Genomic DNA, 72,089 nt, shown 5'->3' on the forward strand with positions numbered 1-72,089 from the left:
TTTTCTATTTATTCTAATATATTCTATGTATGTACATGGAGATCGAAACTAACTTGACCGTCAGAGGGTGGTCTAGAGACCCCTCAATCTTTGACCCCGTCTAACAGGTACTCATTGTTGTGTGCAGATCAACAATAGACAAGTGAAAATGAAGTGTCACTAATCCATCTCCTCAACGGTTCTAATGATCCGAATAGCCTTTCCATGGATCCTTGCAGCAACATTGGTAGTTTATCCTTATGTGTCTAATATATAGACAACACGCCTATATCATACATTAATTTTATTTACCAATTATACTCTTGTATTCATATGAACTAGCATCATTTTAATAAAACATTCAATCGGGAGAATCAAGTGGGCTAATAACACTTTCACATGTGGTCCCATGAAAAATACTATGCAAGGACAAAACTATAAGCTTGACTCCAAACCGAAATTCATTAACTACATAACCCAAAGAATAAACCATGGAATATATTTGGGTCGCATTCATGTGGTCTCGATTCAGGTCATAATCAAGCGGTCCCAGTTCGGGTCTTTGGTTCATAAGTCCAAATCAGAACCCAATCACCCCTGAATGCTTGCTTATACATGTGCAAGTTGCTGGATAACAAGTAGGAACTCATACTAATTTTGACTCAAGTTTCATAAAATAATGTAAAGACATAGATTAGGTGCAAATTTAGAAGAAAAAAAATAGGCAATCGGTCAATCCCAATTGATCCTAGGTCCGAGAGTTTAAGTGTCATAGTTAACAAAAGGTGTAGATTTAAGAGTAGGATTAGTGAGTGCGTAAGTCTAGTCGTTCTAAAAAAGCATAGTCATGTGCTTTCTTGACAATCGAAATTTAGGTTTTGAGCAGAAAAACGCATGACTATATAGTCGCTGCATATTTACTTAACCTTTAAAAAGTTACCATTTAATTGCATATACATATAGACATTGTTAGCAAGTGCAAACAAGTCATACGCATCTTCATGATTCAAAAAATGCAGTTTGGCATATCAAACACTTTTGGCCCAACAGCATAGTTAAACGAAACGAACAGGTCTAAATTTCTACCTCTTAACATCCCGGATAAACATACATATCAAACCGTTTTGGCCCAACAGCGTAACCACACGTCTAAGTTACTTTTGCCTGGTCAATTCAATTCTAGTCCCAACGTGCATGATTATGTTAAAACATTAGACAGCGCATGACAATCATAACACCATACATGTTACAACCAGACACAAAAATATCCGGGGCTCATAGTTAATATGACGAAGAAACACACTACATGTCGTTGGAATATACTTCAGGCATGTTTGAATACGCTTTGATCATAGAGCTGCAAGCAGCCAACAGTTGCAAATACTCATCCGCTCCATCAACAAGACACTGCATAAAAAAAGAATCAAAGTAAGACGGCTTTGTGCATCATCGCATATTCATATATTGTTTAGCATGTGCAAACAAAATTACATGTGTCTTTGACTTTTAAAGTCAAATCCAATATTCGGCTCGATGAATATTTCAATCCAACTCTACCTATTTACCGATTTGTATTATGACATTGACTTTCATTCACATGTTCTCGCATTATTGTCCTGTTAATGTATATTTAAGGTTTCGATCATTAGTCAAAAAGACACTAATCTGCTGTCAAATGCCGCCGCCTTTTTAACAGGAGTAAGTTACTTTGCACCAACCCTTTTCTTTTACTTTTAAGTGTTATTATTTCTCCAAAATTAATATAAGATTTAAATATATAGTTGGCCCGTTTCATGTTGAAAGTCTGACCCTACCACTAGGCTCGGAATGGTCTGAATCATTGGTAATTATCAACTTTCATGCCCCATTAGAGATTAACTTGTAAATGTGTTCTAAGTGGGATCCATAATGACAAGCCATTATAGTTGACCCGTTTCATGTTGTAAATTATTATCTACCGTGAGTTGTGGTTCTTTGAGAGAAGCCATTATAACAATTTTGAAAAGAAATTTACAAAAAAGAATGTTTCGAAAGGAAGTCGTCATCATCATCATACTCGGTATATCCCACCAATAGCAAAGCTAAGATAGGGTCTGAGGAGGGTAAGATGTAGACAGCCTTACCTCTACCCCGTAGGAATAGAGAGGCTGCTTCCAGTGAGACCCCCGGCTCGGTAGTAGTTTTGCATCAAGCCTTGGACATAAGGCACATAACACTCAGCAATTAGGACAAAAGCCGATTAGTGCATGCAGTGGCGGACCCAGGATTTTTTTCCAATGGGGTCCATTTTTTTGGTGTTCAAAATTTTAATAACAAAACGTTAAAATTTTCGGATCGGTCCTCATTCGGGTCAGGTTAGAGCGAAGTTTGAACTAGATTTAAAAAAAACAGAAAAAACAGGCTATACAAGAATTGAACCCATGGCCTCTTGTTGTAAAAGAGGGAGGTTTACCACTACACCAACTTTCCTTTTCTTTCTATGGTGTCCAGCTAATTGTATTTATGGGGTCCTTATAAAATTTAAAATATCGGATCTACTAATTTTTAAAAAAACATTGGGGTCCGGGGACCCCGACCCGTTCGATGTGGGTCCACCCCTGAGTGCATGTACCCCCTTGTCTTTCGGCTATCAACGCCACACATGATGCATGATTAACCGTCCCTCACTTTTTAACGTTATTTTCACAAAATTCGTAAAATAACATTAAAATTAGTGCACTTACACTTTTGCCCCCAAGGGCCCACACATATATACATTATATGCGCATACCGCAAGCGGGGCGTAACATTATATGTCGAAAGGAAGTACTATACAGAAAAATAAAAAGGCACTAAAAATACCTTATCTGTTTCACCAAATTTTTTGCATATTCTTGCTTTTTGTTCATCAGAAGTATCTTCAGATTCAACCACCATGTCAAACAACTGCAATGACATCATACAAATATTTGAGACACAATCGACATGATAAGATTATGGATCAAGATAACAATATATACCTGAGAAAGCATCTGACTGACGGGATACCCCTCTGCAATAACATTATTGACTTCTTTGTTTGCATTATCAAATGATCCGCTTTTACAAGCTGCAAGAAGAGCTTGAACAACTTCATGCGGGATGACCTGATGAGATCAAAATCTCAGTATTTGACAATATGATTAGAAAATTGATTACTATCTAAAAGATATTTTAAAGGTGAATTATATTGGAAGTAACTTAGACTGTAAAGAATAGTTATTGATGGCGAATAGTAAACGACAGCAACAAGCTACCTATACGCTACGTAGTGATAGCGATGAAATAGCGGGCTATTAAATGTTTAGCGACACACTAGGAGAAAATTTTAGAAATATTTTATATGTATATTATATCCAAATAAGCTGTTTTATATATGTATACTTAAAAAAACCTAAAACCCTGCTATTTATATTAAAGCAGAAAAAAAACAAAAAAACCTATAATCCCACTGTTTGCTCGCTATGGAGGCGTGCTACACTACGCTACACTATTCACTATAGCACTAGCTATGAGCGGTATTAATAACTATGGTGTAAAGCAGCATAAAACACTAGTCGTGACTCACGTCACATTACTCTCTGATTTGGCAAACCAATCAATAACTAAAAAGAAACGAAATCTAGTTACCCCAGAAACGCTAATCAAATCCTTGGAAGAAATTGAAGATCCAAACAGGCGAGCAGCTCCCTGTGAGAAATCAAAACGCAAGACTGATGTCACAATATAATTGGATAAATTACATGAAATACATGCAAGTCCTTGTTTTGTCGTAAGGTGGTACGAAAAGTGATAAAGTTTATTACCTGCAGGAAAGTTATAGCGCGACGAAGATCTCCTTGAGATATGGAACTTAAGGTTGAGAGAGCCTATAAGAAATTACATATATTAACTCAAAAAGGCCAATTTACCAACAATAAAAAAGTGTTGAAGATGCAGAGTCAAACGAGATCAGCACCTCTGAGTCCAAGTTAAGGCCCTCTTCTGTACAAATATGCAGTATACGAGTGCTCATGATATCTTCTGAGAGTGGCTTGAACCTGAATTTTGCACATCTAGAAGCAAGAGGTTCTATAATCCTGCACCAGGTATGTAACAAGAATCAAGATGCATATCACAAAAAAGCAAGAATCAAGATGCATGAACAAGAAACCAAAAGAAAGTGCATAGAAAAGAAGAGTGTCCATTAATTTGATATGATGTTTTCGATTATGTTTCTAGTTAAGTAACATCTCCAGTTGCATTTCTTGTGAGGTTTTATTTTAAAGATACTATTTACGCAGAATTTAAGGAGATTCAATGTATCTTTGTCTGTCTACCAGAGGTGCGAGATGAAGTAAGAAACAAGCTCAACAAAAAATTAAGAAGTATACTACCTTTCCAGAGATGTATCACTAAACACAAAAGCAAGTATTATCATAGAAAACTTTTAGCACTGACCTGCTGATGTAATTGCATATAAAGAAGAATCGTGTTACTTTTGAGTAGGTTTCCATAGTACGACGTAAAGCATTCTGCAATACAAAAAAAAAAAAAACATGTTACTTACAAATCTGTCTAAATGTGAACAACCTTGGACTGCATAATATTAACAAAAACACCATTCCCTTTTTTAAAATATGCATGGACGTTGTATTTCTAATGAGACGTTGATGCTCCAAGGAAAATGACTAAACAACTTAATTATCTTAAAAACAATCATGTAATGTAACATATGTGAAGTTCAACCCCATGTATTAGTCAACATAAAACTCGTTGCACTAATAAAGATAAAAGGAGACATGTAGCATTTCAGATAGCAAAGGTGACTACGAAATGAATAAAAAATAAGTGGAGAGCTTGCCTGTGCATCTTCAGTCATTGAATCTGCCTCATCGAGGATTATAATTTTAAAAGGCGGGCAAGGATAACCCCTACATCACGGAGAGAGAAAACAACATATAACTAAAACTCAAAGCGTACTCAGAAAAACTGGCTGTTGGGTCTGTTTTTTTCATTTTTTATGTTCATTCTTATAATTCTTTACGAAAAAAGAGTAAATTTATATACCCTTGATGAGCAGAACCAACGGCAACTGCAGCAAAATTCTTTATCTTAGTTCGAACTACATTGATTCCACGATCATCACTAGCGTTGAGCTCAAGAACCCTTGACTTGTAGAGTTCAGGACTGTAAAGAGAAAGAGACAGTGGTGGTAGCAAATTGATTAGTGAACAAGTTAGCACTTTCATGCAAAAGTAGTTCGATCACACAAGTATGCACGACATGTTGAAGATTAAAGACCTATAATTCCCCAAGGATGACAAACTTAGATTAATAACACTTGCTTGTATGAGTATATTAAAGCAGAAACCACAACAGTTTTAGCCATCTTAATTAAACAAAGCGAAGAGTGCATCCCTGAACTTTCTGCTTCTGTATCTAGCTATACGGCTAAAATTTGCGAATGGTATTGGATTTTGAACAATGCAATGACATAAATTATGGTCAATTTTTGTCCTTAACATGATGCATCAGTACTTCAGAAAGCATGCCTAACTGTGCTAACAAATCATATCAAAAAGGGTTTTCACATTAGATTTGTTACCGCTTTATTCTACTCGTGTTTTGTTCTACACCTATAAACAAGACCCTAAAGTTCAACTACCTTAGAACTTTGCCAACAGTGAGCATAAGTGCATGATGTATTAAGTTATTAACATCTAAAGCAATCAAATCCACACCACCCTCAGAAGTCAGAACAAACTGTTGTGTTTTGATTCAACCTTTTTACTATCAAAGTCAACTATACGTCAACATAAACCATTAGAACACGTAAGAAATCACTCATAAAGTCATAGACTAAAACGAACAAGAAAACATAAAAAGAAGAGTTAACAAGACATTATTATATACAGTCAATGTTACCCGTAAAGCTGATGAGCAATGGCAAGTGCAGTGGTAGTTTTTCCGGTTCCAGGTGGACCATAAAACAGCATGTGCGGACACTGCACCAAAAAACCAATTCACTTCAGAAACACAGAACAAAACAATGTAGCGATTTACCTTACAAATGCCTCATTCATATCACCAATTATAGTGTTCCATCAATTTAAAAAATGCCTCATTTGGATTTCAGTTTCCAATAGGGCTGTAAACGAACCAAACATTCAGCAAACAATTCGTGGACTATTCGGCGGGAAGTTCGTTTGTGTCCGTTCGTTTATAAAACAAACGAACACGAACAACAGATTTCATTCGTTTAAATAAATGAACGAACATGGACAGAGGCCGCGTCCGTTCATTTATATCCGTGAACGTTCTGTAACGTGTTCGTTTATGTAAGATAGTTCATCATTGTTTTCAGTGTTCATATTTTATTTAAATACTTCAAAATTCCAACAGATAAAATATTTAATAAATGTCAGTGTATTTGTTCGTGTTCGTTTGTTTCCATGTGTGTTCATGAACATTAGTTTGTGCTCATTTGTGTTCATCAACATTCGTTACCTAAAATTAACAAACAAACACAAACGAACACTAACACGTTCGTTTCCTTAACAAACGAACACGAACATAAAATCTCGTTCGGTAAGTGTACATAAACAGTTCCTGAACACCCTACCTATCAATTTATACAACCATAATAACAAACAACAATGATAATAACAACTATAATAACAATAAAACGTTCGAAAACAATGGAACAAATAAGCATACTAACCCCGCGCGGGTTAGTTGCTGTCCAACAAGAACCACACAGTAGGGAAGCGCACGGCTACCTACAGTGGTACACAAGGTACAAGTGGCAGTAAAAGGAGCCAATGAGCGTCCAGCAGGCTCTGGTCAATCGTGCGCCACGATCGCCTGACGAGAAGTACACAAGGACGTCTACGTGGCACCAATCAGAGGACGGAGACAACTGTCCCACGATCTCCACTTGTCTGCTGATGACAGAAGGACAACAAAGCCGACAACAATGACACGTGGCTCCAATCAAGGTGCGCCAGCACCGAGGAACATCTAGAAGCCACTAAGCGGTCGATGCCAGTGAGACAAAGAGCATATCCGTTTTGTTGTCCGTTTCCGGCCCAAGGCCCATCAGCCCATAACCCCTTACACCTCTCCGGCTATAAATAGAGACCTCATTCCACAGGTTAAACATTCTATTCCCTCTACTCTCACTCTTAGCACTTAATTATTCCCAAAGCAGTCGCTTATTCTCACGCCGGAGCCTGGTTAAGAGGGAAACCCCCACATTCCCCTCTTAACGAGTAACGGTGTTCTGTTTTGCAGGATCGAACCATCAAGTCGGAGCTCAAATATCCAAAAGAAGATTAACCACTATAATAGAAACATAAACCAATCTTAATTAAGTCCCTAATTAGATCAGTGTTTCTTCAGAATCCAAAACAAACAAACATACGATTGCAAGAAAACAGAAACCCTAGAAAATGGTGTGCAATAACAACACGAGCATATTTAAAAGAATTGAGGTTACATTAGTGGTCTCGAGCGTGTTGGTAAGGACTCGAACAACCTCATCTTGATGCGCAACTTCATTCACTCGCCTCGGTCGGCTGAAATTTCAATGATTTTATAAACATTTAAGCTAAAATTGTATGTAATAAAACACAGATTGAATTCAGGAAGAATGATAAAACGGAGGAGAAGGATGATTACTATTTCTCGACCCAAGGTTGAGAGCTCTGCAGCAATGGCGCCATTCTGTTCTTGCTCTGTGCGTTTTCCCGCTCTTCTGTTTGAGGAACAAAAGTGAGTAATAATAGGTCTACTAATAATACAGGCTAAAAGAATGAGGGTGATTGGATTTTGTTACACTAAGCCCGGCATCGGGCGGGTTTGGATAATGGGTTAAAATGAGTTCAGATTAAAACACGTTAGAGTAAAATGAGTCCGTCTCTAAACGGACGGTTTCAAAAATTATATAAATTTAGTTCGGGTTAAAACGTGTTGTTGCCAAAGTGAAGTCAGGTTAAAATGACTCATTTCGGAAAAATATCTGTATCTATATCTATATCTATATCTATATCTATATCTATATCTATATCTATAATCTGTAAATTATAATAAATCAAAATCAACTTTGGTCACATGTCCTTCTCTTAGGCTATTAAGTGTCACGTGACAATTATACACTTCATCATTTTTTGGTTTGAGCGGCAAAATCAAATACTGAATACACGGTTTCTTCTTCATTGTTATTTATAGTATAAGTATACAATATTTATTTTCCACTCATATAGCTTTCTCTCACAATATTGTTTCCAAAATACGAAACTCTTACAATATTGTTTCCAAAATATGAAATTCTTTCCTTTCTACATCATTAATATGTAGAAAATTACTTGCATAAGATATTAGGGATGTGTCTTCTTTTTTCAATATATGCATTTTCCTTTGTTATCTTTTGGAACCGTATTTTCTTCATTAAAGATTACTTTTGTAACAGTGTTTTCTTCATTAAAAAGGTACTTGCAGAAGCTTGCATATGGTTAGTTATTTTACACCGATTTTTAACTAAGTATTATTCATCCGTTAAATTTTTCAATATTTAACTACTTAACATCTCAAATGAAAACTTCGATGCTATTTTAAAGATTCAAATATATCCTTTGACTATGTCCTTTCATTTATTGACATCTAATAATATTCTTTCAATTCAGCATAGAATTCTTAATAGTTTATTCAAGATTGTATATATATTTTTTAAACTAGCTTTAGATCCCGTGTATTACACGGGTTGTATAAAGAAAATACTTATAAATCTACTGATTTGATAAATTACACATAAATATAGATGCTACTATACTCGCAATTGGTTCCCGTATTAAGATTATTAACAGATTTTAATACCCCATACTCTTTAACACGAAGTTGCTTCTCATTAACAAATAATTAAGAAAAAATTACAGATCATTTTATATAATTTATATATATATTTTTTACTTTATACAACTTGATTTCTTTGCCAAAATTTATCAGATCAATAACATCAAATACGGATGAAGCACAGACCAATCATATCATAATTTCTTCCTCATGAACACACATACAAATTGACAGTCGATTAAAAAAGTCCGAGAATGTAATTGCAAGAAAGCCAACTCAGATTCGGAAGCTCATAGCCACACGTCCAGCATTGAGGCATTTTCAGTTAAAATACAGAACTAATTTGCTGAAATTTAATATTCAAAGATAAAAATCAGCAATTAAATTCCTATAACCTGTCAAGTCCTCAATCTCATAAGCTACAATGGGAAATAGGTGTTCTTCTAGATCCTAATTCATCCGTTTCATTTGCTAACAAATTTGTTTAATCGGTGATAATTAAAACTTACCATTTAAATATTATCAACACCACCAAGAATTGCAGTAGCTAACTTTGTTTTGAAAAGATTTCATACTCTCCACTCGACCTTTGTTCCATGTTCATTCTAAATACAATACAAATTCATAACTCATGAAAACAATATCATTCAACTTTTGAAGCTAAAAGTTAATTTGGAGTTAGCTTTGACTTGTACTGTAACACCTCGAATTTTTGTGTCCAATAATGTGTTAACACGTGTCATTTGTTTACACGTGGCATTGATATTGAATAAAGGACCAATTTTGACAAACCTTGAAAGTATATAAATTCGAGGGTTATAAATGTCAACAAGGGTAAATATACTGTATAGTAACCCTAAATAATGCTTGAACCTTCAAACGAATAAATTATAGATCTTGCGGAAGCGAAACGCGGAAGAAAGTGAGAGATTACGAGCTACAGGGGTTAACTGTGTCAACATGTTTAATAGTACCTCTGAGTGACCCTTTAACGTTCCCAAGGCTTCGTAACAGTATTATACGCTCACTAGAATATACTGTATAAATTCCGCGAAGTTCCGTTTTAAAACGAAAGAGTTATACTCGCATTCGTATAAGAAGGGTTAAAAGCGTCAATAATGAAAGTTATGGCTTTCTGTATAATTAATAAATAAACCGGGGACTTAATAATGCGGGTAAATAACACGAGGCCCCTATCGGTAAATAACCGAGGGCCAAACCGCAAAGTTACCCCTTCAAAACCGAAAGGTCAGGTAAATCATTAGGAAAGATTTCGTTATTAATTACCAGGATTTCGCAATCATGACAAAAGATTTAAAATTTCTGAAATCTTAACCTCACGCGACCCGCATTGCATATTGGGTTAAGTTGAGGCGGGCCGCGAGCCTCCTCAATTACGCGTCTGGTATTTAGATCCCAGGCGGCCCGCATTATAAACGCATGGAACTTCCATGCGGGCCGCATTAGACGCCCAGATGCAGAATTGTTGTAGTTACTTGCCTTTTGGAGCCTTTGAACGATCAAACCTCAATCAATGAGGCATGGGCACCCTACACTTGACCCATAGCTCTCAGGGACACCTACCCATCATCTCTGGACTATTGTGAGTGTTTGCAATGATCATAGTTGCTTGGCATTTGCTATAAATAGCCACCTTATGCACATAACATTCACAACATCAAAAACACACATCTCTGATCATTGCAAGAGCTCTCAAGTCCTTTTCTCTGCTCTATAAGCAAGAACACAACTTCTGTAAGTGATCTAACCCTTTGTAGTTTCACATTTCCTTAGTAAATGGCTAAGAACCAAACCGTCGTAAATACGGTTTGACTTTAAAATAACTCAGTGATGGTTCAGTCTTATGACGAATCAAAAGTGGTTATGAGTTGGTATTTATGTGGGTAATAAACCCCTAAAAAGGTTCCCCCTGATCACCACTCTAACTATGTCAAAAAATCGAGTCAAACGTGCGGTTAAAAAGTCAACAGAAAGCTATTTTAGCGATTTATGCATAATCTGTAATGTATATGTTATGAAACCTGTTTTGACACTAATAAAACATGATATTAAGTATATAAACCTGTTTGCGCTCGTTTGAATCGATCATTTGCTATATTGACCCGGTTCGGAGCCGAATGTCGCAAAAGTTTGACTTTTGCTTTGACTTCAGTTCTGACCCGTTTTAGTGAGGTATGAATATACCTTAGGACTCTCTTAGGACCAGGTCACATGTTGGTATAAACCTCTGTGGTCGGTTCATGAGTTATCCGAGTCTTTTGCGCATTTCCGTCATTCGCCTAAAAGTTGACCGTAACGGCCTTTTAAAATTAAAACGAGTATTACGGACACGTGAACGGACCAAAACCTTGCTTATTAAATTATAAGCATGTCCTTAAAGTTTCACGTCAATCCGAGGTCTAGAATGAGAGTTATGCTAAAAAGCGCAATTAAAGTAAACTTTAGTAATTAACGGCGCAATTAGCATAACGCCTATCTAAACCAAGATTTCGTCACCAAATCTTTTACCCACTGTTATAAATTAATATTTTGGGAATTTTAAAGATTTTTAATAATTTTTACCTTGCTCATAACCTGCGGTTATGGCTACGGTTCGGTTAATACCGAATATGCCCTTTTCGGCCAAAACATGAGTTCTACAAGGTCTTTTGACCCGATTCCAGTTGCTACTGGTTTTAAATAATAAATAAAGTATTTTAAGCTTTATAAGCTGTTCGGGAAACTCAGATTTCCTGTAGAACTCGAAAAGCCCTTTTAAAGTCTTTAAAATGACCGAAAAGTCCCTACGGGGCATAATATAAACTTAAACTCGTTACGGGCGTCACGGAAGGTATCCTACTGATACCACAACCCATTTAAGGCATATTGACTTAGGAAATAAGCGTACGACTCTCATGGTTAACCGTTTCGCCTATTGCGCGCGCGGTTCGGCTTATGAAACTAGTTTTCATAATTTAGCCGATACGGGTCAAATAATATCATTTGAACCCCAAATTCCAGAGTGTGAACCATTAACCCATATAAAACAAGTCTCTGAACTTGTTGGGTCAGAATCACACTCCATTCTCGGTTTTCGCCTTTTCGCGCGATTAAACCATATCTATATATATCGGAACCAACCGGTCTAGGCTACGGCCATTATAACGACCCGTTAGGATTCTAAGAGGTTAATTAAAACCTTCGTTCCAGATTAGGAGCCCCAGTAAAAGCTATCGGTGATTTAATCCAAAATAAGGAAATATACTTGCAAAGGTAAATACTTTAACTTATTTCCCCTATATGGGCTTGGGTTACGGTATATTAATACCGCTTGATTGAGCATTATATAATTCCATCGCTTAGGTGGTTAATTGATTAAGTATGATCGGCTCATTTAAACAGTTTTGTTGCTTATAAGCCTTTGGGGGGTTTAATGACCGTTGTCCCGGATATCCTTGGCATCATTTTACGAAATGGCCACGACCATCGACATCCCGGTGTAGGCGTACACCCGGTATAAAGTGTCGACATTAAAATTAAAAGACGTAGCCGTTGGTTTTTATACTACGGTTTTACGCAAACGTGGTGTGTCTATAAATCTTTAACCCGGCACGACCCGGGCTACTGAACGCATAAAAGAACATGTAAAACGTTCACAAGATTTTATTATAATTTTCCCAAGTTATAAAAGAGTTTGTGCCTTGTGCATTCAAATCAATTTTAATAAACATTTTCAAATGTGTTAGTTGAATGTATTTACCAGTGTAAACTGACGTATTTTCCCCAAAAAGATTAAGTGCAGGTACCTAAACGAAAATTGGCTGGTAGTAGCTCCCTAGCGTCGTGATGAGTCTCGCAAGCTTGATTGCAGTATCTGATGGAACAATACTTTATGTTTATTTACGATCCGCTGTGGATACATTCAACTTCTGTAATACATTTGATATTACAAACAGAGGTTGAAATATATTTAATTATCTTTAAGCTTCCGCTGTGCATTATATAATTGTGTGGTTTGACTATATTGTTGCCAACATCGTCACGGTAATCCCCCACCGGGCCCACCGGTGAGACACGTGGAAATCGGGGTGTGACAGGTTGGTATCAGAGCCAACATTGAGTGAATTAAACACTATCCTATTGTGTTTAATCTCAATGACACAATTGCACATACTTGAGTCTAGACAAGAACTTAGGACAAATTCGGATTTATACTCCTTTTTGTCTTTATTTCCCATTTCGATTTTTAATAAGTTTTGGAGCAGGAAAATGCCACCTGTTATATTCCGAGGAAGAGGAAGGGGAAGAAGAGGCAGAGGAGAAGTCGTGACACATCACGATAACGAAGCTGGACCATCTGGTACAAGACATCCTTCGATGACACGGAGCGAAGAACCACAACGACGAAGAGATCTTTATGAACCCGCGAGGCATTCCACTTCGCACAGCTCAACGCCATCCTACCGGCACTCCTTTGGGCCAAATTCAGAGAATGATCCCAACAACCCACAACCTTCCTTCATACCTCTACAACGTTCAGTATCGACCCGGAATTATGACGACCCTACTCCATACTACATAGGTCAGTTTAACCCAGCTGACTACATACAGGAACCTTCAGGATTTGTTCCGCTTGGTCCACAAGACCACTTTTCTGAAGATCCCATTAGTTATGGGTTGGTTAGATAGTTTAAATGGGTTTGGTCAATTATGGTATTAGTGTGCGGGTTGGGCTTGGCCCAGTTGTATTAGGTTGCCCCTATGTTGTTATAAATAGGGTGCACCTAGGTCCTGATATAAGTATGTGGTCTTACATTATTTTGACATCACTTAGTTTGAAGCCCAACAAGGTGTGCGGCCCAACAAGGAAGTGTGCGGCCCAATAATTAAGGGGTGTGCGGTCCAAGTTAATAGTGTGCAACTTAAAGAACAGTGTGGGACCTCATTGTTGAATTGTTTAACAAAAATGCCCTTGGCAGCTTTAACAGATATGGATGGAGTTAAGTCAGTTGGACCAAAATGGCAACGATGAAACCTTTTTGGATCCAGATGTTAAAAATGAAACATTTGGACTAAACTGACAAAATGGCCCAAACCACAAGGACTAAAATAGCAATTAACTCTTTTTACTTTTACCCAAACCTTTTCAACTTTTGCAAGCTATCCCCTAATATTTTTTTTAGTAAGCTGCCATTTTGGTCCCTGTGGTTTGGGCACTTTTGCCATTTTAGTCCAAATCTCAATTTTTTTAAATCTGGGTCCCTGTGATTTCACTTTTATTGCCATTTTAGTCTAAAATTCAAAAACCCTCATTTTTTACTGTTGTAACATGTCTATTTTATCCTTTTATTCAAGGGCATTTTGGTCATTTGTAATTATTATAACATACCCCTCTGTCTCTCTCTCTCATATCATCTTCTTCTCTCTCTCTCCCTCTCTCAGATCTTCACAGAACCCTGAATGTCTTCATAAACCCAGAATGTCTTCACAAAACCCTCTTCATCCTCATCACAGAATCCGACCTTTTGTTCATGAACCACACAAATCAGCTACAACAACCGCTCATTCATCAATCAAAAGCTAAAAATTCAGATTCACAATCTCATAAAACCAAAAATTAATGCTGAAACAAGCAGATCAAGTAACAAAAATCAACCGTAATGAAACAACAAAGAGGATAAAGTACCAAACGATGTGATCACCAGTTAATCGGTGCGGAGAAAGTGATTGGCGGCGAATCGAAAAGGAATCGGAGATAGTGACTGTGAAGGAGCACGGCGGCGGTGTGGCGGAGTCTAGATGTGCTCAACGGATCGAGACAAATCAGACAATCCAACACATCCGGATCCGTCAACACCACCTTCAACTCTCCATTCACATCATTAACCACCGGTGAACCACTCCGATTCGCCACCACACCACTCGCCACTCCCCGGAGCAACACCGCCGCCGATGATGACGTCATCTGCTGCTGCTGATCACATCCTTCCGGCACCAAAACCTCAACCTCTTCCTCATCTTCATCCGTTTCCACTTCATCATCATCTTCAATCTCAATATTCTCATGTTGTTCATCGATCTTCACAAACGTGGGGTTTCCTAATTGGATCTGTTGAAGATCTGTTGAATGATTTGTGAGGTGAAGATCTGTTGTGAAGATGAATCTCAATATTCTAAATGTTGTTGTGAAGTTCTTGTGAAGATCTGTTCAATCTCAATATTCTCCGGTTCATCATCATCATTTAGAATTTTGTTTTTCCACATCTGGGTTTTGTGAAGATCTGAGAGAGAGAAGAAGAATATGATCTGAGAGAAAGAGAGAAGAGAGAGACAGAGAGGTATGTTATAATAATTACAAATGACCAAAATGCCCCTGAACAAAAGGATAAAATAGACATGTTGCAACAGTCAAAAAAGGGATTTTTGAATTTTGGACTAAAATGGTAATAAAAGTGAAACCACAGCGACCCAGATTTAAAAAGTTTGAGATTTAGACTAAAATGGCAAAAGTGCCCAAACCACAAGGACCAAAATGGCAGTTTACTCTATTTTTTTTGTTTTCAAATTTGATCCCCATACTTTTCATCTTTTGCAAATTTTTTGTTTTACATTTCGTTTTAAATTTTGCGAGTAAATACGCCGCAATGTGCGTATGGGTTCAATGTTTTTTCGTCTATTTTTTTTTCCACTTGACGTGCTCGTCACAATGCGTCTTTATTTCCCTATTTGACAAATTCATCGCACCGAGCGGGGTTATAGATCGACTTAGTTATTCTTTTCTATAGGAAGATGAGGATCCTACTGAACCAGCTCGTGGTACGCCCACGCATCCGATAGAAGTTTCTGATGGGTCATCCTTCCATGGAACGCCCTATCAGGGACCAGACAGTTTCCAAGCGATGTTTGACCGACATGAGTGGTACTACACGCCACCTCAACAGACATCTCAACAACCGAGACATCCACAGGATCCCTCTGAGGATTCACGCTTTGAGGCAGTTACGCCACCACCTCCGCCACCGGCACAACCAGTAATACCTGATCCGCCGAGGCGTAGGAGGACAAATGCTCGTATGTCTACACGAGGAGGAGGGGGTATCCACTTCAGCACTCCTCGACATTCTAGTAGTAGCCACTACCCGCCGCTACAAGAAGAAGGACCTTCAAGTCCTATACAGGAGGCGAACTCCGCACCAGCTGCTCGAAATTCGCTACCATTTGGGTATGACCAACCCATACCTGCTTATACGGGTCCAACGGCTTACAACCCGTTCGAACCGTCACAAGCACAATACAACTATGGCTATGAGCGCGACCCATATGTGGTGTCGGCAAGATATAATGCGCGCTACCCTGACGGAGCACATGGAAACATGGGACCACCGGACTACTCAGCTCATGGGTATCCAATACCTCCCAGACCTCTAGTTCCGCATCAAGCGCCACAACCACGTTTCTCTCCTCCTGAACAGGAAGAAATACTCCATCGACTAGATCGTGTGGAGAGAGAGTTCGAGGAAGAGAAGAAAAGCCACCGAGGATTTCTCAAATGCTTGGCGAATCTACTAAAGGGCAAAAAGAAGAAACGTGACCACTAGCCCTTAATAGTTGTACGAATGTAATTTCTACTTTAAAATAAGTCCCTGTGTGGACAACTTATCGTATTTCAGTCCCTACGTGGACTTATCTTTAGTCCTTGCATGGACATCTATCTTGTATTAGTCCCTGCGTGGACTTGTCACTTATTTTTAAAAACCTCTATGGAGGTATGTACTATTTGAAAGACCCGTTTAGGGCAATATGTAATTGTATTTGAGATTTTGGAATGTATGTTATGAATTTTGTTTTAACATGTATAAAATAAATCAAAACCATTCCTTTTATATTGATCTGCCTAAATAAAGAATCTTGAAAGGTGAAACCTAGCTTGGTGTCTTTTAAGATCCAGTCAAGATGGTATGACCTAAATGAAAAGATTCTGATTCCCTGTTAACCTCTGTACGCATGTTAACAATCATGGCAGATGTGATTCGTTAAGATCACGCACGTCATTCTTATACAATAATCCTTTAAGGATTTTAAAACCCAACTAAATGATTTATGAATCGTGGGTTAAATCACCAATGAAGGTGACCAATATTATAAAAACATCCATTAGTGATGTAGTGCCTACGGGCCAATATTATTAAAACATCCATTAGAGATGTAGTGCCTATGGGCCAGTATTATAAAAACATCCATTAGTGATGTAGTGCCTACGGGCCAATATTATTAAAACATCCATTAGAGATGTAGTGCCTACGGGCCAGTATTATAAAAACATCCATTTGTGATGTAGTGCCTACGGGCCAATATTATTAAAACATCCGTTAGAGATGTAGTGCCTACGGGCCAACTATATTAAAACATCCATTAGAGGTGTAGTGCCTATGGGCCATAATAATTGTCTTATAAAGACAAAAGACAGTGGTAGTCTATGACTCTCTGTCAGAAAGAGATAAAAGGACTACGGTTCAAATCTCTATGCCTTTGATTCTCTGAAATCTCGGCTAATATTATAAAACATCATCATGATTAGGCTTTATGCCGCCAATACTATTTATATAGCTAAAATAGGATATATTCAAATCCTAGCATGTAATGGAATAAAAAGTTAACCAAATATGGTCTCTGTACCATGGTTGACAAATTGTCATAAAAGACAATTATATAATAATCTCCTAAATAAAATTTTGTTATCTTCTGTAACAGATTCAAGTTACAATGGCGGATCCCAATGGAGAGAACAGCCACACAAATGAAGATGACTACGACAATGCGTCAGTGCATTTGACAGGCGCACAACTGAAGGCTCTGATTGACAATGCTGTTCAGGCAGCTATCGATCGTCAATATACTGAGTCCCAAGGCAGAACCGTGTCAAAACCACCCTCTAAACCAAAGACACACTCCAAACCACCCTCTGAACCCAAGAAAGATGACGACAAACACTCGTCCACTGAGCACAGCGTTCATCGCGATAGAGAATATACTGATGCATCCAGTGCTAAGGGTTGCACCTACAAATACTTTGTATCATGTAAGCCCCGGGAATTTACAGGGGAGAAAGGTGCGGTTGACTGTATCACCTGGCTAGACGAGATGGACACTATTGTGGACATCAACGGGTGTGCAGCGAGGGATGTGGTGAAGTATGTGTCGCAGTCATTCAAGGGCGAGGCCCTGGCATGGTGGAGGGCGTTGGTGCAGGCATCTGGTAAGTCTGCTTTGTACAAGATGACATGGGAGGAATTTATTGCTCTCATTAAAGAAAACTACTGCCCTCAGCACGAGGTGGAGAAGATTGAGGCGGATTTTGTCTCACTAGTGATGACAAACCTGGATTGTCAAGCATATCTGACAAGCTTTAACACCATGTCACGCCTGGTGCCATATCTTGTGACACCAGAACCTCGAAGGATTGCCCGTTTCATTGGGGGCTTAGAGCCGGCGATCAAGGCCAGTGTGAAGGCCTCTAGGCCGACGACCTTCAGGTCAGTTACTGACCTCTCCTTGTCTCTTACACTTGATGCTGTCCGTCTGAGGACACTAAGGAACAAGGAGGCTGAAAAGCGAAAACGTGAGGATGATACCTCACGAAAGTCTGGGAAAAAGCACCGTGGAAACGGTGAGGGCAAGAGAGGGTCGGAGGCAAAGAAGGAGGGGCAAGCTGATGGAAGACCTCACTGCAAGGTCTGCAAGAAACCTCACTCCGGGAAGTGTAGGTTTGCGTCTGGTTCACAGTCGCAACAAAAGACTACATCCTGTGGGCTATGCAAGTCCAAGGATCATAAGACCGTGGAGTGCAAAAAGATAAAGGATGCAACCTGCTATGGTTGTAATGAAAAGGGGCATATCAAGAGTAATTGCCCAAAGTATGCCAAGAAGGCGGAAGAGACGAAGAAGTCGAATGCGAGAGTTTTTCGCATGGATGCAAAGGAAGCGGTTAAGGACGACAATGTGCTTACAGGTACTTTTCTCGTAAATAATATATTTGCAAGAGTACTATTCGATTCTGGCGCCGATAAATCCTTTGTAGACCAGAAATTTTGCCAACTACTAAATATGCCTATCAAAACCCTTGATATGAAATACGAAGTAGAGTTAGCAGACGGCACGATAGAAACCGTCTCTACTGTTCTAGAAGGATGTGAAATGTCCATTAGGAACCATTCTTTTCCTTTATCTCTACTTCCTTTCAAACTTGCGGGTTTTGACATTGTGCTAGGCATGGACTGGTTATCTCGTAATCAGGCCCAAATCATTTGCGGCAAGAGGCAGATAGTTTTAAAGACTCCGAGTGGTGAGTCTCTTACCATTCGAGGGGATACGCACTACGGATTGCCCGAAGACGTATCTATGCTGAAAGCTTCAAGGTGTTTGAACAGAGGCTGTGTAATTTACATGGCTCAGGTGATAATAGAAGAACCTAAGCCGAAGATCGAGGATCTTCCTGTCATTTCTGAATATCCCGAGATTTTTCCCGAAGAACTACCTGGTTTGCCACCAGATAGACAAGTGGAGTTCAGGATAGACATCATTCCTGGAGCAGCTCCGATAGCAAGAGCACCTTACAGGCTAGCTCCAACGGAAATGAAAGAACTGAGGACCCAGTTGGATGAACTGCTGGCGAAAGGTTTTATCAGACCTAGTTCATCTCCCTGGGGAGCTCCTGTACTGTTTGTAAAGAAGAAGGACGGATCGATGCGGTTGTGCATCGACTATAGAGAACTAAATAAAGTTACCATAAAGAATAGATATCCTTTACCAAGGATCGATGATCTATTCGATCAGCTGCAAGGAGCAAGCTACTTCTCCAAGATCGACTTAAGGTCGGGTTATCATCAACTAAGGGTCAGAGATGAAGATGTACATAAGACAGCATTTAGGACTCGCTATGGTCATTACGAGTTCCTAGTGATGCCTTTTGGGCTCACAAATGCACCGGCTGCGTTCATGGATCTCATGAATCGCGTTTGCAAGCCGTACTTGGACAAATTCGTCATAGTCTTCATCGACGATATCCTTATCTATTCCAAGAATCAAGCTGACCACGAGAAGCACCTCCGTTGCATTCTCGAATTACTACAGCGTGAGAAACTCTACGCCAAATTCTCGAAATGTGAATTCTGGCTACGAGAGGTTCAATTTTTAGGTCACGTTGTGAGCGAGCGTGGTATCCAGGTGGATCCCGCTAAGGTAGAGGCGGTCATGAACTGGCAAGAGCCAAAGACGCCTACCGAAATCCGTAGTTTCCTGGGGTTAGCAGGATACTACAGGAGGTTTATTGAAAATTTTTCGAGGATTGCTGCGCCCTTGACTTCCTTGACCAAGAAGAAAGAAAAGTACATTTGGGGCCCAAAGCAGCAAGAGTCCTTCGAAATACTGAAGCAAAAGCTAAGCAACGCACCTGTGCTGACACTACCGGAAGGTACAGCTGAATTCGTAGTTTACTGCGATGCATCACACACAGGCATGGGGTGTGTTCTTATGCAGAAGGGTAAGGTGATTGCCTATGCTTCAAGGCAATTAAAGGTGCATGAAAAGAATTACACCACCCATGATTTGGAGTTGGGTGCCGTTGTATTTGCACTGAAATTATGGAGACATTACCTTTATGGTATTAAATTTGTGATTTATTCTGATCACAAAAGCCTCCAGCACCTGTTCAACCAGAAGGAGTTGAACATGAGGCAGCGCCGTTGGATGGAGACCCTGAATGACTACGATTGCGAGATCAGGTACCATCCCGGCAAGGCGAATGTAGTCGCCGATGCCTTGAGCAGAAAGGAAAGGGTAAAACCTATTCGAATCAATGCCAAGAGCATTGAGGTCAAGAACAATTTAATAGAAAGGATTTTGGCTGCACAGCGAGAGGCTGTGTTGGAAGCTAACTATCCAAATGAAAAGCTGGGAGTAACTGAGGAGCAGTTGACTCTTAGCAAGGATGGAATCTTGAGGCTGAACGGACGTATATGGGTTCCGATTTATGGAGGACTACGAGATGTTGTTCTCCAGGAAGCCCATAGTTCCAAATACTCAGTTCATCCTGGTGCTGATAAGATGTACCAAGACTTAAAGGCAAATTATTGGTGGATAGGCTTGAAAAAGTCTGTAGCCGCCCACGTAGCAAAGTGCTTGACTTGTGCTCAAGTCAAAGCCGAGCACCAAAAGCCGTCTGGCTTGCTACAACAGCCTGAACTTCCCGAGTGGAAGTGGGAATGCGTAACTATGGACTTCATAACCAAGTTACCCAAAACCAGGAAAGGAAATGATACAATATGGGTCATAGTCGATAGGCTGACTAAATCAGCTCATTTTCTACCCATCAAGGAGACGTATAGCTCCGATATGTTAGCCCAACTTTATGTTGATAAGATTGTAGCCTTACACGGCATACCTGTGTCTATTATCTCCGACATGGATACTAGATACACATCTCACTTCTGGAAAAGTTTCCAGCAATCTTTGGGCACGCGTTTAAACTTTAGTACGGCTTACCATCCACAGACGGACGGTCAAAGTGAGCGTACTATCCAAACGCTAGAAGACATGCTTCGTGCATGTGCAATCGATTTAGGCGGTAACTGGGATAAGAATTTACCCCTGATCGAATTCTCCTACAATAATAGCTACCACACCAGCATAAAGGCTGCGCCTTTTGAGGCATTATATGGTAGGAAATGCAGATCGCCTGTTTGTTGGGCGGAAGTAGGGGAGGTCCAACTGTCAGGACCAGAGATTGTTTTCCAGACAACGGACAAGATTGTCCAGATCCGGGAACGTCTCAAGGCTGCCCGCGATAGGCAGAAGAGCTACGCTGATCCAAAGCGTAAGGATTTTCACTTCGAAGTAGGTGAAAAAGTATTACTTAAGGTATCACCCTGGAAGGGGGTGATGCGTTTCAGCAAGAAAGGCAAACTAAGTCCGAGATACATAGGACCTTTTGAGGTCATCGAACGTGTCGGATCAGTCGCCTATAAGTTGAACTTGCCTGAAGAGCTTAATGGAATTCACAATGTGTTCCACATCTGCAATCTCAAAAAGTGCTTCGCCGATGAATCATTGGTGATTCCACACACAGATGTGCATATAGATGAGAGCTTAAAATTTATAGAAAAACCTTTGTCGATTGAAGATCGACAGGTGAAGAAGCTTCGCAGAAAGCACGTACCGATTGTAAAAGTCAAATGGGATGCTCGTAGAGGTCCTGAATATACGTGGGAAGTCGAAGCAACAATGAAAGAAAAATACCCTTATTTATTTGAGTAAATCTCGGGTCGAGATTTATTTTAAGGGGGTGAGGATGTAACACCTCGAATTTTTGTGTCCAATAATGTGTTAACACGTGTCATTTGTTTACACGTGGCATTGATATTGAATAAAGGACCAATTTTGACAAACCTTGAAAGTATATAAATTCGAGGGTTATAAATGTCAACAAGGGTAAATATACTGTATAGTAACCCTAAATAATGCTTGAACCTTCAAACGAATAAATTATAGATCTTGCGGAAGCGAAACGCGGAAGAAAGTGAGAGATTACGAGCTACAGGGGTTAACTGTGTCAACATGTTTAATATTACCTCTGAATGACCCTTTAACGTTCCCAAGGCTTCGTAACAGTATTATACGCTCACTAGAATATACTGTATAAATTCCGCGAAGTTCCGTTTTAAAACGAAAGAGTTATACTCGCATTCGTATAAGAAGGGTTAAAAGCGTCAATAATGAAAGTTATGGCTTTCTGTATAATTAATAAATAAACCGGGGACTTAATAATGCGGGTAAATAACACGAGGCCCCTATCGGTAAATAACCGAGGGCCAAACCGCAAAGTTACCCCTTCAAAACCGAAAGGTCAGGTAAATCATTACGAAAGATTTCGTTATTAATTACCAGGATTTCGCAATCATGACAAAAGATTTAAAATTTCTGAAATCTTAACCTCACGCGACCCGCATTGCATATTGGGTTAAGTTGAGGCGGGCCGCGAGCCTCCTCAATTACGCGTCTGGTATTTAGATCCCAGGCGGCCCGCATTATAAACGCATGGAACTTCCATGCGGGCCGCATTAGACGCCCAGATGCAGAATTGTTGTAGTTACTTGCCTTTTGGAGCCTTTGAACGATCAAACCTCAATCAATGAGGCATGGGCACCCTACACTTGACCCATAGCTCTCAGGGACACCTACCCATCATCTCTGGACTATTGTGAGTGTTTGCAATGATCATAGTTGCTTGGCATTTGCTATAAATAGCCACCTTATGCACATAACACTCACAACATCAAAAACACACATCTCTGATCATTGCAAGAGCTCTCAAGTCCTTTTCTCTGCTCTATAAGCAAGAACACAACTTCTGTAAGTGATCTAACCCTTTGTAGTTTCACATTTCCTTAGTAAATGGCTAAGAACCAAACCGTCGTAAATACGGTTTGACTTTAAAATAACTCAGTGATGGTTCAGTCTTATGACGAATCAAAAGTGGTTATGAGTTGGTATTTATGTGGGTAATAAACCCCTAAAAAGGTTCCCCCTGATCACCACTCTAACTATGTCAAAAATCGAGTCAAACGTGCGGTTAAAAAGTCAACAGAAAGCTATTTTAGCGATTTATGCATAATCTGTAATGTATATGTTATGAAACCTGTTTTGACACTAATAAAACATGATATTAAGTATATAAACCTGTTTGCGCTCGTTTGAATCGATCATTTGCTATATTGACCCGGTTCGGAGCCGAATGTCGCAAAAGTTTGACTTTTGCTTTGACTTCAGTTCTGACCCGTTTTAGTGAGGTATGAATATACCTTAGGACTCTCTTAGGACCAGGTCACATGTTGGTATAAACCTCTGTGGTCGGTTCATGAGTTATCCGAGTCTTTTGCGCATTTCCGTCATTCGCCTAAAAGTTGACCGTAACGGCCTTTTAAAATTAAAACGAGTATTACGGACACGTGAACGGACCAAAACCTTGCTTATTAAATTATAAGCATGTCCTTAAAGTTTCACGTCAATCCGAGGTCTAGAATGAGAGTTATGCTAAAAAGCGCAATTAAAGTAAACTTTAGTAATTAACGGCGCAATTAGCATAACGCCTATCTAAACCAAGATTTCGTCACCAAATCTTTTACCCACTGTTATAAATTAATATTTTGGGAATTTTAAAGATTTTTAATAATTTTTACCTTGCTCATAACCTGCGGTTATGGCTACGGTTCGGTTAATACCGAATATGCCCTTTTCGGCCAAAACATGAGTTCTACAAGGTCTTTTGACCCGATTCCAGTTGCTACTGGTTTTAAATAATAAATAAAGTATTTTAAGCTTTATAAGCTGTTCGGGAAACTCAGATTTCCTGTAGAACTCGAAAAGCCCTTTTAAAGTCTTTAAAATGACCGAAAAGTCCCTACGGGGCATAATATAAACTTAAACTCGTTACGGGCGTCACGGAAGGTATCCTACTGATACCACAACCCATTTAAGGCATATTGACTTAGGAAATAAGCGTACGACTCTCATGGTTAACCGTTTCGCCTATTGCGCGCGCGGTTCGGCTTATGAAACTAGTTTTCATAATTTAGCCGATACGGGTCAAATAATATCATTTGAACCCCAAATTCCAGAGTGTGAACCATTAACCCATATAAAACAAGTCTCTGAACTTGTTGGGTCAGAATCACACTCCATTCTCGGTTTTCGCCTTTTCGCGCGATTAAACCATATCTATATATATCGGAACCAACCGGTCTAGGCTACGGCCATTATAACGACCCGTTAGGATTCTAAGAGGTTAATTAAAACCTTCGTTCCAGATTAGGAGCCCCAGTAAAAGCTATCGGTGATTTAATCCAAAATAAGGAAATATACTTGCAAAGGTAAATACTTTAACTTATTTCCCCTATATGGGCTTGGGTTACGGTATATTAATACCGCTTGATTGAGCATTATATAATTCCATCACTTAGGTGGTTAATTGATTAAGTATGATCGGCTCATTTAAACAGTTTTGTTGCTTATAAGCCTTTGGGGGGTTTAATGACCGTTGTCCCGGATATCCTTGGCATCATTTTACGAAATGGCCACGACCATCGACATCCCGGTGTAGGCGTACACCCGGTATAAAGTGTCGACATTAAAATTAAAAGACGTAGCCGTTGGTTTTTATACTACGGTTTTACGCAAACGTGGTGTGTCTATAAATCTTTAACCCGGCACGACCCGGGCTACTGAACGCATAAAAGAACATGTAAAACGTTCACAAGATTTTATTATAATTTTCCCAAGTTATAAAAGAGTTTGTGCCTTGTGCATTCAAATCAATTTTAATAAACATTTTCAAATGTGTCAGTTGAATGTATTTACCAGTGTAAACTGACGTATTTTCCCCAAAAAGATTAAGTGCAGGTACCTAAACGAAAATTGGCTGGTAGTAGCTCCCTAGCGTCGTGATGAGTCTCGCGAGCTTGATTGCAGTATCTGATGGAACAATACTTTATGTTTATTTACGATCCGCTGTGGATACATTCAACTTCTGTAATACATTTGATATTACAAACAGAGGTTGAAATATATTTAATTATCTTTAAGCTTCCGCTGTGCATTATATAATTGTGTGGTTTGACTATATTGTTGCCAACATCGTCACGGTAATCCCCCACCGGGCCCACCGGTGAGACACGTGGAAATCGGGGTGTGACATGTACCTGCACAGAGATCAGATCTTCTTCTGGTTATACACAGCCTCTCCATGGCCCATGTTCTTGGTGCAAAGAGCATCTTCCTGCCTTTAGCAATAAATACACAATTGTGTCTGTGTGGTTCGACTATTAAGTCTCTAACCTACATCCTTTCATTCCGCTGCGAGTCTGCCATGTATTATTTCAAAAACAAAAATAAAATTGGGGTTAAAAATATTAGGGTTACGATTTAGCTATTGGTGCTCCAAATCATCAACCCTTATGCTGTTACAGTACTAAACAGTTTGTCTTCATAGTTATTATCAACCTCATATTCGATGTCGTTCTTGGTTTCACCACCGTCGTTGTGTGGCCACCTACCATCGGTTGAACGGCCACCTACCTCCTTCGCCACAGATTAGGGTTTGAGAAGCCGAGGTACATGGATTTGTATAAAGCGTTAGATGACGATTGGCATGGTGCAGTGGAGAACAATGGTGGCTCTCTTCTCCCTTTCTCTCTCTACGATGATGGTCTCAAAATGGACACGAACCTTTGGCCACATACCTCTTTTGGGTACATGTCAGATCTCCTCTTCAATTGAAATCTCATGAACAAATGGAAACAAACCTACTGCAAAAAAAAAAAAGAAAAAAAAAACAAACAAACACTAAAATAAAACATGTTGTGACATTACCCCAAATTCTGTAATTATACAAATCAATTAGGTTCCTCCTTCTATTAGTACACAAATCCTTTGAAAGAAATAAAGTACAATTACTAATGAAATTAGTAAACCACGATGAAAATTTGATTTTTTTCCGTAATTTTAAATGTGGGATTATATATTATGCAAAGAGCCCCTCTATTCAATCGTTAATCTTCAATCAAGAAGAAATAGATACCATACGACTTGCCTATTGTACTGGATCTACTATTTGTTATAAAATTAACAATATGACTAATGAGTTGTTGAATAATATAATTTTTTATATAAGATACAACACAAAAGATAAACTAACCAGTGCATTAAACTCAGTGCTAAGCATTTCCTTGCTCTTTCCACATATTTTGCCATGGAAAGAAAATAACCGACAAATATCCAAGAAAACAGTTATAAGTGGACAAATCCATATTACACGTAGTACCTTTTCCCTATGAACTAATAGAACAACCCTGAAGAATGTGCCATTGCTGAAACCATCACTTGTAGCAGCATTATTCCCTAACACTTTTAAGCCACGATCATATTCTAAACTTCATAAACTTCAACAATATATAAATAAGTACTGATTAGTCACTTTAGCTAACAAAACCTTAAGTATTCCGAATTAATCTTTCTATAAAAACAAATAAACAATATTTCTTTACTATTCAATTTGAAATTAAACTGGCATCAGGTACTTTTGGGGATCTGTAAGGGTTTAAACTCTAGACCTTCTCTAGAATCTGCAAAAAAACTCTCACGTAATTTGTGACGGTGGTGAGCGAAGTAGTGGTGGCGACGAATTTGCATCATCTTTAAATTTATAACACTTGTTTGTTTTGACCCATTGACTAATTTGAGGCACCCTATTAACTAATTTGAAATGATACAAATTGAATCGTTTACTAATTTGAGGTGACTCAGTTTGACCCATATGACCATATATAACTTATTTTTTGCCCAAATCAACCAGTTCTTAGAATGGGTCAATACTGCCACCTATAGTATCATTATATTAGAAACCTTGATTGTTTGTTACCCTAATTTGATTTATTTAGTTTCTTGGTTAATTGGTTTTGTAGTCTATAAATACAAAACTCTTGTAACCCTATTTTGAACAGTAGTCTACAAAGATTTTTATTCTATAAATACAAAACTCTTGTAACCCTATTTTAAACAGTAGTCTACAAAGATTTTTATTCTATAAATACAAAACTCTTGTTACCCTAATTTGATTTATTTAGTTTCTTGGTTAATTGGTTAATTGGTTTTGTAGTCTATAAATACAAAACTCTTGTAACCCTATTTTGAACAGTAGTCTACAAATATCCAACAAATTTTATTCTATTGCATTAGTTTCAATATGCATATCCAAGCATCACTAAATATGGATGTAGAAACTAAAACATTAATAAACTATAATGAAGTAACATTTATCTTGTTGACTTATTAACTGTAATGTAGTAAACCATAATTCTACATCAGCAAAAAACAAAGCAAGTATAGTAAAGTAAAGTGAGGAGATGGAATGATCTTAGTTACCGCAAGATCCAACCCACAAAAAGCTGCCATAGCCCCGCCCATTGAATGCCCAGTCACCATAATTTTGAAATTTTCATATTCCGCTTGTGCTCTACTAACTCACCAATTATTCCCGAAAGCATAATTGTATTATCGTAAGCACTAAAAAAATCCATGAGGCACATAAAAAATAGAACCAAAGATGAAATAATGATATCACAGGTGTAAACACAATAAGCAAAATTACGCCACGTCCACCTTGCAATCGGTGCAACCAGTATACGAAGACAAAGTTGCCTCTAGAATAGGTCTATAATCAAATTCTGTACACAGTGATGATCAGAACATAAATAATCTAATATGATTAAGATAACTAAAGTTCATCCTTGCAATTATAGGCACCTACTAACCTGTGATTAAATCAGCAACTGCAGTAGCTTCTCCCAAAGTACGTTGACTTTCTTTAAGTTGACTTTGCAGTTCGTATGCTAATTGTGTCTTGTTTGTTATTAATTGTTGCAATGCTCATATTCAAACCCTAGCCATAATCATTTGATCCCGGACCAATCATATAGCTGTGTCAATGTTCTCATTATCATTCTCTTTTCTCCAATATAATGTACTTTCCAAAAACAGCAAAGTCAACTGACTTTGATCATTCGATGGCCGCCTTTTCAAGCTTTATGATGACATTGTTATCGTTTCATATAAAGTCTAGCTCCACTAATACTTGTTTGTTTTCAAATATTAACTGAAGAATATTGATAAGATAAAATTACTTTGTTTGAATATTTAATAATCAAAATTTATTAAACTATTGAATTAACAAACTATTGAATATAGTGGGATGATTTATTTTATGTTAGAAAATATTAAAATAGGCGCTCCTTTTTTGTCACACCCTGGCTTTGCGGAAGCGTGGTTAATTTGGTGTGACTTCTTAATACCATAGCTTAATCATAACAAGCTATATGAATTAAAATATGCAAGACCATCCATTGATAATAAAAATATTAAACATTGTCTTAACGGGTTAACACCCAACAACCATAAACTTGTCTAACATTACAAATGCAAACTTAAAGTAAACATGGTTCAGGGACTGTGACTTGTCCAGGAAAGAGTCACAAGCCTCGAACCCTGGATGACCTCGGGCCTAATGCAGCGGAAAACAAGGCATACCGCGCCAGATCGTTAGTTTCCTGAAATACATGTAAGTTGAAAAATCAACAATGATGTTGAACGAGTTCATGCGATAGTGAGTAAACAAACCTTTGTATTTATCAAAAACCCTAGTATGTAGCAAATAAGGAAAAAGAGATCACCAATGGTTTGCAAGGCCATTGATATGTGTGAAGTGCAAGTAGGGATGACTCAAACCTAGCGGATTTATGCGTCGGGCACTAAGTCACCCCGAGGTCCGTTCAGCTGGACCTGGGGCTGGGCTCGCTACACCCAGATAGATCTACCGCTCCTGTCCCTCGGTCCTACTATGAGGATTAATGGCCTCAAGTTTCCGCCTACCCACTCACATGATCTAAGTAACAAACCTCCTTACGCTAATCATACCATGTATAAACATATTCATAATCATTGTAACATGTATTTCACCCCCGCAGTTTAGAAAACTGAAAATAGTTAAGAGAAAAGGGGGATATGAACTCACAGTCAGTGCGTAGCTAAATCAAGCACTCCAAATGTCCGAAAGCTGTGCAACGACCTACATGTGCTAATTCTATTAGACGGATGGCCGTGCTTTAGCTTTATAGTCTAATTTTCGGGAAACAGTTAGACAACTGTTCCTTGTACATAATTGGTAGTTAATCTCCTTCCCAAGGATGGGGGAATTAATACATGTTTATAATATTAAGTCTCACTTAATATATTTTATTTCTCATTCTAAAATATAATTATTTTTCTCAAAAATAATATATCTTCTCTTCGTATAATACTTTCCAAAATAATACGTTGACAAAATACGCATTTATGAATATTTCCGTATAAAGCGTAAGTTACGTTTTGGCGATTTAGTGGTAATAATAATTTCCGTTGTAACTTATATGTTTGTCGTGTGGGCGTTGGTATTATTTTGGGTTCGACAAAGTTTGTAAATATTATTTTTACTCTAAAAATAATATTTATATGTTTTCACAAAATAATCATAAACAGTGTGGTGAAAAATATATTTATCGAATAAATATTTATCACGTTTAGTTTTTGTGAAAATCCCACCTCCGATTATTTAATAAATAAAGTCATGGCGAAATATATTTTGAAAACATCTCAAAATAGTTTAACACTTGCAAATAATTCTAAGTGTTAGATTTTAGAAAAATTTCGCCAGAGTTTCACCTGTAACTGGAGGTGGCCACGCTTTCAAGCGTATCATTTTCTTTTACAAAATCACTTCAACAATTTCTTTAAATCAACCAATCAATTTCCGATACTTCAAACCAGTTTCAATACATTAAACTTGTAGACTAGTATGTAAAATCGCATTATTACATGAACTTGTAATTTTTCCGAAAGTCATAGTGTAGATCACCTTATATTTAGTGGATCTATGTATAAAATAGTTTAGTCTTGTAAAAACCCCGTTTTTGGAACAAATCATTCTTTACAACTTCCCGACAACTTTTGTAAAAATTGTTATTTTGTCGGATCTTTCGTTTCACAAGTGTTTATACACTTGTAGTTTGTAAAAATCATATTCATTAACATGTTATCCAACTTTTAAAAACATGATTTTCCTCGACACTTGGTTCTACAAATTTACCACTTGTACATACGTAGATCGGCTCGTTTTAAATACTATTTTACAAGTCAAAATACTTTTACACAAGTTCATGTTTCTCGTGTGGTGGAGTTTCACCTTTTAACCCTTGTACCAATAGAAACAAGCTTATGTCAAGATTCGTGATCTTAACAAAGTCGGGTTAAACGATGATAAGAGCCACCACATCGTAGATCGGGCCTCAATAATCAACATATTCGAATACTACGACTTTTACACGCGTTATTAGCTTTTAACCAACAATATTCGAGTTTTAGTAGCCTTTAAGGATTCAAAACGCATGATTCCGACTTTTAACCGTTAAAAATCATATTAACCACTTTAGATACGATCAAGAGTGAGTTTTAAATGTTATACCTCTAGCTCGGGGCTAGGGAAGAATCTAGTCGGAAATGGCGTGGATAAAAGCAAATGAACGAGGTCCTTCAACTTCCGCTTGCTTCAAGCTTCCTTATACGTGACCCGAACACCTTGTATAAGCTTGGAATGGCAAGATCAAAACTCGACAATGGTGGTGTGTGTGTGGGTAGTTTCGGCCGAGAGAGAGAGAGCAAGAGGGAGAGTAGAGATGGTGAGTTGTGTGTGAAGACTCTAATGTGTTATGTGTTGATTTTATAGACAAAAGTTGTGCCATCGTCCAACGGTTTTTCAAGCTCTCTAGATATCCACGAAATCAAATAAATTAATCAAAAACTTGTACCCTCTTGTCCCCTTGGTTGGCCGAAATCTTTAGGGGGAAAGGACATCCGGTTGGATCTCGATTGTTCAGTTAGAGCTCAGTTAAATTAAGTTGGTTACTTTTAGAGATTAACCCCGTTAGTTGCGTGACGCGTTATAAAGCGGGTGTTAGGGTAATCAGGGACCCTAACTGGCTCAGAAAAAGACTAATAATATTTTTGGCAACATTTTATGTTCCGGGTATAGTCCGGTTGTTCGGTTGGACAGTAATCCGTTAAAGTGCTTAAGTAATCTTTTAAGCGCTGTAAATAATATTTTTAGCGACACAATGTATTCTGCAAGGTGTCAGCAATATTTCCCCATGTTTTGGCACTTTATTAATTAGCTAGAAGCTAGTGTGTTGATAAAAGTGTTGTGTTTTGTGCTTAGAGTACGTTTTAGGCACATCCAATCTCTGTATCTTATTCCTAGAGACGCAGTTATACAACCCTTGTATCCCTACACACACTATGGGTGTAGTAAAATATTTCTGGCTCATTCAGGCCTTTAGAGGCAGTGTCTGCCTGATGCTGGCTATATCAGCATGTTCAATAGGTTATCCGTTCAAATGCTACTGTGCTTTTGTGCATCATGTTTGTCACTAGAGTTCAGTAAGTAAATAATGTAGTGACGGAAATCAAAGTATGATGCAGATATGTACATGTATCAACAATCAAGTAGCAGTTTATCAGAAATCTCAGTTAAGCACAGTAATTAGGCAACAATTAATAGTTAATTAAGTCGTACGGATACCTGGTTTTGTGAGGGTTGTCACATTCTCCCCCCGTTAAATAAATTTCGTCCCGAAATTTTAAATTCTGCTTGTAGAAGCAGGGTTCTCAGGAAATAAGTGGGGGTATTTCTCCATCATTCGGTCTTCACGCTCCCAGGTGAACTCAGGACCATGTCTAGCATTCCAACGAACTTTGACGAGCTTGACACTGCTCCGGCGGGTCTTGTTCACTTTCCAATCCGTGACCTCGACAGGTTCTTCAACGAAGTGGAGTGTGTCATCAATATGAATTTCGTCGGTAGGAATGGCAACGTTAACTTGAGTTGGACTTCTCTTCAGATTGGATACATGAAATGTATCGTGAACATTATTCAGTTCGGCAGGTAGATCCAACTTGTATGCTACGGCCCCAATTCTTTCCAAAACCTTGAAAGGACCAATGTAGCGCGGATTCAACTTCCCACGTTTCCCAAATCGTGCCACACCCTTCCAGGGTGATACCTTCAACAAAACCATATCCCCAACCTCAAACTCCTGAGGTTTCCTTTTCAGGTCTGCGTAGGTCTTCTGACGGTCACGAGCCGCACTAATGCGATCTCGGATTTGCGCGATCTTATCTATAGTTTCCTGAACTACATCGGGACCTACCAATTGTCTATCACCTGCGTCAGACCAACAGAGCGGTGACCTGCACTTGCGCCCATATAACGCTTCGAATGGCGCGGCACCAATACTGGTGTGGTAGCTGTTGTTGTATGAAAATTCAACCAGGGGTAAATGCTTATCCCAGCTACCGCCTAAATCCATCACACATGCTCTCAGCATGTCCTCCAACGTCTGAATCGTCCGCTCGCTTTGACCGTCGGTCTGCGGGTGAAAAGCTGTGCTCATATTCAGCTTTGAGCCAAAAGCTTCCTGGAAGGATTGCCATATCCTCGATACGAACCTCCCGTCTCTATCAGAAATAATCGAGAGAGGTACTCCATGGCGTGTAACAATCTCTCTCATGTAGATTTCAGCCAATTTGCTTGTATGATCCTTCTCGCGGATAGGCAAGAAGTGTGCTGACTTTGTTAAGCGATCCACTATCACCCAGATAGTGTCATGGCCTTTTGGCGTTCTTGGCAACTTCGTAATAAAATCCATGGAGATTTCTTCCCACTTCCACTGGGGAATTTTTGGTTGCTGCAGAAGTCCCGAAGGCTTCTGGTATTCCGCCTTAACTTTGGCGCAAGTTAAACATTTGTTCACGTAAATAGCAACATCGCCCTTCATCCTAGGCCACCAGTAATAATCTTTAAGATCCTGGTACATCTTATCCGCTCCAGGGTGGATAGAGTACCGCGACTTGTGAGCTTCATCAAAGATAACCTCTCTTAAACCACCAAACAGAGGAACCCAAATCCTTTTCTCAAAACACAACGTTCCTTCCCTGTTTGGCACCAAAATCTTCTCCATCCCACGGAGATATTCTTCCTCAAGGTTTCCCTCCTTGAGAGCTTCCTTCTGTGCTGCACGAACGCGCGAGGAAAGGTCGGTTTGAATTATCATTTCCATAGCCCTAACCCTTATGGGCTTGATTCTCTCTTTACGACTTAGGGCATCAGCGACCACATTCGCCTTCCCTGGATGATACTTGATCTCGCAGTCGTAATCGTTCAACAACTCGACCCATCGCCTTTGCCTCATATTCAACTCCTTCTGATTGAATATATGCTGGAGGCTCTTGTGATCTGTTAAAATCGTGCACTTTGTACCGTAAAGGTAGTGTCTCCAGATCTTTAAGGCAAAAACCACTGCGCCTAGCTCCAAATCATACGTGGTATAGTTCTTTTCGTGCACTTTCAGTTGGCGTGATGCGTAGGCGATAACCTTCTGACGTTGCATCAACACACAACCCAATCCTTGACGCGATGCGTCGCAGTATACCACGAAATCGTCAGTGCCTTCTGGTAGAGCTAAGATTGGCGCGTTGCAAAGCTTATCTTTCAATATCTGAAATGCTTCGTCCTGTTTGATTCCCCAATCAAACTTCTTATCTTTCTGCGTGAGGAGTGTCAACGGTTGAGCGATCTTTGAAAAGTTCTCGATGAACCTTCGATAATAGCCAGCCAAACCCAAGAATTGCCGAATCTCAGTTGGCGTCTTTGGCGTTTCCCAATCTTTGATCGCCTCGATCTTGGTTGGGTCCACATGAATTCCATCTCCATTCACCACGTGTCCAAGGAATTGCACTTCTCTTAGCCAAAACTCACACTTAGAGAATTTGGCGTACAACTGTTCCTTCTTTAGCAGCTCCAGAATGGCTCTAAGATGCTGCTCGTGCTCAGCCTTTGTCTTCGAATAAATCAAGATGTCATCGATGAATACAATCACGAACTTATCCAGGTATGGCTTACAAACTCGGTTCATCAAATCCATGAACACTGCAGGTGCGTTTGTCAACCCAAACGACATAACGAGGAACTCGTAGTGTCCATATCGAGTTCTGAAGGCTGTCTTCGGGATACTCTCCTCCTGTATCCGTAGCTGATGGTACCCAGATCGAAGATCGATCTTTGAATAGAAGCTTGAACCTTGAAGTTGGTCAAACAGATCATCGATCCTTGGCAAGGGATACCTATTCTTGATCGTCAGCTTGTTCAACTCTCTGTAGTCGATACACATACGGAAACTACCGTCCTTCTTCTTTACAAACAAGACTGGAGCTCCCCAAGGCGAGAAGCTTGGTCGGATAAAACCCTTGTCTAACAACTCTTGAAGTTGTGTCGACAGTTCTTGCATCTCAGACGGAGCAAGTCTGTAAGGTGCCTTAGCCACAGGCGCGGCGCCTGGAACTAAGTCAATGTGGAACTCTACTTGTCTCTGAGGCGGCAATCCAGGCAAGTCTTCTGGAAAGACTTCTGGGTATTCCCTCACGACAGGGATGTCTTCGATCTTCGGCTCAGCAGCCTTTTTATCCACAATGTGTGCTAGAAAAGCAACACATCCTGTCTGCAAACACTTTCTCGCTTTCAGGCAGCTAATCATCCTTAACGGCGTCTCACGCTTCTCCCCATGAACAACAATGGTCTCACCATCATCGGTCGGGATGCGAATAATCTTCTCGTGACAAACTACCTCTGCCTTGTTACTCGATAACCAATCCATCCCTACTACCACGTCGAAGCTTCCTAACTGGACTGGTAGTAGATCGAGAGCAAACTCACGCTCTCCCAGCTCGATTACGCAACCTCGAATCACCTCGTTTGCTTCTACTGACTTCCCATTCGCTAATTCGATCGAGTATGGAATATCTAACTTACTAGCGGCTAAACCAAGCATGTTTCTAAATTCTAGCGATACGAAGCTATAATCGGCACCAGTATCAAACAAAACGGATGCATAGCGATGGTTTACAGGGAACGTACCAGTGACAACATTGGGATCCTGGCGCGCTTCCCTGGCTTCCATGTTAAAAACTCTTCCGCGTGCCTGGTTTAATTCTGGGCAATTCCTCTTGTAATGCCCTTGATCTCCACAATTGAAACATCCGGGCCTCTGCCCGTTTCCACCATTGTTTCCAGCTTGATGGTTTCCCTGGTTCCGATTCATGGCGCCTGCTTGGTTAGCATTGTTGACACGGTTCCCATCACCTCCCAGGTTTCCTTGTGGGCGGTTCCCATTACCACCACGGTTATTCCTATTCCCAGATCCTCCCTGGCCTCCCCGGCCAGCACTAGCCCAACAAAAATCCTTCGTATGACCAACCTTCCCACATGATTCACAAACTCTTAGGCTGCAACGACCAGAGTGATGTCGTTGGCATGAGTTGCACTTGGGTTGTGCACCCATGTATCCCTTCCCTTTCTTTTTACTACCAGCTGTATCTTGAGCTGGCGCATTCGATTCCCCTTTCTTAACCACCATCCCGGTGCCCTGCTTGTAATTCAAAAACTTTCGCTTGTTTCCACCTGAAGACTCCACATGAGTCTCTTTCTTCTTCGGCTCGACTTCATCGAACTTGTTCAACCGAATTGCCTCTTCGGTGAGAGCCACACTCAAATCAATGGCTTCAGTGATTGTTGCTGGTTTGGAAGAAGTCACCATGCTGATTATTTGAGGAGCCAATCCCCAAATGAAGCGTTCAATTCTCTTGAACTCCGGTGTAACCATGTATGGTACCACGTGCGACAAATCGTGGAACCTCTGAACATACTCAGCTATCTTGGGACCTTCCATCTTCAGGTGCCAGAATTCGGTCTCTAACCTCTGGATTTCAGCGCGAGAACAGTACTTCTTGCGCATAAGTTCTTTCAACTCAGTCCACGTCAGTGCGTAAGCTGCAGCTTCGCCAAGGGTCTGGACCTGTAGATTCCACCAGGATAGGGCTCCATCCACAAATAGCCCTGAGATGTAAGTGACTTGTTGATCTAGCGCGCATTTGCTCATGCGAAGTACGGACTCGGTTTTCTCAGCCCAGCGGACGAAAGCAACAGCACCACCTGTGCCATCGAAGTTTATGGGCTTGCAGTCCAAGAATTGTTTGTAGGTACACCCATGCGGTGGATTGTTGTTGTTGCCCGTGTTGCCAGAGTTGCTTCCACTCATTCCTCCCTGAGAGGCAGCATATTGAGCAATAGCAGCAGCAATGACTTGCTGTAGTTCGTCCTGAGTAGTAGGCATTGGCTGAGGTTGTCGTCTTGGCGCCATCTTCTAAAGATGTGTACGTTGGTCAGGCCATAATAAAGCGTACGTATATAGTAATAATAATAGCACATAACGTCTCATGTTATCAATATATCACACACGACATCCCATGTTACCATCATTATACACAACATCCCATGTCCCAACATCCCATGTCACAAGTATCATATACACAACATCCCATGTCCCAACATCCCATGTCACAAAAATATAAATAAGAAATCAAGTGCATCAGATATGGTGAGAATACCGCGATTGCTACATATATCGAGACCATAAAGTGTAGTAAGTGTGTCATACAACCATCAACCAAATAGGGGCTACATCACCCCTGTACAAAACTATATCATGTCAGTATCACATACATCAGGTACATCAAATAGGTATCAACAAAAGTCAGAAATCATCAGATGGTCTCCAAAAGGCTGTGCAGTCACAATCGCTGTCGTCTCACCATCGTCTACCACTATGGCACCGATGAGCTCTATGCGGATGGGGGTGGAGGAGGGGGAAAGTGAGTGTAAAGTAAGCGGCGTAGATGAAGCCAATCCTCCTCCATCGCCTGCTGAGTGCGAATAACAGAAGCGATCTGCTGCTCCAAAGTCGAAAGTCGGGCAGCAAAGTCCGGGGGTAATGATCGAAAAGGCTGAAAAGATGAAGATGTCTGACCATGATATGGACCTAGTGATAGCTGAGCCCTCTCGAGCTCCTGGAGTCGCTGTGTATGGGACTCATGCTGATGGACAAAGGACATCAAGACGTCCTCTATGGTATGTCCCATATGGAATGGATGATATGGATCAGTGGGTGGCATCGGAGAGGAAGATGACCAAAGCAGTGGCGTGCTGGTGGGATCGAATGGTGCTACATGAACAGAAGATGGAACAGGTGTCATCTGGGGCATGAAAGGCATAGGCATCGGTATGTGCCCAAAAGGGTGGGCTGAAGAGCCCTCTCCAGGCCCCGCTGGAGGTACAAACGGTGGGATCTGAAATGAAAAATCAGTATGATGTGCATCAGTGTGATGTGGGGGAAACGGTGGAACATCCTCGTCAGCAGGTATCCAACCGTGCTGAGCCTCCTCGTCGGGTGGATCCATATGCTCTGCAAACAGAGCGTGCTCAGGCTCGAGGGGTACAGGATCAAACGGAGCAATGACAGGATCAATGGGTGCGACATGCTCAACTGGGTGGTCAACAGGGATATCAGCAATCAAAGGGGGATCAACAAAAGGTGGATCAACAACAGGATCATCAGCTATCAAAGGAACATCACCAACAGGTGGGTCAGCCAAAACGGGCTCAACAGGAACGTCAGCATGTACCAAGTCATGCTCATGCACAGGGTCGAGAGCAGCTGCCTGCTCTGGGGCCAAGGCAGGCTCTGGGTCACCAAAAGCCATGTCAAAATCAAACTCTGGATCAAAGGGATCAACAGGATCAACGGGATCAACAGGGTCCTCCATATGCTGGTCCATAGGAATATACTCAATATCGCGGTCAGGATCAAATCCTGGAGGAAAAACGGGATCAGAATCCTCAATGTCGTCGTGCTCGAACACAAAGCTCGGGATGGGTGCGGCAGAAGATGCCTGATCGGGGTCCGAGTCATGTATAAAATGCTGCGTACTCACCTCGTGAGACGGTACAGATGCCACAGACTCAAAGGAGTCTGGGACTGGCGAATGGGCGGGCGAGTCCTCAACTGGAGCACCAGCAATCATCAAAAGATCGCCAGCGGGAAGAGGGGCTGCATCAGGAATCTCATCCTCGTAAGGCTCGTCCTCAAATAGATCAATGTCGCCGTCTGCCTCGGCGTCGGGTAGCAAGTCGTATGCTGGATAAGAAGCAAGGGGTATGGGAGCTGGAATCGCTACCAAGGGAAGATACTCAGCAGGATCGCCATCAATAGGCTCATAAGCACCCTCGGGTAGAGCGAAGGGCAAGGAGTCATCGTCATCGGTGCTGGTGAAGTCGGAGGTATGCACCTCGTGCTCTGAAGACACAATGTCGTCCGATACTATGGGTAAAGGTCCGGTGGTATCTGAATCACCCGTGGCTGGTGAGTCCATGGGTATGTAACATAAACACAAGCATACACAAAAATCAGCAAATCAGGTAATCACACAAGTTACCAAGTAATAATCACATAATCCTCCTAGTCCCACTAGCCTCCCAGCCTCCCAGACTGTCCTTCCTAGTCCCACTAGCCAACTTTCCCAGCCTCCCAGATTGACTCCCTAGTCCCACTAGCAAACTCTCCCAGCCTCCCAGACTGACTCCCTAGTCCCACTAGCAAATTCTCCCAGCCTCCCAGACTGACTCCCTAGTCCCACTAGCAAATTCTCCCAGCCTCCCAGACTGACTCCCTAGTCCCACTAGACAACTACCTCGATCCATTAGATCGAGCCTCGGCCTCCCAGACCGAGCCTCAGTCTCCCAGACCGAGCCTCAGCCTCCCAGACTGAGCCTAAAAATAATAAATAAAATATGCTCAACATTTGTTTATAAAAAGGTTTTGGATCTGGACTTAAGTGGTATGCAGTAAAAATGTTTTCGTGAGAGCCCTAGTGATCATAGTCTAGACTCGAGAAGGAATCCTAGTTCGCTATGATCAGAGCTCTGATACCAAGCTGTCACACCCTGGCTTTGCGGAAGCGTGGTTAATTTGGTGTGACTTCTTAATACCATAGCTTAATCATAACAAGCTATATGAATTAAAATATGCAAGACCATCCATTGATAATAAAAATATTAAACATTGTCTTAACGGGTTAACACCCAACAACCATAAACTTGTCTAACATTACAAATGCAAACTTAAAGTAAACATGGTTCAGGGACTGTGACTTGTCCAGGAAAGAGTCACAAGCCTCGAACCCTGGATGACCTCGGGCCTAATGCAGCGGAAAACAAGCCATACCGCGCCAGATCGTTAGTTTCCTGAAATACATGTAAGTTGAAAAATCAACAATGATGTTGAGCGAGTTCATGCGATAGTGAGTAAACAAACCTTTGTATTTATCAAAAACCCTGGTATGTAGCAAATAAGGAAAAAGAGATCACCAATGGTTTGCAAGGCCATTGATATGTGTGAAGTGCAAGTAGGGATGACTCAAACCTAGCGGATTTATGCGTCGGGCACTAAGTCACCCCGAGGTCCGTTCAGCTGGACCTGGGGCTGGGCTCGCTACACCCAGATAGATCTACCGCTCCTGTCCCTCGGTCCTACTATGAGGATTAATGGCCTCAAGTTTCCGCCTACCCACTCACATGATCTAAGTAACAAACCTCCTTACGCTAATCATACCATGTATAAACATATTCATAATCATTGTAACATGTATTTCACCCCCGCAGTTTAGAAAACTGAAAATAGTTAAGAGAAAAGGGGGATATGAACTCACAGTCAGTGCGTAGCTAAATCAAGCACTCCAAATGTCTGAAAGCTGTGCAACGACCTACATGTGCTAATTCTATTAGACGGATGGCCGTGCTTTAGCTTTATAGTCTAATTTTCGGGAAACAGTTAGACAACTGTTCCTTGTACATAATTGGTAGTTAATCTCCTTCCCAAGGATGGGGGAATTAATACATGTTTATAATATTAAGTCTCACTTAATATATTTTATTTCTCATTCTAAAATATAATTATTTTTCTCAAAAATAATATATCTTCTCTTCGTATAATACTTTCCAAAATAATACGTTGACAAAATACGCATTTATGAATATTTCCGTATAAAGCGTAAGTTACGTTTTGGCGATTTAGTGGTAATAATAATTTCCGTTGTAACTTATATGTTTGTCGTGTGGGCGTTGGTATTATTTTGGGTTCGACAAAGTTTGTAAATATTATTTTTACTCTAAAAATAATATTTATATGTTTTCACAAAATAATCATAAACAGTGTGGCGAAAAATATATTTATCGAATAAATATTTATCACGTTTAGTTTTTGTGAAAATCCCACCTCCGATTATATAATAAATAAAGTCATGGCGAAATATATTTTGAAAACATCTCAAAATAGTTTAACACTTGCAAATAATTCTAAGTGTTAGATTTTAGAAAAATTTCGCCAGAGTTTCCCCTGTAACTGGAGGTGGCCACGCTTTCAAGCGTATCATTTTCTTTTACAAAATCACTTCAACAATTTCTTTAAATCAACCAATCAATTTCCGATACTTCAAACCAGTTTCAATACATTAAACTTGTAGACTAGTATGTAAAATCGCATTATTACATGAACTTGTAATTTTTCCGAAAGTCATAGTGTAGATCACCTTATATTTAGTGGATCTATGTATAAAATAGTTTAGTCTTGTAAAAACCCCGTTTTTGGAACAAATCATTCTTTACAACTTCCCGACAACTTTTGTAAAAATTGTTATTTTGTCGGATCTTTCGTTTCACAAGTGTTTATACACTTGTAGTTTGTAAAAATCATATTTTTTAACATGTTATCCAACTTTTAAAAACATGATTTTCCTCGACACTTGGTTCTACAAATTTACCACTTGTACATACGTAGATCGGCTCGTTTTAAATACTATTTTACAAGTCAAAATACTTTTACACAAGTTCATGTTTCTCGTGTGGTGGAGTTTCACCTTTTAACCCTTGTACCAATAGAAACAAGCTTATGTCAAGATTCGTGATCTTAACAAAGTCGGGTTAAACGATGATAAGAGCCACCACATCGTAGATCGGGCCTCAATAATCAACATATTCGAATACTACGACTTTTACACGCGTTATTAGCTTTTAACCAACAATATTCGAGTTTTAGTAGCCTTTAAGGATTCAAAACGCATGATTCCGACTTTTAACCGTTAAAAATCATATTAACCACTTTAGATACGATCAAGAGTGAGTTTTAAATGTTATACCTCTAGCTCGGGGCTAGGGAAGAATCTAGTCGGAAATGGCGTGGATAAAAGCAAATGAACGAGGTCCTTCAACTTCCGCTTGCTTCAAGCTTCCTTATACGTGACCCGAACACCTTGTATAAGCTTGGAATGGCAAGATCAAAACTCGACAATGGTGGTGTGTGTGTGGGTAGTTTCGGCCGAGAGAGAGAGAGAGCAAGAGGGAGAGTAGAGATGGTGAGTTGTGTGTGAAGACTCTAATGTGTTATGTGTTGATTTTATAGACAAAAGTTGTGCCATCGTCCAACGGTTTTTCAAGCTCTCTAGATATCCACGAAATCAAATAAAATAATCAAAAACTTGTACCCTCTTGTCCCCTTGGTTGGCCGAAATCTTTAGGGGGAAAGGACATCCGGTTGGATCTCGATTGTTCAGTTAGAGCTCAGTTAAATTAAGTTGGTTACTTTTAGAGATTAACCCCGTTAGTTGCGTGACGCGTTATAAAGCGGGTGTTAGGGTAATCAGGGACCCTAACTGGCTCAGAAAAAGACTAATAATATTTTTGGCAACATTTTATGTTCCGGGTATAGTCCGGTTGTTCGGTTGGACAGTAATCCGTTAAAGTGCTTAAGTAATCTTTTAAGCGCTGTAAATAATATTTTTAGCGACACAATTTATTCTGCAAGGTGTCAGGAATATTTCCCCATGTTTTGGCACTTTATTAATTAGCTAGAAGCTAGTGTGTTGATAAAAGTGCTGTGTTTTGTGCTTAGAGTACGTTTTAGGCACATCCAATCTCTGTATCTTATTCCTAGAGACGCAGTTATACAACCCTTGTATCCCTACACACACTATGGGTGTAGTAAAATATTTCTGGCTCATTCAGGCCTTTAGAGGCAGTGTCTGCCTGATGCTGGCTATATCAGCATGTTCAATAGGTTATCCGTTCAAATGCTACTGTGCTTTTGTGCATCATGTTTGTCACTAGAGTTCAGTAAGTAAATAATGTAGTGACGGAAATCAAAGTATGATGCAGATATGTACATGTATCAACAATCAAGTAGCAGTTTATCAGAAATCTCAGTTAAGCACAGTAATTAGGCAACAATTAATAGTTAATTAAGTCGTACGGATACCTGGTTTTGTGAGGGTTGTCACATTTTTAATATATTAAGTATTTTATGAAGTTAAAGATCTTATTTAGTTTTGTCCTTTGATTTTAAAAAAAGGTTTAACCGTAGACGTTTGGACCATTTTTCACTTAAAAACAGATAATCAAAGAAAGAAAGTGAAGAGCCTCTAGATATCCCACCTCTTTTAGCCCGCCCCATTGCACTCCAACCCCAATGACCTAAGCCCCAATCATCAATAAAATATATGTATACAACATTCCAAATTTTGGGCCCCTTTCAATTTTGGGCCTTGGCATTCGCCTGGGCTGCCCAACCCAATAACCGGGCCTGATCTGAATGTTTACCACATTGGTTTGGAAACATTATTCCAATATAATTACCTCATCAACTCCAATATTAGGGTCAAAAACGTGGAAATGAAAGTCAAAGTGTCAAACCTTGACCCATTAGGTGCATGTGTTGTCATCATTATCACCCTTCCTGGAGCCTCTTTAATCTTATCAAACTGTGACTTGAAATCTGCAACATCTTCTGTTGATGGAAGCACCAATGCACGATGCATGAACACTCGTACCCGACAACATATCCTAAATCTTTAACATTCATGTGTTTCAATATTTTCAAGAAATACAAATTGTATAAGTTAAAAACAAACCTTAACAACGTCAATGTCCGAGAATCCGAGAAGGGATTAGAGTGTGAGAAATTGATCAATTTAGGGTTCAAAGCAGAGTCGTGCTTCACGAATCTAATCGGTAATCTCCCTGTCAATTGATTTTCAGAATCTCCCCTTCAAGTGTTATAGGTGTCCAAAAAGCTGAACTCAAATGGCATCAGAACTCAATCAAATTGATGTTATTACTCAGTATTAAAACAACAAATAATACCAAATTCGTATCTACAGTTGAATCAGAGGAGTATCATTAAGTGAAACAACAATTGATGATGAGATATTATCTTTAAACGACGGGACTGATAAAATTTGTATGACTTGGTTTACATGATTACAAAAAGAAAGTTTCTTTATAATGGTTTTACTTTTAGTACACAAAATTTTTATGATGCAACTCAAAAAATAAAGTCGTCGAAAGCCATAAATACAAATACAGAGAACACCGATACTGTTACCGATGTTATTGGTCGGTACTGACTCGGTTTGTCATCATATCACTATTTCAAACACAACTTTGTTTTCAACAAAACTTACATCTGAATGTCGAGAAAAAAATTAACCGCAACCGTGTATTTAGTAGGTGAAACCCACACGTTGCAGCCGGGATGTTAAAATTTTGTAAGGATCGGTATCGACGACTATAAGAAAAAAGTTTATTTACAGTGATTTTATCACACAAAACTTTTACAATGTAACCACAAAAATAAAGTCGTGTTTTACATCGATCGAAAACCTTAAAAACATATATTCCGATAACATTGATACTGGTACCGATGTTGTTTGGTCGGTAGCGGCTAGGTTCGTCACCATACCGTTATTTTGAATACAACTCCGTTTTCAATAGAATTTATACCAGAATGTCAAGAAAAAAAATAAACGTAACCTCGTATTTATTTTATTTTATTTTTTGTAAAAAAAAAAAACACTAACGAACCAAAAGTATAAGAGAAAAACAAAACTATCGGGTTAAAGGCGTATATTATTAATTGCATCAAAACTTTAAAAACTTACCTTTGAGTCATTCTCATCAAAAAGTTCACCAACAATTTCCTCAACAACATCTTCAAGGGTTACAATCTGCTCATTGAAAACAAAAGCAAAAGTCAAAATCAAAATCAACCTTTGTTTTAAACTTGCTGAAAATATACAAAATAGAGCATAAAGGGCATAAACATACACCGACGGTTCCTCTGTATTCATTAAGAACAACAACCATGTGAACTTTCCTAATACGGAATTCCCTTAGAAGATTCCAAATTAACATTGAATCTGAAAAAAATTATAATTAATTTAAGAGTCATGTTAATGACTTACAGTTACTTCTATCGAAGTCAAAGTCAACTATTACCAGGAACGAAATATGCAGGCTTGTGAGCCATATCTCCCACAACTGCAGTTTCAAGCATATCTCCCTTCAAATTTTCAAAATAAATAAAAATCTTTACTACAAAAACCAATATATGATAATTAAAAATAACCAGAATCGTACTTTCTTAATAAGTTCTAACATATCCATTGAGTAAGCTACACCCACGATGTTATCAACTCGCTGCTCAAACATTGGCACCCTGTGAGTGCAAATCAAATTATTATTTTTTAATTAAATCCATAATCAGAACTATTTTCTTTAAAATATTTTTTTTTTCAATAATTACCTAGAATATTGATGAGTTACCCATAAGTGGTGGAAATCAACTAACGTTGCAGTCGAATCAACTGCAACTACATCCACAAGTGGCGTCATAACCTCCTTCACATGGGTGTCTTTTATTTCCAACACATTCTCAATCATATCCTGCATAAATATGTAACGCGTTATGCATATACTCTATAAAACACATAAACCCTTGAACCCAAAATAATAATAATAATAATGATGATGATGATGATGATGATGATAATAATAATAAAAAAAAACCCAACATAAACCCTTAACCTTACTTAATTCAATTCAGTTCTATTCAATCCAAACACTATTCAAAACTATTCTCATGAACCCTAACCTTAGTTAACTCAACTTAATTCAATTCAATTCAATCCAAACAGTTTTCAAGACCATTTCTGTTATAAAACACATAACCATCTGCTTATTACCAGATTTGAGATTTAGGATTTTCTGAAAATCACCATTGATCAGAAAGGATTGAAATCCCATGGCTTTGACTATCTAACATTCTCATCAACAAAACCTCTTCACAATAAAAACCCTAAAAAAATTGAATCAGTAGATTTACAAAACGAATATATCAGAATAGGGATTTTCGTAAAACAAATTAGATAAATCGTAGAACACATATAGAAATCACATATAAGACATACCAAAAACAACTCATTAAAAAATTCCATGGATAGAAGACACAAGATTACCGATTATTAAGAAACAATCGACAAAATTACCTTACATAGTGTTGATCAAAAGAAGAATCGCCAAATCGTTGAAACAAAAAGCCAAAGACGAATGGATTGAAAGCAAAAACCCTAAATATGAATAATAAAGTGATTAAACATACATTAAAGCTTAAAGAGTAGAAGAAAACATACCTTTTGCTGGTTGCTTTAGACTGAGATCTAGGTTGTAATGGAACAGAGAGAGATATAGCGATGGAACAGGCAGAGATATGTATGAAATTGAAATTAGGGTTTAAGGATTGATTGAAGAGAGAGGACGTATTATGAGAGCGTGTTTGAGAAGCCGCGTGAATCAAGAAAAATAAGAGAAAAGAGATTGGCGCCCAAGAGGAATTCTCTGGGTTAAGAGGGTGTCCACCTCATCAAAATGATTGGCTAAGAATAGCCCATGTGGCCTAAGAGAATTCATTTAGTATAATAGATAGATATTAAATTAAATAATTAAAAATACTTTTGATTATTTTGATATATCATTGCCTTTTTAGTTAGATTCCTTTTAAAGATTAATTAAATCTTTTTTTATATTTATGAGATTTTTTTACTTTAATTTCGAGATGGTGTTCTCCTTTATTTAAAGTTGTTTCTATAACTAAATTGTAAATGTAATTTCGTTAATAAATTATAATAAATTAAAACCAACTTTATCAACATGTCCTTCTCTTAGGTTATTAAGTATCACGTGTCAGTTATATACTCCATCCTTTTTGGTTTGAGCGGCAAAATCAAATACTGAAGACACGGTTTCTTCTTCATCTCTATATATGATATAAGTATGCAATATTTATTTTCATCTCACACAGGTTTCTCTCGCAATATTGTTTCCAAAGTATGAAAACCATTCCTTTCTACATCATTAATATGTAGAAAATTACTTGCAGGAAATATTAGGGATGTGTTATGAATGTATCCATTATGTGGTGACTATCCACATCTATAACTCCTATCCCTTTAGTGCATCCATTATGTAGTGACTATCCACCTCTATAACTCATGTCTCTTTAGTTATTATTGTACTAATGTAAGGGCCTATATATAATGGCATTTGTATATGATGTTGAAATCAATCAATAAGAAATCCATCTCCCATTCTCCCATTCTTCTCTATACATTGCTAGTAGGTTGTTGTTTTACAACACGTTATCAGCACGAGCGCAAACACGAACACGAACACCAAACCCTAATCCTCTTTGATGGTTTCTTTTGATTTCTCAACGTGTGAGGATGCACAAACCCGTTAAATACCAGTGATTATTCGACAATTTCCAGAATTGATTTTGACATCGCTATATCAAAGTCTGGAAAACTGGAAGTTGCTGGATCTTGATTTATTTGGCTATTTTGGTACGTACAAATACAAAGGTAATTATCATGCATCTTGCATCTCTTTTTCTTGAATTAATTTTGTGCCATAGAAATCATAATAATTATACATATTAATTGAAACTTATGATGAATAGTAAATCAAATTTTTAAGTATTTATTTGTTATTTTAGTAATAAATAGTAACCAATAAGATTTAAGTATTTTTTATTAGTAATATTTTATTGATTATTTAATTTGAATTTTTTGTGTTCACTTTTTATAAAATCGGCATCTATGTTTATTTATTTTATTAACATTTCAAGTTATTTGCTCGCGCGTTGTGATGGTACGTTACCACATGCATTAGATCGGTATCAGTCTGGTTCGTTACAATACTGGTACGATATATGCACTTGGTATAGAAATCAACACATGTTTTATATGATCGAAAACGATAGAAACGAACACCGGTACCAGCATCAACGTTGTTCGTACGGCACCGACCGGTTCAAAGTGTCAAAATACTGGTAACATCATTCATTTTCATCATAGATAGAGTTGTATGAATGAAAATTTTTTAAAACCGAAAACCATAAAAATGATAGCAGGTACCGGTACTGATGTTCGGTATGGTATGGTAGCACTAAGATGTCAGTTTATTTTAAGAAAAAAACAATATAAACAAACTCCTGTACCGAAAACGATGTTGTTCGGTACGGTGTGGTAGCGATCGGTGTCAATGTATCAAAATACGGTATGGTAGCGATCGGTGTCAATTTATCGAAAGGAAAAAAATAAAAAAATAATACTGGTACCGATACAGATGTTGTTAGTCGGTTTCGGTTCAGTGTGGTAGTGGTATGATAGTGCGCGACACAATATTCGTTATCAATAAAATTTATATCGCAATGTTGAAAAAAAATTAAACATAGAATGCAAACCAACTGAACAACGTCAGTATTGGTATCCATATTCATTTTTATTGTTTTCGATCGATATAAAAGTTTTCTCTTTTGATGATTATAGGCTATTGTGAGTACCAATACTGTAACGAAACAAACATATACCGACAGAATTCCCGTCGCGAAGCACGAGGGAATCTCACTAGTATATATATGATTTAAACAAGATATAAATTGGGAATATTCAAGTGATGACTCAGAAGATTATATTATTTAGTATATATTTTGATATGTTGCTTGTAGAGTTGTACACTTATCACATTATAATAATTATTGTTATGGATCTTACAAAGAAAATTTAAAATAGGTTCATAAAAAAATTCTTTTGAAACACAATTGAACGAGAAAGTTTGAATAAATGTCAAATATTGTTTTTAAACAAAATCTTAGTTGAAACTTATTTTATAATTTTTGTTTTTTCATTTGCCTTTGATGGTTATGAAAATTGATAATCAGTATTTATTTAGTGTTTAATATATCATGATATCTTTTAGTGTTACAATGTTGATTGTAATTTGTGTGTTAAATACAAATACTGGTAGAGTAATATATGATAATGCTATTATTTGTTTGAAATCATCTCTGGATTCTTGTAGAGTAATATATGATAATTATTTGTTTGAAATCATTATTGGATTTTAATGTTTAAAAGCTTTCAAAATATTTTTCTCCGTTAACATCATAACATGGTTTAAGAAGATAAATGAAGACCTATTTTGGATGACTTTTATTGCATTATTTGAATTCTCTCTTCTTATCAAAAGAAGTAATGTTATGTTTTTATATGTTATAAATTATTTGATTAAACTAGTGGTAATCATATCATTCTCAATTAATCTTTTGGGTTTATAAAATGTGAATTCAAATTACTCTATTATCACATTATCATCCTTTATCATCTATTATATGATATTTGTGGATGTTATTGTTATATTTTAACATAATTAAAAGTTTACGCATCGTATAAGATTTGAATATATGATATGATGTGGGAAAGGATATTTTTACAAATTAAGAAGATACTTCTCGATATGTTTTTTTATGTAGAACATAGTAATAATTAATTTATTATAAAGAAAGACTTGTTTGAAAGTAATAATGATCATATGTTGGGAACATAGATTGAGATATGTGTTTCGTTTGTATCCATCTTATCTTTCAGGGTAGAGTGATATGCATCTGATTGGTTATAGATTAATATATAAATTATATATATTTGCTTATAATTGATAAAAAAAATATCATTGCCTAAAGTTTTTATTATAACTTGTTTTATATGTGAAATGTTATAATGTTATATATTGCATAATTTTACGTTATGCCTTCTTGGTATGAATTCATTTATCTATATAGATAATATACAATAATTAAATCAACGTTATGGTTTGTTATAACTCTCACGAAAGAGTATATATATTCTTAGACAAGACACTTGAAGTGTCATACTCACACATTGCATTATATAGTCTAATCTTATTGATTCGGTTATGTAACTTCTTCTCAATTGATATTATGTGATGAGAAGGTTATTTATACATTGTTATATTAAACATTTGTTTTTACTATCAAAACTCAAATATGCTCTTGAAGTAGCAAGGTTATTAAAGAATATATAAGTTTTGAAATGACCATCATGAAAGTTGTGTGGTTATAATACTTTCCCTAAAGTGAATGTGAAGCCATGTAGTTCTAATCCATTCACTAAAGTAAAGGCGACAATGATCAGTGTAAAGGTCACGATCATGATTAAGAAAATTGTAGTGATGCCCCATGAATGTTGTATAGGTATAATCTATTTCTTGAATAAAATGTGATGATATAATAATTGGTGTAAAGTTCTTGATGATGGTAATTGAGGAAATTGTTATGATGCTCATGTAATGAGATCAACCATATTATAATGTGATGACTATACAATGATCGTTATGAAGGTCGTAAGATATAAGATTGATAAATAGTTGTCACACCCCGATTTCCACGTGTATCACCGGTGGGCCCGGTGGGGGATTACCGTGACGTAGTTGGCAACAAGATAGTCAAACCACAATATATAAATGCACAGCGAAAGCATAAAGATAAATATAATTCAACCATTTACTGCAATATCCAAATGTATCACAAGTAGTTGAATAGTATCCACAGGATGGATCAAAATAAATAAAGATGTAGTTCAACAGATAAGACATCAAGCTTGCGAGGCTTCTCAACGATGCTATGGAGCTAATGCCAGCCAATTACGTGTAGTACCTGCACTTAATCTTTTTGGGAAAATACGTCAGTTTACACTGGTAAATACGATCAACTGACTCATTTTGTAAAATGATAAAAATTTAGTTTAGATGCACGTGGCATAAACATGTTTGTTAACTTGGGAGAATTATTTTAAATTATAATCTTGTGAACGAATTACATGTTCCTTCTTTGCGTTCAGTAGCCCGGATCGTGTCGGGTTAAAGATCAATAGACACACCACATTTGCGTAAAACCGAGGCGGGTAAACCATCGGCTACGTCTTTTAATAGTATAGACATCATACCGGGTGTACGCCTACACCCGAGAGTCAAGGTCGTGGCCATTTCTTCGAATGATGCCAAGGATATCCGGGACATGGTCATTAACCCCCCAAAGGCTTTTAAGTAACAAGACTGTTTAAATGAGCCGATCAAACTATTCAATTAACCACCTAAACGATGGAATTATTTGATGCTCAATCAAGCGGTATTTTATATACCGTAACCCAAGCCCGTATAAGGGAAAATAAGTTAAAAGTATTTACCTTTGCAATGTATATTCCTTAATCAATTAAGTCACTGATATCTTTTACTGGGGCTCCTTATTCTGGAACGAAAGTTTAAATTAACCTATTAGAATCCTAACGGGTCTTTATATTAGCCGTAGCCTAGACCGGTTAGTTTCGAGGGATAGATACGGTTTAATCGCGTGAAAGGCGAAAACAGAGAATGGAATGTGATTCTGACCCAACAAGTTCGGAGACTTGTTTTATATGGGTTTAATATTCACACTCTGGATTTTGGGGTCAAAATGATATGGTTTGACCCGTATCGGCTAATTTATGTAAACTAGTTACATAAGCCGAACCGTGCGCGCGGTAGGCGCAACGGGTAACCGTAAGAGTCTTACACTGTTTTCCTAAGTCAATATACTTTAAAGAGGTTGTGGTATCAGTAGGATACCTTCCATAATGCCCGTAACGAGTTTTAGTTCATTATACGCCCCGTAGGGGTTTTCCGGTCATTTTAAAGACTTTTAAAAGGGATTTCTGAGTTCTATAGGAAACCTGAGTTTCCCGATCAGTTTAATAAGTTTAAAATATCTTATTTATTATTTAAAATCAATAGCAACTGGAATCGGGTCAAAAGACCTTGTAGAACTCAAGTTTTGGCCGAAAAGGGCATATTCGGTATTTACCGAACCGTAGCCATAACCGCAGGTTATGAGCAGGTTAAAATTAATTAAAAATCTTTAAAAATCCCAAAATATTATTTTAATACAGTGGGTAAAAGTTTTGATGACGGAATCTTGGTTTAGGTAGGCGTTATGCTAATTGCGCCGTTTATTACAAAAGTTTCTTATAAATGCGCTATTTAGCATAACTCCCATTCTAGACCTCGGATTGGCGTGAAACTTTCGGGACATGCTTAGAATTTAGTAAGCAAGGTTACGGTCCCTTCACGTGTCCGAAATACTCGTTTTTATTTTTAAAAAGGCGTTACGGTCAACTTTTAAGTAATTAACGGAAATGCGTAAAAGACTCGGATAAACAACGAACCGGTCACAGAGGGTGATACCATCATGTGACCTGGTCCTAAGAGAGTCCTAAGGCATATCTACATTGTACTAAAACGGGTCAGAACTGAAGTCAAAGCAAAAGTCAAACTTTTGCGACATTCGGCTCCGAACCGGGTTAATATAGCAAATGGCCGAATCAAACGAGTCTCGACAAGTTTATATACTCAATATCATGTTTTATAAGTGTCAAAACAGGTTTCATATCATCTACATTACAAATTATACAAGAATCGCTAAAATAGCTTCCTGTTGACTTTTTAAGCATTCGTTTGACTCGAAATTTGAACTAGTTAGAGTGGTGATCATGGGGAACCCTTTCAGGGGTTTATTACCCACATAAACACCAACACATAACTACCTTTGATTCGACATGAGACTGAGCCATTAAGGATTTATCTTGAAGTCAAACCGTAGTTACGACGGTTTGATTTCTAGCTATATTACTAAGTAAAACTAAACCACAAAGGATCTAGATGACTTACAGAAGCTTGAACACGAAATAGGATGCTAGAATAAAGCTTGGAAGCTCCAGAGATGATCAAGAGAAGTGTTTGTGGTGTGGTGAAACTTATGTACACAACATGCCTATTTATAGTGCAAGACAAGCTCCTAGATCATCACACATTGGTCTACAAGTGATCATGGATGATGGGCAGGTGTCCTAAGGTGTTATGGGTCGAGTAGGGGGCACCCATACTTCACTTATTGCCCATTTGATCCTTCACAAGTTCAAAAGGCATGCAAGTCCAAGGTTTCTGCATCTGGGCGTCTCACGCGGCCCGCATGGACGAACCATGCTCTTTGTACGCGGGCCGCCTGAGTTTAAATATCAGACGCGTATCAATAGGTGGCTCGCGGCCCGCCTTCACTTAACCCAAACTGTAACGCGGCCCGCGAGAGGGTTGTTTTTCAAAGATTTTAAATCTTTTGTAATGATTACGAAATCCTGGTAATTAATAACGAAATCTTTGGTATTTATTAACCTGACCTTTCGGGTTTGAAGGGGTAACTTTGCGATTTGGCCCTTGATTATTTACAACTAAGGGCCTCGTGTTATTTACCCGCATTGTTAAGTCCCCGGTTATCTTATTAATTATTTGGAAAGCCTTAACTTTCGGTGTTGACGCTTTTAACCCTTCTCGTACGAATTTGATCATAACTTTCTCGTTTTAAAACGGAACTTCGCGGAATTTATACAGTATATTCTAGTAAGCGTATTTTACTGTTACAAAGCCTCGGGTACGTCAAAGGGTCACTCAGAGGTATAATTAAACATGTTGACACAGTTAACCCCCGCAGCTTGTAATCTCCCACTTTCTTCCGCGTTTCGCTTCTGTACGATCCATGATTTATTCGTTTGAAGGTACGAGCACCATTTAGGGTTACTATACAGTATACTTACCCTTGTTTGACATTTATAACTCTCGAATTTATATACTTTCAAGGTTTGTCAACATTAGCCCTTTATTAAATATAATACGCCACGTGTAACTTAAGACACGTGTCAATACATTATTGGACACAAAATTTCGAGGTGTTACATCCTCACCCCCTTAAAATAAATCTCGACCCGAGATTTACTCAAACAAATAGGGATATTTCTCTTTCATCGTGGATTCAACTTCCCACGTGAATTCGGGACCTCTACGGGCATCCCATTTAACTTTAACTATCGGCACATGTTTTCTTCGGAGCTTTTTCACCTGTCGGTCTTCAATCGACAGAGGCTTCTCCACAAACTTCAAGCTCTCATCTATATGCACATCCGTGTGTGGGATCACCAATGATTCATCGGCGAAGCACTTCTTTAGATTGCAGATGTGGAACACATTATGAATTCCATTGAGCTCTTCAGGTAAGTTTAATTTATAGGCAACTGACCCGACCCGTTCGATAACCTCAAAAGGTCCTATGTATCTCGGGCTCAGTTTACCCTTTTTACCGAAACGCATCACCCCCTTCCAGGGTGATACCTTTAGTAACACTTTTTCACCTAGCTCAAAGTGAAAATCCTTACGCTTCGGATCAGCGTAACTTTTCTGCCTATCACGGGCAGCTTTGAGACGTTCCCGAATCTGGACAATCTTGTCCATTGTCTCGAAAACTATCTCTGGTCCTGATAATTGGACCTCTCCCACTTCCGCCCAACAAACAGGCGATCTACACTTCCTACCGTATAATGCCTCGAAAGGCGCAGCCTTTATGCTGGTATGGTAGCTATTGTTGTAGGAGAATTCGATTAGGGGTAGGTTCTTATCCCAACTACCACCTAAATCGATAGCACATGCCCGCAGCATGTCTTCTAACGTTTGAATAGTACGCTCACTCTGACCGTCTGTCTGAGGATGGTAAGCCGTACTGAAGTTCAAACGTGTGCCCAAAGATTGTTGGAAACTCTTCCAGAAATGTGACGTGTACCTAGTATCCCTATCAGAGATAATAGATACAGGTATGCCATGTAAGGCGACAATCTTATCAACATAAAGTTGGGCCAATGTATCGGAGCTATAAGTCTCCTTGATGGGTAAGAAATGAGCTGACTTAGTCAGTCGATCGACTATAACCCATATTGTGTCGTTTTCTTTGCTCGTTTTTGGTAACTTGGTGATAAAGTCCATAGTTACACACTCCCATTTCCATTCAGGAAGTTCAGGCTGTTGTAGCAAGCCAGATGGCTTTTGATGCTCAGCCTTGACTTGCGCACAAGTCAAGCATTTGGCTACATAGGCGGCTACAGACTTTTTCAAGCCTATCCACTAATAATTTGCCTTTAAATCCTGATACATTTTGTCTGCTCTGGGATGGACAGAATATTTGGAACTATTGGCTTCCTGGAGGATAACATCTCGTAGTCCTCCATAAATAGGAACCCATATCCGCCCATTCAATCTCAAAAGTCCATCCTTGTGAAGAGTTAACTGCTCCTCAGTTACTCCCAACTTTTCCTTAGGATAATTAGCTTCCAACACAGCCTCTCGCTGTGCAGCTAATATCCTTTCAATCAAGTTATTCTTTACTTCCATCCTCCTCGCATTAATTCGGATGGGTTTCATCCTTTCTTTCCGGCTCAGGGCATCAGCGACTACATTCGCTTTGCCGGGATGGTACCTGATCTCACAATCATAGTCATTCAAGGTCTCCATCCAACGGCGTTGCCTCATATTTAGCTCCTTCTGATTGAACAAATGTTGAAAGCTTTTGTGATCTGAATAGATCACAAACTTGATTCCATATAAATAATGCCTCCACAGTTTCAGTGCGAATACAACGGCACCCAGCTCCAAGTCATGGGTGGTGTAATTCTTTTCGTGCACCTTCAACTGTCTTGAAGCATAGGCAATCACCTTGCCTTTCTGCATGAGCACACACCCCATGCCAGTGTGTGACGCGTCGCAGTAGACTACAAACTCTTCGGTGCCTTCTGGTAGCGTCAACACCGGAGCGTTGCTCAGTCTTTGTTTCAAAACATCAAAAGATTCTTGCTGTTTAGGGCCCCAAATAAACTTTTCCTTCTTCTTGGTTAGAGAAGTTAAGGGCGCAGCAATCCTTGAGAAGTTCTCAATGAATCTCCAGTAGTATCCTGCCAATCCCAGGAAACTACGAATCTCTGTGGGCGTCTTTGGCTCTTGCCAATTCATGACCGCCTCTACCTTAGCGGGATCCACCTGGATACCACGCTCGCTTACGACGTGTCCAAGAAATTGGACTTCTCTTAGCCAGAATTCGCACTTGGAGAATTTGGCATAGAGTTTCTCGCGATGTAGCAATTTGAGAATACATCGTAGGTGTTTCTCATGGTCGGCTTTATTCCTTGAATAGATGAGAATGTCGTCGATGAATACGATGACGAATTTGTCTAAATACGGCTTACAGACGCGATTCATGAGATCCATGAACGCAGCCGGTGCATTTGTGAGCCCAAAAGGCATCACTAGGAACTCGTAGTGACCGTAGCGAGTCCTAAATGCTGTTTTATGCACGTCTTCATCTCTGACCTTCAGCTGATGGTAGCCCGACCTCAAGTCGATCTTCGAGAAATAGCTAGCCCCTTGCAATTGATCAAACAAATCGTCGATTCTTGGCAATGGGTATCTATTCTTGATCGTGACTTTATTAAGTTCACGATAATCGATGCACAGACGCATCGATCCGTCCTTTTTCTTCACAAACAGGACAGGTGCTCCCCAGGGAGACGAACTAGGCTTGATGAAACCTTTTGCTAACAGTTCATCTAGTTGGGTTCTCAATTCCTTCATTTCAGTCGGTGCTAGCCTGTAGGGTGCTCTAGCAATGGGAGCCGCTCCAGGAATGATATCTATTCTGAATTCCACCTGCCTATCTGGTGGCAACCCAGGTAGATCTTCGGGAAAAACCTCTGGATACTCCGAAATGACAGGAATGTCTTCTATCCTTGCTTTGGGTTCTTCAATAACCACTTGTGCCATGTAGATGACACAACCTCTTTTTAAGCATCTTGAAGCTTTGAGCATAGTTACATTTTCGGGCAATCCGCACTGCGTATCCCCTCGAATGGTGAGCGATTCACCAGTCGGAGTTCTTAGCTCAATTTGTTTTCTATTGCAGACGATCTGGGCCTGGTTGTGCGCTAACCAGTCCATGCCCAGAACGATGTCAAAACCAGCTAGATTAAAGGGAAGTAGAGATAGGGGAAAAGAATGGTTCTTAATGGATATCATACATCCCTCTAATATAGTGGAGACGGTTTCTACAGTGCCGTCTGCTAGCTCTACTTCGTACTTTACATTTAGGGTTTTAATAGGCATATCCAACAGTTTGCAAAATTTTTGGTCTATGAAGGATTTATCAGCACCTGAATCGAACAGTACTCTTGCAAATATATTATTCACGAGAAAAGTACCTGTTATTACTTTGTCGTCTTGCAGGGCTTCCTTCACATCCATTTTGAAGACTCTAGCGTTATTCTTTTTGGGTTCTTCAGTCTTCTTGGCGAATTTGGGGCAGTTGCTCCTGATGTGCCCCTTCTCACTACAGTTGTAGCAGGTTGCGTCCTTGATCTTCTTACAGTCCACAGTTTTGTGGTCTTTGGACTTGCACAGTGCACAAGCATACGTCTTTGACTGTGACTGTGAGTTCGACCCAAGCCTGCACTTCCCGAAGTGGAATTTCTGGCAGTTCTTGCATTTGGGCTTCTATCCCGATTGTTGCCCATCTTTTCTCGACTCGCCCCCTCTCTTGCCATCACCGTTTCCACGGTGTTTCTTTCCTGACCTCCGCGAGGTATCATCCTCACGCTTCCTCTTTTCAGCCTCCTTGTTCCTCTGCGATCTCAGTCGGACCGCGTCCATCGTGAGGGACAAAGAGAGGTCAGTCACGGACCTGAAGGTCGTTGGCCGAGAGGCCTTCACACTAGCCTTTATCGCGGGTTCTAACCCCCCGATAAAACGAGCAATCCTCCTTGGTTCTGGGGTGACTAGATAAGGAACCAAGCGAGACATCGTATTGAAGCTCGTCAAGTAGGCCTGGCAGTCCGGATTTGTCATCACCAATGACACAAAATCGGACTCTATTTTCTCCACCTCATGCTGAGGGCAGTAATTTTCCCTGATGAGAGAAACAAATTCCTCCCACGTCATGCTGTAAAGCACAGCTTTTCCTGAGGCCTGAACCAGCGCCCTCCACCAAGCTAGGGCCTCGCCCTTAAATGACTGTGACACAAACTTCACTACATCCTTTTCAGCGCAGCCACTGATGTCCACTACTGTGTCCATCTCGTCCAACCATGTCATACATTCAACAGCACCCTTCTCCCCCGTAAAGTCTCGGGGTTTACAAGATACGAAGTACTTGTATGTGCAGCCCCTGGCGCGGGAAGCATCAGTATACTCCCGTTCGCGACGAACACTATTTTCATTCGACGAGTGATTGTCGTCGTCTTTCTTGGGCTTGGACGAGTGTTTATCGTCGTCCTTCTTTGGTTTGGATAGTGGTTTGTTGTGGGATTTTGATTGTGTCTTGGGCTTTGATGGTGGTTTGGAAACTGTTCTGCTTCGGGACTCTGTATATTGTCGATCCAGAGCTGCTTGCACAGCGTTGTCGACAAGAGCCTTGAGTTGAGCGCCCGTTAGATTTATTTGGGCATTATCATAATCATCTTCCTTTGTATGACTACTTCCTTCATTAGGATTCGCCATAGTAGCTTGTATCTGCTGCAGAAGATAACGAAAATTCTATTTAGGAGTTTATCATTGCATTGTCTTTTATGGCAATTCATTAACCATGGTATTGAAAACCATATCTGGTTAATTTGTTACTCACTTTATATTTAGGATTTGAACATACTTATCCTAATCATAATTAATATTGCTAGTGGCATAAAAGCCTAGTCACGAGGACGTTATTATAATGTTAGCCGAGATTACAGAGAATCGAGGTATGAAGGTTTGAACCGTAGTCCTTTTACTCCTTTTGACAGGGAGTCCTAAACCACCACTGTCTTTTGTCTTATTATGACAACAATTTTGGCCCATAGGCACTACATCACTAACGGATGTTTGATGATTCGGCCCTTAGGCACTACATCTCTAATGGATGTTTAACAAATGATCATCTTTATTGATGATTTAACCCATGATTTATTATATCATTTATTTGGGCCTTGGAATCCTTTTAAGGATTCTTGTATAAGAATGGCGTGTGTAATTTTAACGAATCACATCTGCCATGATTGTTAACATGCTTACAGAGGTTAACCGGGAATCAGAATCTTTTAATTAGGTCTTACCATCTTGGCCGGATCTTAAAAGACACCTGGCTAGGTTTCACTCTAAGATTCTTTATTTAGGCAGATCAAATTTAAAAGGAATGGTTTTGATTTATTTCATATATAGTGATAACAAAATGAAATTCATAATATAACATTCCAAAATTTTAATACGATTACACACCGCCCTAAACGGGACTTTTTAAATAGTGCATACCTTCATAGAGGTTTAAAACAGGAGACAAGTCCACGCAGGGACTAGTATAAGATAAGTGTCCATGCAAGGACTAAAAGATAAGTCCACGTAGGGACTGAAATACGATAAATGTCCACGCAGGGACTTCTTTTAAAATAACATTACATTAGAACATACATAAGGACTAATGGTCACGTTTCTTCTTCTTGCCCTTCAGTAGGTTTGCTAAGCCCTTGAGGAATCCTCGGTGGCTCTTACGTTCTTCCTCGAAGTCTCTTTCCACACGGCTCAAACGGTGGAGTATTTCTTCTTGTTCAGGAGGAGAGAAACGTGGTTGTGGCGCCTGTTGCGGAACTGGGGGTCTGGGAGGTGCTGGATACCCATGAGCTGAGTAGTCCGGTGCTCCCATGTTCCCATGAGCTCTGTCAGGATAGCGTGCATTATACCTAGCCGACACCACATATGGGTCGCGCTCGTAATTGTAGTTGTAATGTGCTTGTGATGACGGTTCGAACGGGTTGTAAGCCGTTGGACCCGTGTAAGCAGGTATGGGTTGGTCATACCCAAATGGTGGCGAATTTGGTGCAGCTGGTGCGGAGTTCGCCTCCTGTACAGGACTTGAAGGTCCTTCTTCTTGTAGTGGCGGATAGTGGCTACTACTGGAGTGTCGAGGGGTGCTGAAGTGGAAATCCCCTCCTCCTCATGTGGACATACGAGCATTTGTCCTCCTACGCCTTGGCGGATCAGGCATTACTGGTTGTGCCGGTGGCGGAGGTGGTGGCGTAACTGCCACGAAGCGTGAATCCTCGGAAGGATCTTGCGGTTGTTGTGATGACTGCTGAGGTGGTGTGTAGTACCACTCATGTCGGTCGAACAACGCTTGGAAGCTATCTGGTCCCTGATAGGGTGTGCCATGGAAGGATGACCCATCAGAGACTTCTATTGGATGCGTGGGCGTACCACGAGCAGGTTCTGTCGGATCAGTATCCTCGTCCATATGATCTTCGGAGAAATGATCTTGTGGCCCTAACGGAACAAAGCCTAAAGGTTCCTGGATGTAGTCAGCCGGATTAAACTGACCTCTGAAGTATGGAGTAGGGTCGTCAAAATTTCGGTGTGATACCGAACGCTGTAGAGGTATGAAGGAGGGTTGCGGGTTGTTGGGGTCATTCTCGGAATTTGGCCCGAATGAGTGCCGGTATGATGGCGTCGAGCTGTGCGAGGTGGAATGCCTCGCAGGTTCATAAAGGTCTCTTCGCCTCTGCGGTTCTTCACTCCTTGTAGTTGAAGGAGCTCGCGTATTTGAAGGCCCGGCTTCGTGATCGTGGTGAGTAACGATCTCTCCTCTGCCTCTTCTTCCCCTTCCTCTTCCTCGGAAAATCACTGGCGGCATATTTCCTGCTTTCAAAATCTTTAAGTAAAAATAATAAAAGAAAAGACAAATTGGGAATAACAATTCGAATTTGTCCTATGTTCTTGTCTAGACTCAAGTATGTGCAATTGTGTCACTGAGATTAAACACGTTAGGATAGTGTTTAATTCACTCAATGTTGGCTCTGATACCAACCTGTCACACCCCGATTTCCACGTGTATCACCGGTGGGCCCGGTGGGGGATTACCGTGACGTAGTTGGCAACAAGATAGTCAAACCACAATATATAAATGCACAGCGGAAGCATAAAGATAAATATAATTCAACCATTTACTGCAATATCCAAATGTATCACAAGTAGTTGAATAGTATCCACAGGATGGATCAAAATAAACAAAGATGTAGTTCAACAGATAAGACATCAAGCTTGCGAGGCTTCTTAACGATGCTATGGAGCTAATGCCAGCCAATTACGTGTAGTACCTTCACTTAATCTTTTTGGGAAAATACGTCAGTTTACACTGGTAAATACGATCAATTGACTCATTTTGTAAAATGATAAAAATTTAGTTTGGATGCACGTGGCATAAACATGTTTGTTAACTTGGGAGAAATATTTTAAATTATAATCTTGTGAACGAATTACATGTTCCTTCTTTGCGTTCAGTAGCCCGGATCGTGCCGGGTTAAAGATCAATAGACACACCACATTTGCGTAAAACCGAGGCGGGTAAACCATCGGCTACGTCTTTTAATAGTATAGACATCATACCGGGTGTACGCCTACACCCGAGAGTCAAGGTCGTGGCCATTTCTTCGAATGATGCCAAGGATATCCGGGACATAGTCATTAACCCCCAAAGGCTTTTAAGTAACAAGACTGTTTAAATGAGCCGATCAAACTATTCAATTAACCACCTAAACGGTGGAATTATTTGATGCTCAATCAAGCGGTATTTTATATACCGTAACCCAAGCCCGTATAAGGGAAAATAAGTTAAAAGTATTTACCTTTGCAATATATATTCCTTAATCAATTAAGTCACTGATATCTTTTACTGGGGCTCCTTATTCTGGAACGAAAGTTTAAATTAACCTATTAGAATCCTAACGGGTCTTTATATTAGCCGTAGCCTAGACCGGTTAGTTTCGAGGGATAGATACGGTTTAATCGCGTGAAAGGCGAAAACAGAGAATGGAATGTGATTCTGACCCAACAAGTTCGGAGACTTGTTTTATATGGGTTTAATATTCACACTCTGGATTTTGGGGTCAAAATGATATGGTTTGACCCGTATCGGCTAATTTATGTAAACTAGTTACATAAGCCGAACCGTGCGCGCGGTAGGCGCAACGGGTAACCGTAAGAGTCTTACACTGTTTTCCTAAGTCAATATACTTTAAAGAGGTTGTGGTATCAGTAGGATACCTTCCATAATGCCCGTAACGAGTTTTAGTTCATTATACGCCCCGTAGGGGTTTTCCGGTCATTTTAAAGACTTTTAAAAGGGATTTCTGAGTTCTATAGGAAACCTGAGTTTCCCGATCAGTTTAATAAGTTTAAAATATCTTATTTATTATTTAAAATCAATAGCAACTGGAATCGGGTCAAAAGACCTTGTAGAACTCAAGTTTTGGCCGAAAAGGGCATATTCGGTATTTACCGAACCGTAGCCATAACCGCAGGTTATGAGCAGGTTAAAATTAATTAAAAATCTTTAAAAATCCCAAAATATTATTTTAATACAGTGGGTAAAAGTTTTGATGACGGAATCTTGGTTTAGGTAGGCGTTATGCTAATTGCGCCGTTTATTACAAAAGTTTCTTATAAATGCGCTATTTAGCATAACTCCCATTCTAGACCTCGGATTGGCGTGAAACTTTCGGGACATGCTTAGAATTTAGTAAGCAAGGTTACGGTCCCTTCACGTGTCCGAAATACTCGTTTTTATTTTTAAAAAGGCGTTACGGTCAACTTTTAAGTAATTAACGGAAATGCGTAAAAGACTCGGATAAACAACGAACCGGTCACAGAGGGTGATACCATCATGTGACCTGGTCCTAAGAGAGTCCTAAGGCATATCTACATTGTACTAAAACGGGTCAGAACTGAAGTCAAAGCAAAAGTCAAACTTTTGCGACATTCGGCTCCGAACCGGGTTAATATAGCAAATGGCCGAATCAAACGAGTCTCGACAAGTTTATATACTCAATATCATGTTTTATAAGTGTCAAAACAGGTTTCATATCATCTACATTACAAATTATACAAGAATCGCTAAAATAGCTTCCTGTTGACTTTTTAAGCATTCGTTTGACTCGAAATTTGAACTAGTTAGAGTGGTGATCATGGGGAACCCTTTCAGGGGTTTATTACCCACATAAACACCAACACATAACTACCTTTGATTCGACATGAGACTGAGCCATTAAGGATTTATCTTGAAGTCAAACCGTAGTTACGACGGTTTGATTTCTAGCTATATTACTAAGTAAAACTAAACCACAAAGGATCTAGATGACTTACAGAAGCTTGAACACGAAATAGGATGCTAGAATAAAGCTTGGAAGCTCCAGAGATGATCAAGAGAAGTGTTTGTGGTGTGGTGAAACTTATGTACACAACATGCCTATTTATAGTGCAAGACAAGCTCCTAGATCATCACACATTGGTCTACAAGTGATCATGGATGATGGGCAGGTGTCCTAAGGTGTTATGGGTCGAGTAGGGGGCACCCATACTTCACTTATTGCCCATTTGATCCTTCACAAGTTCAAAAGGCATGCAAGTCCAAGGTTTCTGCATCTGGGCGTCTCACGCGGCCCGCATGGACGAACCATGCTCTTTGTACGCGGGCCGCCTGAGTTTAAATATCAGACGCGTATCAATAGGTGGCTCGCGGCCCGCCTTCACTTAACCCAAACTGTAACGCGGCCCGCGAGAGGGTTGTTTTTCAAAGATTTTAAATCTTTTGTAATGATTACGAAATCCTGGTAATTAATAACGAAATCTTTGGTATTTATTAACCTGACCTTTCGGGTTTGAAGGGGTAACTTTGCGATTTGGCCCTTGATTATTTACAACTAAGGGCCTCGTGTTATTTACCCGCATTGTTAAGTCCCCGGTTATCTTATTAATTATTTGGAAAGCCTTAACTTTCGGTGTTGACGCTTTTAACCCTTCTCGTACGAATTTGATCATAACTTTCTCGTTTTAAAACGGAACTTCGCGGAATTTATACAGTATATTCTAGTAAGCGTATTTTACTGTTACAAAGCCTCGGGTACGTCAAAGGGTCACTCAGAGGTATAATTAAACATGTTGACACAGTTAACCCCCGCAGCTTGTAATCTCCCACTTTCTTCCGCGTTTCGCTTCTGTACGATCCATGATTTATTCGTTTGAAGGTACGAGCACCATTTAGGGTTACTATACAGTATACTTACCCTTGTTTGACATTTATAACTCTCGAATTTATATACTTTCAAGGTTTGTCAACATTAGCCCTTTATTAAATATAATACGCCACGTGTAACTTAAGACACGTGTCAATACATTATTGGACACAAAATTTCGAGGTGTTACAATCTTATACGACTCAACAACTTCTCAATTGATGGTAAGCAAAGAGAACATTATTTACAAGGAAAAATCGATTAAATTCTTTTCATTTGTCACACTTGAGACATATGCTCCTAAAGTAGCAATAACATTATAAGAGTTATGGAAAAATGAAAATGATTTTGTACTCATGTGACCGAGTAAATAATGAAAAACTATGAAGCTTGTTTTGTTTCTACTCCATTCCCAAAAGTGAATGTGATTATATATTAATCATTGTAGATGTAATAATGGACCTAATTGAGACGTTTGTAATGATGAGATTGACTTTAAGAATTGTAATGGTGGCCATTTTAATAATGAGATGGACCATCAAAAGTGGCAAACTAAGGAGGGATTGCATAACGAGATGGTTTTAACTTTGAAGTTATAATATATTCTCTCGTATCATACGTTTTGTATTACATACGAGCAAGTAATACACATACGATCATAAACCAGGAGTTTATGGATCATAATTATTTAATTAGTTGGCATGACCGATTAGACCACACCGAGTCAATGATGATGTGAAACATAATGAAGAACTAGAAGATTCTTCAAGATAATAATTAGCATGTAATGTTTGCTCTCAAGGAAAATTATATATTTGCAAAATAAACGAGGGTGTGTATACCTGAATATTCTGGAAGCGATTAAAGGATATGCATATCCCAACATGATACCATTTAGGTTTTTTTTAAATCGATGCATCGTCTAAATGGTTATCAAATCCACAACCTGAAACTTGTGTGATTGTTGCTTAGCTAATGTGATAGCAAGCATATTATCCAGATTAGTATATTTATTTGATAATAGTGAATTTGATTCCCAAGTTATTAACGATCATTAGAATAAGTGTTATTGTTGAGATGATCACTAAATGTCTACTATTGGTTACAAATCCAATGATCATGAGAGGAGCAAAAGTTCATTTAGGTACATGTAATTTTATATATAGTACTATCACTTCACATCAAGCCAATAAGTTATAGTTCTCCCCATATAGTTGGTTTTTGGTCAGGAACCAAATATGTCTCATCAACAATTTTGGTTGTGCGACATATATTGAAACTCATCCACCACACCGCACAAATATGGGACTTCTAAAAAGTTTGAGAATATGTTGGGTATAAATAATCGTCCATGATTAAATACTTAAAGCCATTAGTGAGAATTTCGTTTATGGCTCATCGGTTTTCACTTTAGTGAATGAATATTCCCAACATTAGGGGGAGATAACAAGCAGTTGGAAAGTGAAAAGTGAAATGAATTATCATGTCATCTTAATCCTCAGACTATAAACTATGAACTAGAAGTTTAAAGTATAATTCATTTACCAATATTAAAGAACAAATTACCAGACAAGTTCACTGACATAAATAGAGTGACTAAGTAAGTCACATAATCAACTGCTTATGCTCCAGTTATCTTTGTGTCCCAAGAGGACAACCACATATTTTTGTAATGAGTCTATTGCACGCCTATAGCGTGGTAGACTAGTTGATTCCAACAATAAAATTCCTCAAAAATTGGAGCAAGTAATTAAGATGGTCAAGTCGATGTTATAGTAATAAGATCCCCTGAAGGGACAATAGACATGATGGTTCAATAAGAACCTCAGGTACATGAAAATAAAGAGATCTCGCCAAGTTGTATCATGTCTAAGATATGTATGGAATCGAAATAAAAATCGACGTCGTTATACTTTTGTATATAATGTAGCGCTTAAAATGATTAAATGATAAGGATCAAGATTTAAGATCTGCCTATGAATGAATATTAAGAAATGATTGGCAAAAATAGAAAGACGCAAATAAGGCAGAGTTTAGTTCTCTAATGAAATTGAAAGTTTCTGGACCAACAGTCCATATAACTAAAGTTGTAAAATTAAGTGTCTTTTTTGCGAATCATGTGAAAATCAAATTAAGTGTTATAAGTCAAAATTGGTGGCACAAGAATTTTTACAAAGACCTATGATTGATTATGAGAAAACGTATTCTCCAGTGGTAGATGCATTGATTTTCCAATATCTTATTAGTCTGGTAATATATAAAAGAGAATTGACACGCGTCTTATGAAAGTTATGTATCACTTGATACTAAGTCATATAAAATAAGTTCTCGAGAATATTATGATTATTATATAAATTCAGATCTGAATACATATACATGTTGTATATGTTATTGAATTGAATATAATTGGAACTCCCCATGAGTATCCTAAAGCATTTGAGTGCTTAAGAGGTTAATTGAAACACCTTATGGATGTAATTATAGTGAACCAATACTACAATAAACATACATAGAAAATGTGTACCTGGTTATTATGGCATCTCAATGTACACTGTATACAAACATGGTACAATATGAATTTTGGAGATAAAAGCAAGTGTTCTTGATATTTTTGCATATGATATAGATATCTATGTGTTAAAAGGGCAAGTTTATATAACAAAACTTCTAAGAGTAAAAGCACATGCATATTTGGATAAGATGGAAAAAATTCCCTCATGGATTAATAATGCTAGAAGCATTAATGATGTCAAAACCTCAAGAACGTACTATATCAAGTTCATAGAATATGTATGGACTAAAATAGTTAGATCGAGTGTTATACAACTCGAGATATTTGCATAAAGAGGGATATAAGTTTGATTAAATTAGCAATGTTTTATCGACGTTCTACTTTTAAAAGTTCACTATAATCGCAGTTTACAGTGATGATGTCTAGGCATTATCGAGAGAAATTGTCGAGCTTTTAGAGGGAGAATTCTTGAATGACCTTGGCACGGTCTAATTATTAGTCGAACTACAGTTCGCATATTATTTGTAATTATATTTTACCAATCCCCCAAGTACATCTAGAAGATGATGTTTGGATATTTAGTATGGACATAGTTGAACCTTAAAGTATGTTAAAGGTTGTTAAGTCATTTGTTATAAGAAATGCCTATTATCATCTCCTATCAAAGTAGAGATTCTCATTCTAGAAGTACCATCGTTAAATACATAAGTGCATTAATATGTTTTGCTAGCTATGTATGGTTATAATATATTTCACTTGAGCTTATTGTCATGATATAACCTGTGTCAAGCGAAGAGACATTGGAATGAGTTCAAAGAAACATTTCAAGTATAAACGATATTTGATTATATTTTACTAACCCATCAAGACAAGTTTGGTTAGTCTTGTAGATGCAGGAATGTAACGAAACACAGTCATAGACATATGATAATTTTTGGAAAGAGGCACCTAAAGTCTCGTTAGAAGACTATACAACATTGCCCAACATAAAGGATTGCACATTAAGGGATCAAGCAACAAATCATTCGCTATAAAGGCTTTATTCGACTTTCAAGGAAGATGGACACACGTCACTTAAAGGATACATGTTAAAATGAGGGGGAGACTTATTCAAGTTGCACTCTTTTTCCCTTGACTAAGTTTTGTCCCATTGGGTTTTCTTAGTAAAGGTTTTTAATAAGGTAACATATCTGATCCAAAAGTATCAGGGGGAGATAATGCGCGCTGCACTCTTTTTCCCTTAGCTGAGGTTTTGTCCCACTGGGTTTTCCTAGCAAGGTTTTTAACGAGGCAGCATCATCAAGCGTATTAAAGAATAGTATATCATGTGGATAGTCAAGGGGGAGTGTTATGAATGTATCCATTATGTGGTGACTATCCACATCTATAACTCATATCCCTTTAGTGCATCCATTATGTAGTGACTATCCACCTCTATAACTCCTATCTCTTTAGTTACTATTGTACTAATGTAAGGGCCTATATATAATGGCATTTGTATATGATGTTAAAATCAACAATAAGAAATCCATCTCCCATTCTCCCATTCTTCTCTATACATTGCTAGTAGGTGGTTGTTTTACAACAGGATGCGTCTTCTTTTTTAAATATATGATTTTTCTTTGTTATCTTTTGGAACGATATTTTCTTCATTAAAGTTTACTTTTGTAACAGTATTTGCTTCATTGAAAATTACTTGCAGAAGGTTATAATTAGTTATTTTACACCGACTTTTAACTAGATATTGTTGATTCGTTAAATTTTTCAATATTTAATTAGTTAACATTTCAAATGAAAACTTCGATGCTATTTTAAAGGTTCAAATATATCCTTTGATTATACCATTTGATTTGTTGACATTTAATAATATTCTTTCCATTCAGCATGGAATTGTCAATAGTTTATTCATGATTTCATATGTATTTTTTTAAATATTAAATTAAATAATTTAAAATGTTTTTGATTGTTTTGGTGTATCATTGCTTTTTTAGTTACATTCCTTTTTAAGATAAATCAAATCTTTTTTTATATTTATGAGATTTTTTACTTTAATTTCGAGATGGTGTTCTTCTTTATATAAAGTTGTTTTTGTGACTAAATTATAAATGTAATTTCGTTATGAATGTATTAATTTTTAGTTTTCTTTTTTAAATCGCCATTCCTAAATCGCTTTATAAATGCAATGACCTTTTAAAATATAAATTATACTTGTAACTGATATACATTATAGAGTGAATTTCAAGGATTGTCCTTTATCTTTATACTCATTTTTAGGCACTGTCCTTTATGTTCAAAATTGACGAGTTTTGTACTTTATGTTTTCAAATCATACACGTTTTATCCTTTAAGCCAAACTTAGTTAATTTTTTTCTGATAAATCTGATCATGTACTTTGCACATAATGGTATTTTTGTCAATTCATATTTATAGATACTAATTGTGTAGATAATATAAATAACCAACCTTTTTAAAAAATAAAAAAATACTTTAAGACGACAAATGTAATGTACAAAGAAATATTTAGAAATTTATAGATTGCTTGTATGTTTGTTACTTATATAATGTAATTACCAATGAGATCGGTGACCCATTGGCAAAGGCAAAAGCATTTAGATACACTTAGATTTGAAGGTCTTAGGTTCAAGACTTCAAGTCCCACGTACAACAGAAGTAAAGAAAAAAAAACTTGTATATTGTAATTTAATCTTTTTCCTATTTGATGCATCATTTCGTATTATTATAAAATGAATTATATTATATATTATATAAAGTAAAATATATTATATAAAATGTCCTGTGGTTTTTTTTTCATATTTATTTGTTAATGAGAAACCGCTTTGTGTTAAAGACTATCAGGTGTTAAAATATGTTAATAATCATAACACGGGAACCAATTGTGAGTATATTAGCATCTACACCTATGTATAATTTATTAAATCAATAGGTTTATAAAAAAGTATTTTCTTTATGCAGTCCATGTAACACATAAGATCTTAAACTAGTATATATATATAGGATAGGAGTTGGCCAGAAAGTCCAAATTTCCTAAAAAGTGTAAAAAGTCATAAAACACTATAATGTCAACCATAAAACACACCAAAAACCCACAAATAATATGATGAAGATTACTAAAACATCATGTATGTGGGTTTTGTGTTGTGTTTTAGATGTTAAAGCTCTGATTGTGGAATGACAAATATTATTGTGTTTTATGTTGTTTAGCATTGTGTGTTTTATATTCATAGTTCTACGATGGTATGTTTGAAGTTTTTATGGACTATTAGAGTTTGAATATGGTGTTTTAGTAATATTCATTCTATTATTTGTGAGTTTTGGGTGTGTTTTATGCCTGAAATTATTGTGTTTTATGACTTTTTACACTTTTTAGGAAAAACACACTTTCCGTAGGATCCCCACTCTATATATATATATATAGGGTGGGGTTCTAGAGTGAACACTAGTGTATTTGCGAACTGAGTGAACAAATCCTGGCCATTGATCTACACACGTGTATGGTTAGGATCTCATCATCAAATCATAAAATACACTAGTGTATTTCAACATCAAATCCTGGCCATTGATCTACACACGTATATGGCCAGGATTAGTTCACTCAGTTCGCAAGCTACACTAGTGTTCACTCTTGAACCTAATCCTATATATATATATATATATATATATATATATATATATATATATAGGGGAAGGTTCATTTGAGAAGAAATTTATTTTGAGAAGAAAAAGAAGAAATGACATAATGGTAAAACATTAAATAGTTTATAACTCCTCCCATTAATTATTTTATTTCTCATTAATAAAGCAAAAAACATTTTATCCTATACATTTCAAAATTTATCCTACATATATCTTACACTTACCGAAATTTACCCTACGCATATCTAAATTTATCCTACACATACTAAAATTTATCCTACACATATCGAAAATTGTCCTTCACCCTAAATTATTTTATATTGAACGAGTATATTTAAAAGTGAGTTGCAAGTTTTTAATTAGTTAGGCAATTAATTACAATTAGAAGTTTATCTAGATGCCCTTATTAATAACATTAAATACACATATTAAAAGAACTAAAATGGAGCATTTCTATTGGTTTAAAACTTATTCTTACAAGAATTTTCTTCTCATTTGAACCTTCCACTATATATATATATATATATATTCACATGCAACATAACTCATGTATGATAAATATACTCGTGCACCAATTACACATTTATTTAAGGTTTTGTTGCATCACATTCTACATATTGCTCATATAGGGTGTGCATCGGTCGGTCCCCCACAACCGAACGGTTAGACTAGAGGGTATGGAGAGCCCCATCCTCATGAGGATGGGCCGCCACGTAGGCGCCACATCACTATCCCATGGAGGATGGGCCTCCTTGCATTTTGAGGGCGGTGGAGGATGGGGCTACCCCACATTATTTTTATTGTTTAATTTATTTTATTTGTTTAACTTTTATTGTTTAATTTTTATTGTTTAACTTTTTTTTATTTGTTTAACTTTATAAAAACAATTCAAAATTTAAATAAAAATAAGACATAAAAGAAAATAATAAAATCCATTACATAACATAAATAAAAATTACATAACCTAAAAAAATACACTAACTAAAATTTATAAAAAAGACTAGATTTAAAAATTTATAACAATTACACTACTCGCTATCATCTTCGTCTTCGTCATCGTCCCCGCCGTTTGCGTTGTTCCATATATGTTCTACCAAATCCTGTTGAAGGGTTGCATGCGTGAAGTCGTTGGTTAGCGAGAACGAGTTTAAATCCTGTTGTGCCGGATCTACCGGGACAGTATTCCTGATAGATGCATTATCATCATACTCACAAATCGCCTGACCTTCGTCTTCAATAATCATGTTATGGAGCAAAATGCAAGCGTACATACAAAGGCGCAACCTCTTCGGTGTGAACGCACGTGCCGGTTGTTCAATGATGGCCTATTTTTTTGTAGAACACCCAAACAACGTTCGATGCCTTTTCTTGCAGCTTCTTGACGCTTGGCGAATTTTTTCCTTTTTTCGTCCTCGGGATATGGAATAGTCTTGACAATTGTAGAGTAAGACGGATATATTCAGTCAACAAGATAATACCCGCGTCTATACTCAACCCCAGAAACTGTAAAACTGGTGTCCGGACCGGTTCCATTAATGACATTGCTAAAGATCGCCGAATGGTATAGCACGTTGAGGTCGTTAAGTGAACCAGGGAGACCAAAGAAAGAATGGCAGATCCACAAATCTTGTGACGCCACGACCACAAGTATTAAGGTTGGATGACCCTGATCACCTCGCGTATATTGGCCTCGCCACGCATTCGGGCAGTTCTGCCACGCCCAATGTATACAGTCAATGCTACCGAGCATTCCCGGAAACCCGTGCCGTGCTTCATGAGCTTGGTACAACTGTTGAACATCATACGCGTTTGGTTTCCGCAAATATTTTTTGCTATCCAGTTTCACCACATTATGGCAAAACCGATACAAACATTCCCGCGTAATTCTTGCCGACATCTGTAAGTACTCGTCCAAAGCGTCGCCCACTGTCCCGTACGCCAGTTGGCGAATGGCCGCATTACACTTTTGTAAAGTGGTGAACCCTTCATAACCACAAGCATTGGGTCGTTGCGTGAAAAATGGGTCTACCCCGCCAAATCATCAGCAATCCGTGTGAATAACCGGCGACTCACTCGGAACCTACGTCTGAAAATCTCGGCATTGTAGAGGGGTGCATCTGAAAAATAATCATTCACCAATTTCTCGTGCGCTCCTGTCGTAAAAAATATATAAATACGAGGAAATAAGGAATAAGGATAATAAAATTTATTAATGATAAACCTTGGCGGTCTCTGTTAATCCGTATTCGTCTGGTAATAACGCTTTCAGACGAGACGTCTTCCTCTTCCTCCTCCATAAGGATCTGCGCCGCCCTTAGCACAGCGTTTGCGTAAAACATCTCCT

The 72,089-nt window shown here is 38.5% G+C and overlaps 3 protein-coding genes and 1 long non-coding RNA gene across 4 annotated transcripts in view; all 4 read right to left on the reverse strand.

Moving 5' to 3' along the window:
• Positions 1-1,015: 1,015 nt before the first annotated feature.
• Positions 1,016-7,795, reverse strand: LOC110889516 (replication factor C subunit 2). Its single transcript, XM_022137064.2, has 12 exons — positions 7,660-7,795; positions 7,478-7,556; positions 5,905-5,984; positions 5,047-5,166; positions 4,841-4,910; positions 4,438-4,511; positions 3,956-4,076; positions 3,804-3,866; positions 3,628-3,687; positions 2,979-3,104; positions 2,821-2,904; positions 1,016-1,386 (listed from the first exon to the last, which is right to left on the reverse strand). Exons 1-12 carry the CDS (start codon positions 7,701-7,703, stop codon positions 1,282-1,284), a joined length of 1,026 nt encoding a protein of 341 aa, XP_021992756.1. The 5' UTR covers positions 7,704-7,795; the 3' UTR covers positions 1,016-1,281.
• An 18,280-nt stretch (positions 7,796-26,075) lies between these two features.
• LOC118483873 lies at positions 26,076-27,902 on the reverse strand. The gene is made up of 3 exons (XR_004871995.1): positions 27,802-27,902; positions 26,576-26,784; positions 26,076-26,186 (listed from the first exon to the last, which is right to left on the reverse strand). It is a non-coding gene; the product is annotated as an uncharacterized LOC118483873 (long non-coding RNA).
• Positions 27,903-28,023: 121 nt separating this feature from the next.
• Positions 28,024-44,950, reverse strand: LOC118483963 (putative DUF21 domain-containing protein At3g13070, chloroplastic). The gene is made up of 6 exons (XM_035979783.1): positions 44,879-44,950; positions 44,738-44,801; positions 44,567-44,658; positions 44,401-44,466; positions 28,191-28,278; positions 28,024-28,103 (listed from the first exon to the last, which is right to left on the reverse strand). The coding sequence occupies exons 1-6, from the start codon at positions 44,948-44,950 to the stop codon at positions 28,024-28,026; spliced, it is 462 nt and encodes a 153-aa protein (XP_035835676.1).
• A 26,254-nt stretch (positions 44,951-71,204) lies between these two features.
• The window catches only part of LOC118483964, a 928-nt gene continuing 43 nt past the window's right edge, over positions 71,205-72,089 (reverse strand). The window contains exons 1-3 of the mRNA XM_035979784.1: positions 71,967-72,089; positions 71,830-71,898; positions 71,205-71,728 (exon numbers count right to left, since the gene is read on the reverse strand). The exon at positions 71,967-72,089 is cut by the window's right edge and continues 43 nt beyond it. Coding sequence (XP_035835677.1) covers positions 71,205-71,728; positions 71,830-71,898; positions 71,967-72,089 — 716 coding nt within the window. The remainder of the gene's footprint in view (positions 71,729-71,829; positions 71,899-71,966) is intronic.

This window comes from Helianthus annuus, chromosome 11 (assembly GCF_002127325.2).
Source record: "Helianthus annuus cultivar XRQ/B chromosome 11, HanXRQr2.0-SUNRISE, whole genome shotgun sequence".
In the NCBI taxonomy this organism is placed as follows: domain Eukaryota; kingdom Viridiplantae; phylum Streptophyta; class Magnoliopsida; order Asterales; family Asteraceae; genus Helianthus; species Helianthus annuus.

Excerpts from the sequence above, each read along its gene's own strand:
- LOC118483963 (XM_035979783.1), bottom strand. The coding sequence starts at position 44,950 with ATGTTTGAGCAGCGAGTTGATAACATCGTGGGTGTAGCTTACTCAATG. Across the intron at positions 44,467-44,566 it reads AATACAGAGGAACCGTCGGT|ATTGTAACCCTTGAAGATGT; the intron begins GTATGTTTATGC and ends TTCAATGAGCAG. Across the intron at positions 28,279-44,400 it reads TTGATGAGAATGACTCAAAG|ACACAATTAGCATACGAACT; the intron begins GTAAGTTTTTAA and ends ATAACAAACAAG.
- LOC110889516 (XM_022137064.2), bottom strand. The coding sequence starts at position 7,703 with ATGGCGCCATTGCTGCAGAGCTCTCAACCTTGGGTCGAGAAATA. Across the intron at positions 5,985-7,477 it reads ACACGCTCGAGACCACTAAT|TGTCCGCACATGCTGTTTTA; the intron begins GTAACCTCAATT and ends TTTTTGGTGCAG. Across the intron at positions 4,911-5,046 it reads GTTGGTTCTGCTCATCAAGG|GGGTTATCCTTGCCCGCCTT; the intron begins GTATATAAATTT and ends TCCGTGATGTAG.